Source organism: Malania oleifera, chromosome 1 (assembly GCF_029873635.1).
Source record: "Malania oleifera isolate guangnan ecotype guangnan chromosome 1, ASM2987363v1, whole genome shotgun sequence".
Taxonomy (NCBI): domain Eukaryota; kingdom Viridiplantae; phylum Streptophyta; class Magnoliopsida; order Santalales; family Ximeniaceae; genus Malania; species Malania oleifera.
Window position 1 is genome coordinate 795,807 of NC_080417.1, and position 72,089 is coordinate 867,895.

At 36.3% G+C, this 72,089-nt stretch overlaps 3 protein-coding genes across 12 annotated transcripts; 2 read left to right on the forward strand and 1 right to left on the reverse strand.

The window, feature by feature from the left end:
- Positions 1–15,876: 15,876 nt before the first annotated feature.
- Positions 15,877–23,341, forward strand: LOC131150319 (monosaccharide-sensing protein 2-like). Of its 9 annotated transcripts, XM_058101009.1 has the most exons (7): positions 16,218–16,302; positions 16,451–16,563; positions 16,663–16,850; positions 20,305–20,871; positions 20,999–21,900; positions 22,207–22,394; positions 22,507–23,341. In XM_058101009.1, exons 3-7 carry the CDS (start codon positions 16,772–16,774, stop codon positions 22,970–22,972), a joined length of 2,202 nt encoding a protein of 733 aa, XP_057956992.1. In that variant the 5' UTR covers positions 16,218–16,302; positions 16,451–16,563; positions 16,663–16,771; the 3' UTR covers positions 22,973–23,341. The 9 variants fall into 9 exon arrangements, with proteins under 9 accessions (XP_057956983.1, XP_057956973.1, XP_057957011.1 ...); XM_058101000.1 differs by lacking the exons at positions 16,218–16,302; positions 16,451–16,563 and adding an exon at positions 15,877–16,017; XM_058100990.1 differs by lacking the exons at positions 16,218–16,302; positions 16,451–16,563 and adding an exon at positions 15,881–16,010 and having other exon boundaries at positions 16,564–16,850.
- Positions 23,342–25,873: 2,532 nt separating this feature from the next.
- Positions 25,874–56,396, forward strand: LOC131150357 (uncharacterized). 2 transcript variants are annotated; one of them, XM_058101049.1, is made up of 7 exons: positions 25,897–26,026; positions 26,113–26,217; positions 27,287–27,347; positions 27,481–27,616; positions 27,778–28,105; positions 49,239–49,367; positions 55,468–56,396. In XM_058101049.1, the coding sequence occupies exons 2-7, from the start codon at positions 26,124–26,126 to the stop codon at positions 55,992–55,994; spliced, it is 1,275 nt and encodes a 424-aa protein (XP_057957032.1). In that variant the 5' UTR covers positions 25,897–26,026; positions 26,113–26,123; the 3' UTR covers positions 55,995–56,396. The 2 variants fall into 2 exon arrangements, with proteins under 2 accessions (XP_057957023.1, XP_057957032.1); XM_058101040.1 differs by having other exon boundaries at positions 25,874–26,217.
- Positions 56,397–67,436: 11,040 nt separating this feature from the next.
- LOC131150370 (F-box protein AUF2-like) lies at positions 67,437–69,222 on the reverse strand. The gene has a single exon (XM_058101060.1). It carries the CDS (start codon positions 68,711–68,713, stop codon positions 67,676–67,678), a length of 1,038 nt encoding a protein of 345 aa, XP_057957043.1. The 5' UTR covers positions 68,714–69,222; the 3' UTR covers positions 67,437–67,675.
- Positions 69,223–72,089: the final 2,867 nt, after the last annotated feature.

A 72,089-nucleotide genomic window follows, 5' to 3' on the forward strand; every position in this document is an offset into this window, starting at 1 on the left:
GTGATTTCAAAGTATTTACATCTTATCTTAGCTTGGGCTACGTTGATTTTCAAAAGAAGTTTTAACGAATATTGTGCAAACAACTTGGGTATTGAGGTTTGGTGATCAAACTAATTGTTTGCTTGTTTTCAAATATTTTTTTTCATCTCACAAACTTATTCTTGAACATTTATTTTGAAAGATTGATCTTGAGATATTATTTATATAAACTTTTGTGAAAGATCACTACTTGAGAAAAGTTTTTGTTTAAAACTAAAATTTTGAAGAAAGTTTCTTAAATATATCTTCATTCAAAGATTTGCTATTTGATTAGCGTAAGAATTATTTGATTGCAAATCCTAAGAGCTTATAAATACGTATTCTTGAGGGATATTATTTTTGAAATATAGTGTTTAAATCTTTACAATATTCAAAGTCGTATATTTATTCAAAGATTCAACTTCACAGATTATTGATAGCAAGAATATAGATCTGCGTATTATTCAAAATTATTTTTTAAAAGATCTTATTTTCTAATCTTGCATAAAGTATTCTGAAATCGAATCATACGTTTCTCCAAAACATTTATTTATAAAATCATTTTTGGGAGATATAAATTTAAAGGATTGATTTGTGAAGCATATCATTCATATAACGATATCATCATTACATACATACTGAACTTCAAATTTTATCATATGAATATGTGTTAGGAATTTCGATTGTACTCACTAACTTGTGTAGAAGCAATACTGAGTTTTTGCATAATTCTAATTCTATATTGTAATCACGGTTCGGGTGTTGAACCGAGTGAGGAACAGGAAGTTGTACCTCTTGTAAGCAACGGATTGTAAGGGAAGCTCCATCCCGGCTAAAGGAGCTGGGATTTAGTGAAATCCTTGAGTGAGTTGCTCAAGGAGAGGATGTAGGTTGGGTTGGCTGAACCTCGTAAAATCGTGTTTGCCTTTTCTCTTCCCTTAACTTTTTAATTTCCACTTGCATTTCATTATCAGTTTTTGTATGTTTGTATGTTGGTTAATTTTACATGCACTTGACAATTAATTGGGTATAATTGAATTTATTGAGATAATAATTTGAATTAATTTCAAACCCCTAAAATTATTTTGATAAATATTGAAATAGGGATTAAGTGGTAAATAAACTTAAATATTTTTTGAAATACCCAATTCACCCCCTTATTGGGATAACACCGTAATTTACATAAGGTAAATGTCATCCCTATCGGTAATGGAACGAAGACAACACAGAAACCAATTTCATGTGTCCAACCTTTCCTCTTGGACAATAGCAAATGCAATGAGAAATATTTGCCTATTTGCATCCGGGCACGTCGCAATTAGGAGTTTGCCCTTATACTTACCGTACAAGTGTGTCCCGTCCATATATATAACGGAAGGGCAGTGACTGAATCCCTGAATAGATGCTGCAAACGACCAAAATACGGATACAAATGTTGCAGTGTTCTCGCTACCTAGAACAAGAGTCCACTCCACTTGACTATAGTTTCAAGATTGTATGCACACATCGCTTCCATCCACTTCGACAACGTTTGATAGGACATCTCCTAATTGCCGAATACTTGAGCAATTGTCTTCTGTTTGCCCAACCAAACCTTCTTATACGAGATCGAATAGCCGATGCAACAATTTATGAACTCTTTTAATATGGCGATTGATGTCGACACATCTCCCCTTATCATATTCACTATCTCCCTAGCAATAAGGGACAATGTGATTTGGTTATGGTCCTGCGAGAGAAGTTTCTTCAAACACGTGTGCGAATCACCATATTGAGTGATTTCGAATATTCGGTATTTCATCTGATACATTGCACGCACTTTCCATCCGCAATCGAACTTTTTACACCTAGCAACCCATAACATTGGGGTAGATCGCACAATGTGAAAGTCATGGTGGGTTTGAGCATGATATATTTGCACTGCTGCTATCAACTGATCCTTCGACCTGAATGACATCCCCCTACTCAGCTCAGAGGATTCATCCCAATGAGTCGCCCACATAGGAAGCTCCTCTTCCGCAGATAATTCTACAGCATCTATATCAATTTGACCGTACATCGGAGGTTCGTCCATAAACTGGGCGTCGTACGTGGCATCATTCGTTTCATGGGGGGGTGGGTTCACATCATCGAGGAACTCATTTAACCCTCACCCGTTTCCTGCTTGTATGTGTCTTCATCTCGAAGATTAACATCATTTGTAATGTTCATCCTCTCGTCTAACGTATCGTTTGCAATGGCGAATAATGATCCTGGACCCTCTGTTAGAACTTTTTCGCAACCTCCCCGATTATTCACGTTAAGAATAGGTCTTTCGTATGTCGGCAGCTCGAACGAAGATCTCGGACATTCGTTGAAATCCACCATAAGCATACCACCAACCTCCGCACTCATATTATAATGACGTGTTTGTTGGGTGTCTTCCTCCACTTTAGCCAAATGCTCGCCAGGCGCCCCCGGGTGCTTATCCGCGGCGACACCCATTTGAGGAATGGTTTCAATATATAGCACAGTTAAATATGTTGGACCAATGCAGTTTGCATCCAACACAATTTGCATACCATAATCATCAGTTATGGGAACAGTTTCATAGAGGACTGTATCATTGTACCCTCGCATAGGGTATCTTGCGGTCACCCACAATGCATATTGATATAGATTAATATGAAAATATTTGTATATCTTCGTATACAATTTATTTAATTTACACCTATAGTCAATTCGAATTGGTCGAATCAGCTTAGTACTATAACTAACACTTTCTACTCCGGTGATAATTTCCCCTTCATATACAGCAACACTGTCACCAGAACACTGCTTGAGCTTCTTGCCATTTAGATCGACCCTCAGGATATATACTAAAGACCTACAAAAAATAGAATTGTATGTATAAGCACATTGCATAAGACATTTGTTCATTTATGCTAAGCTAATCAACTATAATCACGACTTAATTCATTATGCAGTAATCCTTTAAAATAAAGTTCAGCATGCAACATTTGTTAAAGATTCGGCACATGGTTTATATACTTTGATTATTTTGGAAAAATTCTTATCAACAATTCGACAGCATGCCGTCTACAAACAAAACATTTTCCCATCCTGCATATCACAAACCATGTATCTTATAAGTTTATACGGCATGCAATTCACAAGTCACTGCATCAACCATGCAGGTGACATTTAGGTCAATCAGCATGCAATCCTAAGGAACTAAATTGAGTTAGTTCATAATGCAGGTCGGATTTTGGGTTTCCAAGCTAGCAAACAACAAGAAAGAGCGATTAATGAGCCAATTTCAATCTTTATTGAGCTGCTTAATTTGTCTAGAAGAGGTGGGTCTAGACAATAGTGGATAGTTATAGTAGAAAGAGCAGCTTGGCAAGGAAGAAGCCATGTTTGGTCATGGCATTCAACACAGAATATAATTGTCGAATTGGAAGGGAAGGGAATAAGCTGAGCTTGCGTACAAGGAATCAATGAGCCATTGCCACATGAGCAAACTATGTGATTTGTTCTAATATTTGGTTTTATTTGTGTTTTTAAGTGATGTTAAATAATTTTGTATCCTTGAATTACAAGACTCGTATTTGAATCTATAAATCTCTAGATGAAACTGAATGCAAGTTTGAATACTATTTCTTCAAACTGACATAAATTCAAATTTAATGCTCGTATTGCAATACAACAAAACCAAGCCTTAGTCCCACTAAGTGGGGTCGGCTATATAAATCCTTTTCCGCCAATTTGTGCGATCATGGACCATTTATTTTGATCGTATTGCAATAATATTATTAAATCATATTTGTATGAAGTTTCGCATAATGACATTTAACAAATATAAGTACGATTCTTAAATCATGATGTAGCAAATTGTCATTTGACAAGTTTTAAATGCAAAATAATCTCAAAATTGCATGAAATTACTGAAAAATAGATAGTTGTTCTTGTTTAAACTTATTCATATCGTTTAAACACTACACCCAGTACCATGTGGAATTCAAAATCAAACTTCACTGACCATAAAATTGTAACCAACAATATTATTTAAAACTAAAACAAAACAAAAAGAACAAAAAACTACAACACTGAACCAATATTTGCCTAAGAAATTTGCAGTTGGTGGCATGAGATATTTTAAAAATTAAAAGTTAAAATAATTTGTCAGAATTACTTATTACTTATATATTTATACTATATAATATTATTAATAATGAAAACCTTTAAATGTCATTTTTTTTTAAATACATAAAAGTAATAATTAATAAAAGCCATTTGATCTTTGGATAGATATATAGATATTTTTTGAGAGCATATAAAAGCATGTAATTTTAGAAAAGTAGACCAATGAATAACAAATCAATACAATAAAAAATCTAAGCAGCATAACAAATATAGTATCCAAAAATTACAATTTTGTAGCAAACAGAATTACCAAAATTACAATATCAAAACTTATCTTAAAAAACATAAGAAAAATCCTAACTTTACAGCATACAACATATGAATGAAACTAAGAAAACTACATTACAGCATACAGATAAAAAAAACTTGTCTTAATAAAACTACATTACAACATACTACAAATTAAATTTCACATAACACATAACAAATGAAATGAACCAAGAAAAACCCTAACCTTAAATCTGGGTGTTTCCAAACGAAGCATTCAATCAGCAAATTGAAGGAGTTACATAGTAATTTATAAGATACACTAACAATTTGATCAATTAAACTAACAAACTCTTCAATCAAAAATATGAATTTCAATTTCAAAATAAATGAGCAAACGGTATATATTTTAACTTATCCCATCTCCTCCGTTTATATAGGTACTCCTTAACGTTCACGAGGACCGTTCGACGAGCAACGGTCACCTGTCACACGTCCGACCTCTGCAATCTGCCCTCTGTCGTCAACAACGATCACCTGCAATCCTCTCCGGTCTCTCTGCGTCTGTGTAGCTCTCTGCTCTCTGTTCGCGTACAAAAGTGAAGGAGAAAGGGTTGTTGAAGGGTCGAAGCGAATCTCGCTATTTGGTCCAACAAGATTTTCCACACGTCAGCTCATGAATTATTTTCGAAACAAAACTCGTTGTTTTGTCCTACGAGATTTGTAGGAAAACAATGTCACACGTTACCACCGGAAGCCCTATGACAAATCTTGTTGGACCAAGCAGCGAGACTACGTGAGTGTCATTCTGGAAAATATTTTCCTGAATAGGGTATTATTTAATATATTATTTTAAAATAATAATAAACTGGGAAAAAACTCCAGAACAGTAGCTTCTTGTACGAACAACAGTAGGAGGGCACCTGCACTACACGTGCCTATCTCATTGCTAAAAGTTTATATATATTATGTTATTCTTTTAAATTTTCTCAATAGTCATTGATTTTTTGCACATTAAAAAAAATGACATAAAACAATAGCAAGGGGCACAATAGGTATTTAAGAAATATTTATAAAATTTAATTGGTTAAAATTATATTTGAAATAGAATAAAAGAAAGAGATTCATTTCTTCTGTAAATAAATGCTCAAGTGAATTTAGCGAAAAATAAATTTATATAAAGTATAGTAAGTTAAAATGTTAATTTAAAGAAATTCTTATATTTGAAATCAATTTTAGTAAAGATTAAGTGTTGTATCTATTTTATGACATCCATTCGTAATCTTGTGAATTTTGGTTGCCCTTGATTTGCATATTTTCAAATAAATAAATAAATATGCATAAATGTGTGAATGGATTTTACAAATTTTATTGAAATAACTTATTTAAAATATATTAAAACTTATAAATTAATTTAATACTTTTTAAAAATTCATTTACAAATCTATATATTTTATAGAAATGTATAAATTTTATTTAACTACGTATTAATTTAATAAATTTGTAAACAAATTCCACAAAGAATCCATTAATTTGATAGATTAACTACTAAATTAATAGGTTTTTTAAATTATCCATAAAATAAAGTACTTTTATACACGGGCATGCACATGCACATGCACATGCACATACGACAAGTTAGCCAATGTGACAACATAAACTTATATTATGCTTACAACCAAGCAATAGCCCTTGTCCATATTATTCCCAAATAGTTCGCATCCACATTTCATGTTACGCCAACATAAAAACATATGACTCATTTCGCCATTCTTTCTTAATGCATGCATAATAGCTGTGCTTGAGCTGCGTAGATCAATTTGCATTAAAGTCACTCAAACTTGGAAAAAAAATATTAAATTAGTAAAATGAATATTTGAAGTTTTTGCCTTTTGATCAATTTGGATTGCAAAATAAAATAGTAGCACAATGTAATTACCCAAGAGTATAATAATTTTAAAAAATTAAAATAGAAGTTGGTATTATTTCGTTTAATATTAAAAAGAAAAAATCGATAATTTGACAAAATTTAAGAACAATTATTTCTTATGTACATTTTTATTTACAAAATTTATCACTTGTTCTTGTTTTATGATAATAACATTTTTTTTTTTGTGTAAATTATCAAATCCTCAACTATTAAAAATAGAAAAATTCACAAGGAAATATAACCTTAATTGTTATACAAGAAGATAGATTCACTTTTATTTTATTCTTTTGATCTTTATTTTTTTTTGTAGAGTAACACAGTTAAAAAATATAAAGGCGTAACTCTTGTGTAAATTCAATAGTGCTTCCGAATGGCTCGTTGTTTGAAAATATGCAGATGGTCCATGATGAGACTGTGAATTACTTTAAGCAATTCTTGAGGTAAAATAGTTCAGTGCAAAGGTCAAATTTGAACGGTATTATCCATTCGGTGGTTTCTGAAGAGTCTATAGGTCGGTTGAGGGAAGATCCGACTGAGGAGGAGGTTTTTGAAGCTATTTCTTCTATTTCTATGACTAGTAGCCCAGGACCGGATGAGTTTGGGTCTTCTTTCTATATTACCTGTTGGAAGATTATTAAAAATGATGTGATGGATGTGGTAAGAAAATTCTTTAGAGGTGATATGTTGCCTCGGTTTTTTTTGTTCCTCTTACATAGTGCTTATTCCTAAAGTAAAGGATTCTTAGTCTTTTGATAAATTTCGGCCGATAAGTTTTTGTAACGTAATATATAAAATTTTCTCCAAAATCCTTGTTGGTAAGCTTTCGTTGGTAATGGATGATTTAATATCTTTAGAACAAGGTGCTTTTGTGAAAGGGATGAGTATTTTCGAAAATATAACGTTTGCTCAAAATATGATAAAATTTTTACATAGGCGGGTGAAATGAGGTAATATAATGCTAAAGCTTGATATGAGCAAAGCGTATGATCGAGTGGAGTGGTAGGTGGTAGATCAAATTTTTCATGCTCTTGGTTTTCCAAATTAGTTTTGTAAGTTGATTCAGAATTGTATTTTTACTGCTTGGTTTTCTGTCATGATGCATGACACTTATAAAGGTTTCTTCAAGTCAAAAAGGGGCTTGAGGCAAGGGGATCCGTTGTTACCGTATATTTTCATCATTATGGAAGAAGTTCTTTCTAAATTAATTAAAAAAAAACTATCTAAAAAGCGAATTTTATCGTTTGCACATTTGTGTGGTGCACCTATTATATCGCATTTAATGTACGCGGATGATATTGTTATATTTGCTAATATTGGGAAAAAAATCTATTAGACAGACAATGGAGGTGATTAAGGAGCATGAAAATTGGACTGGCCAAAAGGTGAATAAAGATAAATCAGTAATTTTTTTCTCAGAGAAGTTGGGTGTTCAGAGAAAGGGAGAAATTCTTTAAGAAACTGGTTTTAGTGAAGGTAAATTTCCTTTTACGTATTTGGGTGTGCCGATAGTGGATGATAAATTGAAGGGCTATCATTTTGATCCTTTAATTCAAAAAATAAGTAAGAAAGTTGAGGGCTAGAAAAGTAGACTGTTGTCTCAAGGAGGTCGTCTAGTTTTGTTGAGACATGTGCTTTCGAGTATGTCTTTACATCTGTTAGCTGTTCTAAATGTCTCGAAACTGGTGATAAAAAAGATATAAGGTATGTTTGCCTCTTTTTTCTAGGGATTTAAGGATGGAAAAGAAAAAATGAAATGAAGGGCTTGGAAGAAATTATGTGCTCTTGTGGAGGAGGGGGGCATAGGAGTAAGAGACATTTCAGAAGCTCAACGATCTTTGTTCATGAAGTTTGGTTGACATTTATTAACTCAAAACTCTTTATGAGCTAGATTTTTTAAAGCTAAATATGTGAAAGGAGGCCATATTGCTCTTTGCAGACCTCATGAATCAGATTCTTCCTTTTGGAGGAAAGCTCTACAGGGTATGCCTAATCTGTTAAGTAAATCTAAGTGGAAGGTTAAAGAAGGAGATATAAAATTATGGTATGATAAATTTCTAGATTCGGGACCTTTGTTTGCAGAATGTCTAGATGGTGCGCATTCACATATCAGATTAAAAGATTTGGTTATCAATAATGAGTGGGATGTGAAAAATTTGCAGAGGATTTTGGGGTATAATAAAGCATAAGAAGTGATGGAAAATGTGAGAAATCTTAGAAACTCTTCGGACCTACTGCTATGGCTCCCGAAAAAGGATGGTTGCTTTAATACAAAGTCAGCATGAGATGTTATCAAAGTCAGAGCTCCAAAGTTTGATTGGGCAAAGTGAGTTTGGAATAAATGGTTATCAAAGAAAATTGCTATCTGCATGTGGAAGGCCGCTTTTGAGTGCTTAAGTGTTGATGAAAATGTGAGAAGGGTGGGGGTTTTGCTGGCTTCGGCGTGTAATTGTTGTGAGATGAGGCACTAGAAGATATGGAGCATGTGTTAAATAAGGGAGACCTTACTACTGAGGTTTGGAGGAAGGTTTCGGTGGAGGTAGATGCCCTTTTCCTTAGACAACAAAGTTGGAAAGAAAGAGTCCAAATGTGGTTTAATAGGGCTTCCAAATTTTCTCAAATGGGTGTTGGGTTATTTCCTTCCATGTGGAGGAAAGCCCAAGTGGGCCTTATAAAAGACCAAAGACCAGCCCTTTTAGTGTGGAAAACCTAAAGGAAGTTGTAAAAAAGAGAGGGGAGAAGAGAGGAGCCGTCACTTCTCAAAAGAAAGAGAGAAAAAGGTGGTTTTTTCTCATACTGCCCAGATTTCATCAAGACTCCGATCCCGTTTCGTATGTGGTCCGATCGAGCTGAAATTTGGAGGAGAGGTTCACGACTCAAGAAGCTACAATCTGAACGATAGAGATTGGATTTGGAGCTTGAGAGTTGGGGTTTTTTCCCATGAACAGTAACCGCGAATTTAGTATATTCTATCCAATTCTCTTTGTATTTGCCAAGATTGTAGATATCTTGATGAGAGATTTTTGAATCCTATAATTACGATTAGAGAAGATTTTGTGTACCCATTATTTGATTGATAGTGGAGATTTTAACTGGACTAAGTCCCGTGATTTTTCTTCCTCACACCGGGGAAGTTTTCCACGTAAAAAACTGCTTGTGTTCTTATGGCTTGGTGTGATTGATTATTTCTCTTATTATTTCTAGAACGTATAAAAGTAGAGATACACTATATTTGCTTGCATATAGGGAGAAGAATTATTCCATTGTGATTGTTTATTGATATCTCTCCCAACAAAGTGGTATCAGAGCCCGGTTTCCAAATTGTCAAGTTGGCAGTTTGAGTTATGGAAGCAAATACTAGTAGAATGATTAATCTCAATGGTTTAAATTATCACATATGTAAAGGAAAAATGGAGGATCTTCTTTATGTGAAATATTATTACCTACCGGTATTTAGTGCTGAAAAACCAGAAAAAAAGTCTGATGTGGAATGGACTTTGTTACATCGACAGGTGTGTGGGTATATCAGGCAATGGGTAGATGATAATGTTTTGAACCATATTAGTGGAGAAACAAATACACGTTCTCTATGGAATAAGCTTGAACAGTTATGTGCTAGAAAGACTGGAAATAATAAGTTGTTTCTGATTAAACAAATGATGGCTTTGAGGTACCAAGATGGGACTCCTTTATCTAATCACCTGAATACATTCCAAGGAATTATTAATCAGTTGGCTGGAATGGGTATTAAGTTTGATGATGAGATACAAGGGTTATGGTTGCTTGGTTCATTACCGGACTCGTGGGAGACGCTTAGAACTTCATTGTCTAACTCTGCTCCAGAAGGTGTAATCACAATGGATATGGCCAAGAGTTGTTTGCTAAATGAAGAGATGAGAAGAAAAACACAAGGGTCCTCTTCACAGTCAGAGATCTTGGTTACAGAAAATAGGGGAAGAAGTAAGAGCAGAGGTTTGAAGAACAGAGATAACAGCAGAAGCAAGTCCAACAAGTTTGCAAATGTTGAGTGTCATCATTGCGGGAAAAAGGGACACATCAAGAAATATTACAGGCAATTGAAGAGAGAAAACAAGAATGAGAAAAGGAAGGGAATGAAGAATGGAGATGACAAAGATGGTGATGATAGAGTTGCTACTACCACTCCTGTAGAATTCCTCATTGTTTATGATGATGAGATGATAAATGTTGCATATCATGAGACCAGTTTGGTGGATGACAATGGTGCCTCCATTCATGCTACATCTCGGAAGGATTTCTTTACATCCTATAGATCTGGTGACTTTGGAACAGTAAAGATGGGAAACGATGGCTTGGTTAAAGTCATTGGAATTGGGGATCTGTATCTGAAGACAAATAATGGCACGAGTTTAGTTCTTAGAGATGTGAAGCATATTCCTGACATTCGTTTGAATTTGATTTCTGCAGGTAAACTTGATGACGAATGGTACTGCAGCACTTTCAGTGATGGCCAGTGGAAGCTCACCAGGGGTGTTATGGTTGTGGCTCAAGGCATGAAGCACTCTGCATTGTACATTCTGCAAGCAAAGATCTCCAACGACATTATTAATGTGATGGAGGATAATGGTATAGCAGAGTTGTGGCACAAGAGACTGGCTCACATGAGTGAGAAAGGATTAGCTCTACTAGGGAAGAAAAGTCTACTATGTGGACTGAAAAGTACACTTCTGAAAAGGTGTACTCATTGTTTGTCAGGGAAGTAGAGCAGAGTTTCCTTCAAGAATTTCCTTCATTCGAGAAAGTCAGAGATATTGGATTTAGTACATTCGGATGTGTGTGGCCCTATGAAGACAAGAACACTTGGTGGCTCCAGATATTTTGTGACCTTCATAGATGATCATTCAAGGAAGTTGTGGGTATATATTTTGAAGTCAAAAGACCAAGTGTTGGCTGAGTTCAAGAGATTTCAAGCCCTAGTTGAGAGACAAACTGGGAAGAAACTGAGGTGCATCCGGACTGACAACGGTGGAGAGTATTCTGGTCAATTTGATGAGTATTGCAGACAGCAAGGTATTCGGCATCAAAAGACTCCTTCGAAAACTCTTTCAATTGAATGACACAGCAGAAAGGACGAATAGAACACTGCTTGAGAGAGTGAGATGTTTGCTTTCACAAGCCCGATTGCCAAAATCCTTTTGGGGGGAGGCATTGAGCACTGTAGTTCATGTGTTGAATCTTACACCCTGTGTTCCTCTACAATTTGATGTTCCAGACCGAGTTTGGACAGGTAAGGATGTTTCCTATAATCATTTACGTGTTTTTGGGTGCAAAGCATTTGTGCATATTCTAAAAGATGAAAGGTCCAAACTTGATGAGAAAACGCGACAGTGTATATTCCTTGGCTACAGTCAAGATGAATTTGGATACAAGCTTTATGATCCAGTTGAGAAGAAAATTGTGAGAAGCAGAGATGTCGTGTTTGTAGAAGATAAGACGATTCAGGATATTGAGAAGGCAGAGAAACCTATGTCTCAGCAGGGTGACAGTTTAACTGATGTGGATCCAGTTCCTTTGAAGAATTTTTCATCTCAAGTTGAGAATGATGTTCAGGATGACCACCAGGGTAGAGGTGATATGGATGTTCCCTTACAGGTTTAGGGAGATGTTAAGACTTATGAGCAATTGATAGTACTAGAGACTCCACCAGAGATTCCATCCAGGAGGTTAGCTAGAGACCGACATCCTTCCACTCGGTATTCAGCAGAACAATATGTGTTATTGACTGACGGGGGATAGACCTAGTGTTTTGTCGAAGCCATGGAAGATGAACACAAGACAGAGTGGGTTGAGGCCATGTAAGATGAGATGCAATCATTGTATGATAACCAAACCTTTGAGTTAGTGAAGCTGCCTAAAGGAAAAAGAGCTTTGGAGAACAAGTGGATTTACAAGAAGAAGCCAAATAAGTTCTCTTCACGACCACGGTACAAAGCTAGATTGGTTGTAAAAGGGTTCGGTCAGAGAAAAGGTATTGATTTTGATGAGATCTTCTCTCCAATTGTAAAGATGTCATCGATCCGTATAGTACTCGGCTTAGCAGCTAGTCTTAATTTGGAAGTTGAGCAGATGGATGTGAAAACTGCCTTCCTTCATGGTGATTTGGAGGAAGAGATTTATATGAAGCAGCCAGAGGGTTTCAGAGTGAAAGGGAAAGAGGATTATGTGTGCAAGCTGAAGAAAAGCCTATATGGTTTGAAACAAACATCAAGACAGTGGTATAAGAAGTTTGAGTCTATTATGGGAGAGCCAGGCTACAAGAAGACAACTTCAGATCACTGTGTATTTGTTCAAAAATTCTCTGATGACGATTTTATTTTCTTAATGCTTTATGTGGATGACATGCTAATTGTTGGCAGGTATGCTTCAAGGATTGACCAGTTGAAGAAGCAATTGAATAAGTCATTTGCTATGAAGGACTTGGGGCCAACAAAGAAAATTCTTGGCGTAAGAATCAGTCGTGACAGGAGTGCCAAGATATTGTATTTGTCACAGGAGGAGTACATTGAAAAAGTGCTTCAGAGGTTCAATATGGACAAAGCTAAAGTGGTTAGCTCTCCTTTTGCTACCCACTTCAAACTAAGTACAAAGGAATGTCCTTCTAAAGATAAGGAAAAGGAAGACATGAAAAGAGTTCCTTACTCCTCAGCAGTAAGAAGTTTGATGTATGCAATGGTTTGCACATGATCAGATAAAGCCTATGCAGTTGGTGTAGTTAGCCGATTCTTGTCAAATCCAGGAAGAGAGCACTGGAATGCAGTGAAGTGGATCATGAGGTATCTTCGAGGCACTTCTAGTTTAAGACTTGGTTTGGGAAATAGACAATCATTGTTAGTTGACTACACAGATGCAGATATGGCTGGGGATGTGGACACTCGTAAGTCTACTTCGGGCTATTTGATAACTTTTGCAAGTGGGGCTATAGCTTGGCAATCGAGACTTCAGAAGTGCATTGCTCTTTCTACGACAGAGGCAGAGTTCATTGCAGCAACGGAAGCGACTAAAGAGTTGTTATGGGTAAAGAAGTTCTTGAGAGAACTTGGTTTCGAGCAGCAGAGATATGTGCTGTTTTGTGATAGCCAGAGTGCTATTCATCTTGCTAAGAATTCCAGTTTCCATGTAAGATCGAAGCACATTGATATACGATACCATTGGATCAGAGATGCGTTCAACGATAAGTTATTGGAACTTGAGAAGGTTCACACTGATGATAATGGTTCTGATATGTTGACAAAGACACTACCAAGGGAGAAGCTTGAAGTTTGTTGTTCAATCGTCGGGATGGCGATTCCCTCCACATAGTCGGAAAAGGGGAGATTTGTTGGGTTACTTCTTTCCATGTGGAGGAAAGCCCAAGTGGGCCTTATTAAAAGACCAAAGACCAGCCCTTTTAGTGTGAAAAACTTAAAGGAAGTTGTAAAAAAGAGAGGGGAGAAGAGAGGAGCCGTCACTTCTCAAAAGAAAGAGAGAAAAACATGGTTTTTTCTTATGTTGCCCAGATTTTATCAAGACTCCGATCCCGTTTCGTTTGTGGTCCGATCGAGTTGAAATTTGGAGGAGAGATTCATGACTCAAGGAGCTACAATCTGAACGGTGGAGATCGGATTTGGAGCTTGAGAGTTGAGCTTTTTGCCCGTGAACAGTAACCTCGAATTTGGTATATTCTCTCAAATTCTCTTTGTATTTGCCAAGATTGTAGATATCTTGATGAGAGATTTTTGAATCCTCTAATTACGATTAGGGAAGAGTTTGTGTACCCATTATTTGATTGATAGTGGAGATTTTAACTGGACTAGGTCCCGTGGTTTTTCTTACTCACATCGGGGAAGTTTTCCACGTAAAAAACTGCTTGTGTTCTTGTGGTTTGGTGTGATTGATTATTTCTCTTATTATTTCCAGCATGTATAAAAGTAGAGATACACTATATTTGCTTGCATATTGGGAGAAGAATTATTCCGCTGTGATTGTTTATTGATATCTCTCCCAACAATGGGATCTTTGATGGGTTTGATTCATTGTTTAGTAGTTTGGAGGCTGTGGAGAAGGAGATGTGCGGCTCGAATAGAGGGGAAATTGGAGAGTACTACATATGTGTGGCTGTACATTAAGTATTGGGTGGGGGTTTTGAGTAAGAATATTACAGGAATGACTCAGTTAAAGGATACTGATTTTCGGATATTGCAGAATTTGGAAGTGCGAATTGTGAATAAAAGAGTTAAAACTATGCAATGTGTGAGATGACTAAAACCGGGCCAAGGTAGGTTGAAACTGAATTTGGATGGGAGCAGCTTGGGGAGCCTAGGGTCGGCGGGTGGTGGTGGCATCCTTAAAGATCATATAGGTTCTTTTGTTTTTGGTTTTTCAAATATTTTGGTTCTTATTCAAATAATGAAACTGAATTGAGAGCTGTGTTGAAGGGAATGAAGATTTGCAAACATTTGGGCCATACTAGTATTGATATTGAATGTGATTCGATTATTATTGTAAATTGGATAAGATTCAGTAGGTGATCCTTGTGGTATTTGTGGGATTTTTGGGAGCAGCTAATCGGTTTATTGGAGGGAGTAGACTTTTCGATAAAACATTGGTATAGAGAAGGGAACAAAGTGGTAGATGCCTTGACTCGTCAAGGTGCTATGAGGATGAATAATTTGTTTACAAATAATAGTCAACTCCCTAGAGTTATCAATGAGTTGTATAAACTAGAGAAGATGGGTACGACTTATATGAGGTATATTTAGTTGATTTCCTCTTGGTTTTGATTTATGCTTTATGTTCTTTACCTTTTGTTTGTTTTGTTGCTTAAGATTTGTTTTGTAGGTCATTGTTTTGTTTTGTTTTGCTTGGATTTGTAATCCTATTTTGCCTAGTTGTTGGTGTTGTTTTTTGGGAGACCTTTATTACTTTGTCTTTTGTTCCTCCCATTAATTGTCTTGTAACCATAGTATTTCTCTGTCAAAAGTGAGGGTTTATTAATAAATAAATGAAGGTGCCGCCCTTCTTTGAAAAAAAAAAAAAGTACAGTTAAAAAATATTTATACAAACTAAACGTAATCTTAATCCTCATTCAATTAAAAACATATAAAAAAGTTATTTAAATAATTAAAAAATCAGTTTTTTATTGTCAACAATTTCTATAGACGAAGTAGTTTTTTTAAAATTTTTTAAAAAGGAAGCTTATGCGTGCATTTATTATTATTATTATTATTATTATATTGAATAAAAAATGCAATTTTTATTTATTTATTTATTTGAAAATTTATTGTGAGTTGGCAAATCGATGCTTAAGACACGCCACCATGAGTCGGGACTGCCAAAAAGACAGATTTCTTATTAATTAATTAATGATTTATTAATGGTCATCTTCGATCTTATTTTTTTATAAAAAAATTATTTTATTTTGTTTTTCCTAAAATTTTGGACGCACGCACAGCACAGGAACAGGGACAGGATCCTCCTCTGCCTCTTCCTCTTTCTTCTCCCCCACCTCCCTCTCTCCCTCCAAATAAGGAGCTCTTCTTTTTCTTCTTAACGCCCCTCTCTCTCTCTCTCTCAAACAAAGAAAAGAGGTGCGTATAACCCCATGGTGTGGTTCAGGTGGTAGTGCGGGTTACGGGAGTGCCTTTCACAAAATCAGGTGTTCGGTTCGTTTCCGCCCCTATACTCCTAAATTTATCTTCCCTTTGTAATTGTGGGGTCAATTTCAAAGGACGCATGATTAGTTACGTGGGTCGTAAAACAGACAGTGGATATCCGGTAGGTAATTCAAAAAAAAAAAAAAAAAGAAAAGAAAAAGAAAAGAGGTGCGTATACCATTATATCCATCTTCTTCCTTCCCTTCGATGATGGTGATTTCTTTTTTTAAACTTTGCTAATTATGTGTTCCTCATACATGCTTACATACCCACACACGTAGCTGCTGCGACTAGGTGCAATTAGTTTTTATATATATATATATATATATATGAGTAAATGAATGATAGTTGCGCGTTCCGTTCTCCCTGTTCTATCTGTTTTGTTTTGTTTTTTTTTTGGTTTTTATGATGCTGATGATGAATCAAACCCTGTTGGTGGCAGCGCATGATGTTGATTTAGCTTCCCCTGTGATTGAGATCTCCCCCTTGGCCCTTGATGAGTTTCAATATTAATATTTATTGATTGATATTCTTCACATTGGGATCCATATGCAGGTCCTACCACTGAATATTTGATATATATATATATATGAAATGCAATGGAAGAGAAACACAGCTAATTGATCATATATATATTGATCCCTCTGAAGTCAGATCTTGCTAGGTGGGGCTAATTGGCCGGAATCATCATACATATCCGCATTCGACATTAATTCGACCTGCTGCAATACCATTAATTGGATCATTTGCGGAAATTACAAAGATGAGGGGAGCTGTGCTAGTTGCTGTTGCCGCTGCGATTGGGAACATGTTGCAAGGATGGGACAATGCCACCATTGCTGGTACTTCTTAATTTATTTCATCATCACCAATCACCCTCATTTAATCCATCTCTTATTTCCAGAATGACAAATCCCTCCCGACCCAAAAGATAATATCTTTAGTCAGTTTTAACAGGGATAACTATTTTGGCATCGATGGATTGCTTCATCATCACGTATGAATAAAAATTAAATCTCCTCAATTGTTTATCTAGTGTACACCCTCCATCGGGTATCGAATCTGCCCACTTACACACGAAACTAATCAATTAAACGAACACGGATCGTGGGTTGTAACCTTTTTAAAATAATAATTATGTTCTTCTGATCACGTTGACATTTTTTTTTTCTGATCTAATCATAACAATTATAATATGCAACGTGCAATGCATATATATATATATATATGTGTGTGTGTGTGTATAAGAAATGAATCTTGATGAAGAAAACTGATTTCATTCAATTGAATTAAAAATAACAATACAAAAGAATGTATATATATACATTCAGCTTAACGAATGAAGCTAAATCTGGTGAAGAAATAAAGAAAACTAATTAACTAACTAAAAAAAAACAGTTTGCTGTTGCTGCTATACGGATGAAGAATCAGTTTGGTTATTTTTGCTGTTAAACTGTTGCTGCACCAGATATAATTCTGTTGCTGCTGCTGTTGTTAAGCTGAGGCTCTGCTGTTGCTGTTAAGCTGAGGCTGATTTTTCATACTCTCCCTCAAGATAGATTGATGAAGAACAAATGTTAATCAGTCCCATCTTGGATAACAATTCTGAAAACTGTTTGTAACCCAATGCCTTGGTTAATAAATATGCCAATTGACAATGAGTTCTCACATGATTCAGTTTAATTACTTTAGCCAAGACCTTGTCCCTTACAATGTGACAATCAACCTCTATATGTTTGGTCCTTTCATGAAAAACTGGATTGGATCCCATATGCAAGGCTGATTGACTATCACAAAACAATATTGCTTCTCTATCATGTCTAATCTGCAAATCCTTTAGCAAATAAAGAATCCACACAATTTCACAAGGCATTATCTGATCTGATGGATTTGATCTTAGTGTCAAATTGAGTAAGAATCATGTTATAGAAAGATTCAATGAGTGATCTGACTTCAGATTTATTTTTGAGTAACAAAACCCAAGTTGCTCTAGAAGCATCATCAACAATAGTAAGAAAATATCTGTGACCATTAGAAGTTGAAACAGAAAAAGGACCCCAAACATTCATATGATCAAGATCAAAAGGATAAGCACATTTATTGTTATTGAAAGGAAAATGAATTCTCTTTTGTTTTGCCAAAGGACACACAGTACAAGTTTTATTACAACAGTTCTTAAGAAAAGGTAAAACACTGCTCAAAGAATGATTTTTTACGTCAGAAGGATGTCCAAGTCTTGAATGCCAAAGTGAAAATACATTCGAAGAAAGAGAAGAAGAACAAGCAGCAGAGAAAGCCTTAAGATTCTGCTTAGAAAAAAATGCAGTGGCTTGGGAAAGACTCGAAGCTTGTAATAAGTACAAACCATCATGCATTTTGCCCATTCCAATCGTGTTCCAACATGTAAGGTCTTGTAGAAAACAGAATTGTGACAGAAAAACAAAACATATGGGTTGAGATTTGGTTAATGCACTAACTGATAAAAGATTAAAATCAAAAGAAGGTACACAAAGAACATTGTGAAGAATTATGTGGGAAGAAAGTTGAATGTTGCCAATATGTGTAACAATAGCTGCTTCTCCAGTAGGCATCTTCACCGTAGTATGTGAGACCTCAGTATAAGAAGTTAATAACTGAATGGAACACACTATATGATCACTTGCACCAATATCAATAACCCATGTATGAAGATCATATGCTTTTCTGTTAACAGCTTTAGCAGAAAAAACAGAATGCTTGCAATTACCTGCAACAACATTTGATGGACCAGTCACAGCGTTAGCAGCATGGAGTTCTGGATTTTTAGACAATTGTGAAGTAGAACAAGAACCAATTAGTGTCAAAAGTTGTTGATATTGATCATGAGTGAAAGCTGGAGCTTGAGAAACAGATTGTGATAAAGCAGAATCAGTAAATCCAACAGAATTATTCCTTTGAATGAAGTCAATATTAGATGAAACTTGATGAGCAGTGGCATATTTATTGTTCTTGAACTTGAAACCTGGTGGAAAACCATGCAACTTATAGCACTTGTCGATGGTATGACCTAACTTTCCACAGTGAGTGCATAAGAGCCTTTCTTTGCCTTTAAAATTGGTTCCGGAATTCTTGGTTGCCAGAGAAGTGGATTCAACTCTAACAACATTATGCACAGACCTTTGCATTTCTTCTTGAATAAACAAAGAATGCACCTTATTGACAGAAGGCAAAGGATCCATTAATAAAATTTGAGTTCTTACTTGAGAGAAAATATCATTCACTCCCATGAGAAATTTCATAGTGGACTCCTTAGCTTGAAGATTCTGTAAGTTTTGATTAATCCCACACACACACTGACCACAAGTACATTGAGGAAATGGATTCAAATTCTGCAATTGATCCCACAAAATCTTGAGCTGAGTGAAATATTCAGTGAGTGACAGCTCTCCCTGATGAATCTTAGCAATTTGCTTCTGAATATTGAAGATCTTGGTCCCATTTCCTTGACTGAAAGTGTATCGAAGATCAGTCCAGATTTCTAAAGTAGTATCTCTATAGATAATACTACCTTGAAGCTTTGGTGGAACAGAATTAATGATCCATGTGCCTACAATATTATCAGCACGCATCCATGCTTGACTAGCATTTGGAGAATTCACCAATGGTGAAGAAATGGTTAAATATCCATCAATAAATCCTAACTTGTTTTTGGCAATTAGAGATTTCCTTACTGATCTTGCCCAGGCAGGATAGTTTTCTCCCCCAATCAATGGTTGAGAAGTAGGAATTGCTCCAGGATTTTCGCTAGGATGCAAGAACAGAGGATCACCAATATTATAAGAATCTTGCAAAGAAGATGAGGCCTCTGTGTTGGAAGTATTAGCTGCTGTTTCCACCATTGAAGAAGCTTGTAGAACACAGTAATTGAAGAAAAAGAACTCGAAGAAGAGAGTAATGGAGAACAAGATGCTCTGATATTATATAAGAAATGAATCTTGATGAAGAAAACTGATTTCATTCAATTGAATTAAAAATAACAATACAAAAGAATGTATATATATATATTCAGCTTAACGAATGAAGCTGAATCTGGTGAAGAAATAAAGAAAACTAATTAACTAACTAAAAAAAAACAGTTTGCTGTTGCTGCCATACGGATGAAGAATCAGTTTGGTTATTTTTGCTGTTAAACTGTTGCTGCACCAGATATAATTCTGTTGCTGCTGCTGTTGTTAAGCTGAGGCTCTGCTGTTGCTGTTAAGCTGAGGCTGATTTTTCATAGTGTGTGTGTGTGTGTGTGTGTATGAATGTATGCAGGGGCTGTTCTGTACATCAAGAAGGAATTCAATCTGCAGAGCGATCCAACCATAGAGGGGCTAATCGTAGCGATGTCCCTAATCGGCGCTACCGTGATCACAACATTCTCGGGATCCTTATCGGACGGGCTGGGGCGACGTCCCATGCTGATCATCTCTTCAGTGTTGTACTTCTTCAGTGGACTGGTCATGCTTTGGGCGCCCAATGTGTACGTCCTGCTGCTGGCCAGGCTGTTGGATGGATTTGGGATTGGGCTGTCCGTCACTCTCGTCCCTGTCTACATATCGGAGACTGCCCCTCCCGAGATTAGAGGTCAGCTCAACACCCTCCCCCAGTTCACTGGCTCCGGCGGAATGTTCCTCTCCTACTGCATGGTGTTTGGGATGTCCCTAATGGTTTCTCCCAGCTGGAGGTTGATGCTTGGGGTTCTCTCCATTCCTTCTCTCCTCTATTTTGCGCTCACCGTCTTCTTCTTGCCCGAATCCCCCCGCTGGCTCGTCAGCAAAGGCCGGATGCTAGAGGCCAAAAAAGTTTTACAGAGACTTTGCGGCAGGGAAGATGTCACAGGTAATTTGTTTTAGTTTTCCAAATACACATTTCTCCTGTTGCCTGTTGGAATGCATATATTACACATATCGACATGTAAACTTAATTGATTCCTTTTTCCATTGTCTTAATTTTGATAAATATGCAGGAGAGATGGCTTTGCTAGTTGAAGGTCTAGGAGTTGGGCGTGATACAGCTGTAGAAGAGTACATCATAGCGCCAGCCAATGAGCTCAGTGACAACCAGGAACTAGGCATGGAAAAGGACCAGATCAAGCTATATGGACCGCAAGAGCGCCTCTCTTGGATTGCCAGACCTGTTGCTGGGCAGGGTAGTACCCTTGGTCCGATGTCCCGCTATGGAAGCCTTGCGAATCAGACCAGCATGCCTCTCATGGATCCTCTTGTCACTCTCTTTGGGAGTCTCCACGAGAAGCTACCCGAGGGGGGGAGCAGCATGCGAAGCATGCTGTTTCCAAACTTTGGCAGCATGTTCAGTGTGGCTGACCAACATGTTAAAAATGAGCAATGGGATGAGGAGAGCCCCCGGAAAGATGGTGAAGACTATTCATCTGATGCCAATGGGGCTGATTCCGATGACAATTTGCGCAGCCCATTGCTCTCGCGACAGACTACAAGCTTGGAAAAAGACTTGGGTAATGGTGGTGAATCTGTTACTAGTATGGGCATTGGTGGGGGTTGGCAGCTGGCTTGGAAGCGGTCTGAGAAAACATCTGAAGATGGAAAGAAGGAAGGAGTCTTTAAAAGGATCTATCTTCACCAGGAATGTGGCCCAGGATCTAAGCGTGGATCGCTCGTTTCGCTTCCTAGTGGTGATGTCCCTGAGGGAGGGGAATTTATTCAGGCTGCTGCTCTGGTGAGCCAGTCTGCAATTTGTTCCAAGGATCTTATGAGGCATGAGCGCCCTACGGGGCAGCCGATGATTCACCCCTCTGAGAACATCACCAAAGGGCCAAGTTGGGTTGATCTTTTTGAGCCCGGAGTTAAGCGTGCATTGATCGTTGGGGTTGGAATTCAAATACTTCAGCAGGTGAAAACGCATGCAGTTCCCTTCTTGCAGTTATTCTCATCTTTGCTTACAAGGCTAGCTAGGCCTAATTTCTATTTATCTTCACTTTACTTCTGAGTTTGTTTTGAACTTAAGGAAATGCTAGATATGCATTAATGCCTCTTGGAATATTGAATTTTACAACATTGGGAGGGGATTACAAAGTAACTATGCATCGAAGTGGATAATTTAGTTGTTAATTAGGCTGATATCTGTATTTTGCTATCGAGATTTTGCACAATGGTGCGGTTTTTAACAGGTCAATATTCCATCCATCTGTGCATGCAGTTTTCTGGCATCAATGGAGTACTGTACTACACTCCTCAGATTCTTGAGCAAGCAGGTGTGGGAGTGCTGCTATCAAACTTGGGCCTTGGGTCAACCTCTGCATCTTTCCTCATAAGTGCTATCACCACATTGTTAATGCTTCCTTCCATAGGTTTTGCAATGAGGTTGATGGATGTAGCTGGCAGAAGGTGAATCAGCTAGAACTGTTGGGATTGAGATTTTTCTTCTTTACTAGCTAGCTAGTGAGTGTGCCTAGCTTATTGATTCTTAACTATATGTATGACTTATTTCTTGTTGCAGGTTTCTACTGCTGACCACACTGCCAATCCTAATTCTGTCACTCATCATATTAGTGCTAAGTAGCATCATTGACATGAGCTCCGTGGTCCACGCAGTAATTTCCACGACGAGCGTGGTGTTGTACTTCTGCTGTTTTGTGATGGGCTTTGGACCCATCCCTAACATCTTATGCGCAGAGATATTCCCCACCCGCGTCCGAGGCCTCTGCATTGCCATATGCGCTCTCACCTTCTGGACTGGGGACATAATTGTCACTTACACGCTGCCTGTCATGCTCAACTCCATTGGCCTGGCTGGTGTGTTTGGGATCTATGCTGTTGTGTGCACTATCTCGTGGGTTTTCGTTTTCTTGAAGGTACCGGAGACGAAGGGCATGCCACTCGAAGTCATTACCGAGTTCTTTGCTCTGGGTGCAAAGCAAGCAGATGATGATGGTGCTGCTGCTGCTGCTGCTGCCCAAGAGTGACTGGCTGGCCTAATATGGGCCTCTTTGGTTGGCTGCTACATTTTGATTGCCCCGAGGAATGTAATATTCACAAGGATAGGCTCCCAAAGATGGATTAAGTGATTGGAATATGGTGGAAGGGTGCATGGTAGGTACCATCCATCATCATCTGGTAAAATTCTTCAATCCAAAGAATTAGACTATACATGGAGAGGATTAGTTTACTCCATTGGGTCATTTAAGTCCTTTTTTGATTATTATTTTCATTAATTTGCTTATTGCTCTCTTTTAATTTATTCTTTTGATGTGCTAGCTGCTCAAAAGCTAGCGTACATGGAGCTGTTTTGTATTTAGATCAGTTTTGGTAATTAATTATGCACCTTTTTTCAATAGGAACTTCAGATGAATGGATTTGTTTTGCCTATGAATGGTGCATCTCCTTTTGTTTGTGGAGTTACATCTTGTTAGTAGCTAATCATGAGTAACTTTTTGTCTCGAACTTTTAAGTTCATACAAATTCAAATTGAAAGTTCAAACTAATAACTTGTAATCGTAATAATAAAGATATAAATATAGTTTTTACACTTAATAATAAGATACAATCAATAAGAAGCTCTTCGAGTGAGCATTTATATCAGATACCCTCAAAATTGCAAAACACCTTCTCCATTGTTTTCATGACCATTTATATATCTATGTAACTCACCCTCATCCTTAAAGTTTTTCTGCAATCCATACTCATCCTTTTGGCCCATAAATTTTTTTAAAACCCCCTAAGTGTTCACATAGTGCTTAACCACTTCCAAAACAATTTCCTTCATTTCTTCATGAAGAACTCATGAACAAGAATAAACTTCACTCCCATGGTGTAGTAGCTAGCATATATTGCATCCATCAAAATAGTGATAAACCTATTGCCTTCAAAAGATCATACAAACGAGCCTTCTCATGACTCGATACCCTTCCACGATGGCTTCCAAGGCGAACACAAAGCTCTAAGTTCCACAAATCACAACACAGTTCAAAAAAGCAATCAAAGATAGTGCAATATTGTTCTCACCTTCTGATTCTCACCATTTACATCATGTTCAATCATTTCCATCAGTAACCTTAGGTGTGGAAGAACTGGACAACTAATTTAAACGGCAATACTTTTTACACTAGGATGACATATACTTTCACAGTTTAAATATTTACTTCTATTACTTAAAAATTTTAAAAATAAATAACTGAATGACATGTACTTTCACACTAGGATGCCTCTTCAAATAAATCCCTTCAAAGAGCAAAAACGAAGAGTAGCAAACAATATTGGCAACGAAGATAAATGATAGTAACCCTATTAAGAAGTCGGGCAAGCAAACCTCTTTTAGGAAAGCTCTAATATTATGAAGGAATTTACAATGTTGAAGTCTACTTTGATCGCAATATTTTTTCTAACAACGTTAGAATTTAATTTAGTATTCTTTTAAATTCATACAAATTCATTATTCATTCGTAAGCTCCTTCATTTTAATTTATTTTTGCTTTTGTTTCAAGAGGAAGAGACTTGTAATGCGTCTAATTTACCAATTATCCTTAACTCCTCCAATCCAATGTGCCTGCAAACAAATATTAGGACTTCATCATGCAAATAATGTAAGATGAAAACTTATTAATTTATTCTATCCAAAAGATGGCGGTGTTTGGGAAAATTATATCAAAATTATTTCTATAATTTAAAACATTGCTCTCTAGATATGTTAAAATTATTTCGAAATTTTAACTAAAGAACTTAATTTTTTGGGTAACTTTTTAAGTAATTAAATGAGAATTTATTATGACTACAATTAACTTTTTCTGAAAAATAATTTACTTACTTTAAAATTTTAGATATATGATGCATTTATAGTGTAATTTACATTGATATTACATATCAAAAATTTTTTGCAAAAGAATACCCTTACCCTATGTTTTGTATAGGTCTTGAATTTAGAGTTGTATTGGGTTTGGATAAGACGTAATATAAAATTGTATTGAAATTTGTCAACATCTACCTAAATTTAAATCCAATATCCGAAATTCATACTCCCAAACATTGTGTTAATTTTATCTTAAAATGACATATTTTTTTCCTAAGCAAAATTAATGATCATTAGCTTCATCTAATCCACATTCAACTTAAGAGAAAACAAAAGAAAAATTGAAACTCATACTTTTAAATTAAATCTAATTTACATCCAAGTTAGGAGAAAATATAAGTAATTTAATTTCAAATAAATATAAAAGGTAATTAAGTTTTTAAATAAGATAAAAGTAATATAATTCCAATTAAATTCTTATCACACATGCCAAGAAAAAGAAAAATAATTCATTTCCCTATACATTTATATTATATATTAATATTAATTAATAAATTTTCATTGGGTACATGTACAAATTTAGAATAAAATTGGTGTGATCCTAAACAAACATTAATAAAACATATCTTTTTATCAATATAGTTAAGTATACATATAATTTAGTTAATTTATTTTTGTATTTAGATGCCAATTTTACTTTTTGTATTGGAAGAATTTTGTGTATTGATTTATTTATTTTATATTCATATCTTTTTAATAATTATGCAATATGCTAATTTTTCTATTTCATTTTTTTGTATGTTACATGACGTTCATGTGTGTGATGATGAACATGCATTTTTTCACTAGTTAAATGTGAAAATATAAATTTTTTGATCTATATATATATATATATATATATATATATATATATATAGTAATAATTTTTTTAAGTTTTAAATATATTTCATAATTATTAAAAATAATAAAAAATTAAATAATATAAAAATGTTTTGAGATAGTTGTGGATTGTTATAAGGTTTTTTAAAATAATTATAAAAATAAATTTAACATAACTATAAAGATATTTTAAGTGAATTGTGAGTAATGAAAAGAATATTTGGAGAAATATAGATAGTAAGCCTTACTGCTCAACTTTCTGGCGCATTGAGTCGAGGCAGTTGCAGAAAGCAGGTGAACGCAGGGCAAAGGAAGCGCGCGCTCTCTCTCGGGGAAAGCAGGCGACGGAGCGGAGGTTGTTGTTCCGACGAAGCAGCTGTATCATATCTCTCCACATCAAATTCGAATACCAATCTGACTAGAGTAGTACATCAATTCTAGGTTTCTGAAAAATGAGCGAGCCAGCGGGAGGCACTTCGCTTGAGAGCAGGCCTGGAATCTTCCTGATTGGATCTCCCAATGTCGGCAAACGCACCCTCCTCTCCCGTATAACTCTCTCTCTCTCTCTCTCTCTCTCTCTCTCTCTCTCTCTCTCTCTCTCAGTTATGATCCAATTCATCCATCTGTTGAATTGATAATTTTGAATTCGGTCAGTCTTTTATCTTTCTCAATTCCTTTTTCTTCTCCCGGTGTTGTTATAAATTTACTTCGTTGAAATTTATTCTGGACAATTTTGTTTGCGAGATTTATTCACGTCTATGTTCGGGGTTTTGGATTTATAATCTAGTCCCACACCAGTCGCTAAGTTTCATCACTGAGACACTCTTTGTGGAACTACATTTGGTGCAGAAGAATGAAATGAAATTGGGTTTCTAACTCGAATTGGTTTGTGCGTATTTTCTATTTAGATCTTTCATTTGACTCCATTCCTATCTTATTTCATTCCACAAGCCAACTGCGATGAAAGGATTTTCAATACCTTTGTTTAGAAGTTTTATTTTTATGAGGGGAAGGGAATTGGAGGGTTCTTCATTTCATATTCCCTTTAGAACTCTCAAACTATAAAACTCCCAAATTGGAGGGTTTCACACAGGATGTGAGAGTAAATGTTATTAGCATCCAAACAAGAAGTGGTAACCTCAACATTCCTGCCCTTCACTTTCCTTTCCGTCCCATTTCCATTCCTCTAAAAACCCCTTCATCCCCGCCCCTTTGAAATTCCAAACACAGTATAAATAAAGACTGAAGCTTATTAAAATAAACTTCCTCTTTAGTTAATTCTTCTATGTATATTGTTGTTATTACATTTCTTGCAATAAACATTCTATTGATCTGATTGCTTTGTTTCGATCTTACTGTCATCTAGTGTCATTGCATATAATGGTAAAAGTAGTTTGATAGGGTAAGAGTCAAGAGAACAAAATTGTAAATTGATGCTCCGAGCTTATCTGCTTATTCTTCTCTATTTCAAATTCGGGTAGAATCCAAATTTAATGGATGTTCTTTAGTCACCTTAATTTTGTATGATAAGGACATTGCTTATGCTTTAAAGCCTCAGGTTCAGGGTTCAATGTTCACAGTACATCTGATGAATAAACTCCTATGTTGATTGCAGGACTACTCTCCTTTGATTTTGTAGATGCTTCTGATTCATCAACTGAAGTGCTTGTCCATGGGTATGTTGTTTAAGGGTTGTACTGCATTTGCAACCAACTATTTTGTACTTTTCTTTTGGTCTGCTGTATATTGTTATCTATGAAAAGTATTTTGAACTTTCAAAGTATGTGCAATTATGGATTGTATCAACAGGTGGACTATCAACACAAAGTACTACACAGCTGATGTTTCTGTTTGGATGGCACATCTTCATGATGAATTTTCTATCACTTCTCTGCCAATATTCAATCGCTTGGCTGCCTTGGTGATGGTTTTCGATATGAGTGATGTTAGCCTCTCCCTATTGCTTTTATTTTTTGATTACCTCAGTTAACATCTGCCAAAGCTTTCAAGAACTGCAGCTTCATCATCTCAGCTGTCTGATGTGTTGATGTAATGTCTTCTTCTTTTTCTTATCCTTTATTATTAATTGAATGCCATTATCGGCAGCCACCATCTCTTGTAGCACTTCAGGACTGGGTTTCTCGCACTGATATTCAGAAGTTTGACATATTATTATGCATTGGGAACAAGGTGGATCTTGTTCCAGGCCATTCAGCTCATGTTGAATACAGAAGACGGCTACAGAGGCTTGCAGACTCCTCAGAGGATTCTCATTCAGAGTTTACAGCATATGGACTCTCTGAAACTGAAGGAAGTAGTCTATTGGGAGATGAGGAACCATCATGGGAGATTAGGAGGTCATGTTTTGAATGGTGCACAGAGCACAACATTGAGTACATTGAAGCCTGTGCATCGAATGCTGATTTTGACAATTGTAAGCCCATTCTTTTGATTTGAGTAGATTGTTTTCTGCCATGCTTTTATTATCTGTTTGCATGTACTGTGACTAGACATTAATTATAGATACCCTGTTTAATAACCAAGGTTGTTAATGCCAAATTCCTGTGTAGGATTGCTGTGGGGTTTGCAGGATTGTATCGTAGATGGTAAGAATACATCAACTGTATAAAATGAATATTGAAGATGCATATATATGCTATATTTTATTAAATTTTAAGTATATGAACCTAGAAACTCGGGTATTAAGCATTAGAACTAATAAAACCACAACTAAAGTAGCTCAAACTGTAGAACCCCTACTGAGAAAGAGATCAATGTTCAAATTGCTGCCTTCCTAACTTGGACTATCTTATGATGAAAAAGTGGTCCTTGTTGTTCCCAAACTCTTCTTTCTTTGGTACTGATGCTTGTCGATGATTGTCCATCCATAATCATTTAAGATTGCTAATGAACTTAACTGATGAACCCTTCCTCTTTAAACCCAGATCTTACCTTTTCGACCTCTTTTTCTTTGCGTGTAATAACCTGAACCCTTTCACCCTTAACCCAGTAGTCTGTCCCAATCGTTAGCCTGAGATCACCCTCCTTCCTTCTCTATTTTTTGCCTATTGTCCTTAACTTGTTTAGAGAGTTTCTGGATGGGGTTTCATCACTCATTTTGGGCTGAGAGGAAAATTCTCAACTTCGATAGGATGTATAATGGCTCTGTATGCATCTCTGAATTCTCTGGAAAGCGCCTTTCCTTCTTGGTGATGAAAGTGGAAGAACTGCAGTAGGTTTTGCATCAAAATCTTTCGTCTTAGTCTGGAACATGCGGATTGGATGGAGATTCTGGGGGTTTATTATTGAGTTTTTGTGGAGGCTTCATCCATTTGAAGTTGCTTGCTAACAAATGGGTTTGTTTCTTGTGCCTGGAAAATTCCTAGATGAGAGTCAGAGCCAATCCATATGCTTTCCAGAGAGTGTATAGGCCTCTGGGTAGTGGAAACTTCTGCAGGTGTCGAGGGAAATCTCTAGCCTCAAGGAATTAAATCAACAGAGGGCTGAAGAATATACAAGATTGGGTTTTGAGATGGAACTTGTGGTTGTATGTAGATGTCTTTTGAGCTGCTCAAGCGAAAGATCCTTCACTTGCTGGCAAAGCTAGAATCTGTAACTGCACATATCTGCTTTGGAATCAATAAGGAAAATTTCCGGATGCCTCACAATTTGACAGAAAGGAGAGGACATTGCCTACTGTTTCTGTAAAGTCTAAATCAAATTTGAATTTTAAACCACCAGGGGCTTATCAGTATGGGTCCTACTGTTCTGGGCCTAAGTTTAATAAGCCTTAGGAAAGGCATTTTAAGAACCATAATTGGGCTCTTAGAAATGTAAAATATGGTGATGTAGGACGGGTAAGGGTGGCCTAGTCCTACGGTTTCAACCCTCACACAAACACATACACTCAAGACACTTTGATTTAAGAACTCTATTAACTAAACATAAACACAATAAATCAAGCTTCATTTCACATGTTGTTGAATTTTTAAACGGTGTATGATGCTGTTCAGAAATAAGTCTCAAGAGTTCTTTCACAAAGGAATCAAGTTATGTGCAACAAATATGTTATTCAAAATTTCAAGAATTTAAGTTTTATTGTTAGCAAGCAATATTCCCACAATTGATTTTAAACTAGCAAGTATCAATATTGCAATCTATGGATTCAAAGGGCTTATCAAATATGGAATTTCAGATTTGCAGCAAAGGCTTCAATATAAGCAAGGGTTTACAATATATAGCAAGGATTCAAACAAAAGTACTAAAATTACCAAGAGAATTGTTTGGATGACTTGACGTTGTTCAACACAAGTCTTAGACCATGCCAAAAAATTCCTTGGAACAAGCTTTAAAACACCGAGACAAACGCAGCAATGTAATGGAGGGGAAGTGGAACTGCTGTAAGTATGTAATGATCCAAATGAATGCTGAATTTACCAATCAAAATGATGGTTGACTTGATGATATTCTACACAAGATAGAACTCTCCTGAAGTCCTTCGTGCATATGTATGCTGGAATGGAATGTTGGATTGTTGGCCTTGGGTGTAACTTGGTGGTGGCTGTGTGGGTGATGGAGGGAAGTCCTAAAGGTGGGATAGGGATGGAGTCACTGGATAGAATAGTGGTCTCTCACCACCTGATCTCCGGGGAGAACGACGTAGCCTCACACTACATAATCACAAGGATTGGACAAAGCTTAACAAGCTTCGACAAAGGAATTTCCTTTCAATATCAATACTTTTCTCTCTACATAGTTCTTACAATGAAGGGGTATATATAGCTAGCATGGGGGGACAAAGCATTAATAAGCTTAGGTAGCATGGGGGACAAAGACATTAAACAACTAACAATTCCCACTCAAGCTTGGGAGACACAAATAATAAAGACACCAACTTACTAGACACATTAATTACCCGTACAAGTTACTAACAAATTAAATGCTCCAACTTTCAAGACACAATAAATACTAAGCACAACTTACTAACACTCCAACTCACTAGACATACTCACACAGTTTCCTAACATACGCATTTAAGCAAGTTGTCTTGCATGTTTATAAATTAAATACAAACAAAAGTCAAAGGAAGGCCCAATTTGTGTGGGCCCAATGGAGCCGTGTGGGGCCCACATGGGTCTTGAACTCGGACTTGCTTCGGCATCTCTACTCGGGTCTTTCTCACACTGAAAAGTTTTCAAAACAAGTCTTCAAATAATCTATTCAAAATCTATAAACAATTAAGAACTGATGTCGACATCAGGAGGTCGTCCATGTGTCATCATGTTGGCAAAGGAAATGTGGATATCGGGAGGCCGTCCACGTGTCACAACATCTGAAAATGACATAGGTAGGGCATGCTGATCCCCATCATATGGACTTGAAAACTTACAGCAATGCAAGTGGTTATTAAAAAGACTTATCCAGCTGGGCTTGATTTGAAGGAAAAAGATCCAATAAGCTGTCTCAAATAGGACAAAGTCATATGGACTAGTCTGCTGCCCCTGATACTTCAATCATGAGTAAGAATTTATGTGAAGGTGCAGTTTCAGGGGATCTGCATCTGCAAAGGTGTCATCATGGAGGCACAAGGCTGTGTCCCTCAAACCAAATCTCTCACATCTTCCAGTTTGAAGATGCTACAGGGAGAGGGAAATAAGGGAGCCCCCCATGAGTTTAGTGAAGTTAGAGATTGTAGAGAGGGAGTAACAGTGAGGGGCAGCATTCTATCTTCTGTTCCTGAGGGTTTTTTAAAACAAGAAACCATGGAGATGGAGAAAAGTGATGGGAGGGATGCTGGTTTTTTCAGTGATAATGTGAATGTCGTGATTTCTCAGCAGGTTCTGGGATATGTAAGTCCACAGAGTGGCGTTCGGCTAAAGATTAGTTGGTTCTCGATATCCCTTTAGAAAATTTTGATCCTTTTCAGTCAACTCTAGCCGAACGCCACTCTGCGGACTTACATATCCTAGAACCTGCTGAGAAATCATTCTCGATATCCCTTCAGAAAATTCTGATCCTTTTCAGTCAACTCTATCCTTCTCAAGTGATGTCTATGCTCCTAAAAATCTGTGCATGATTTCTCAGGCGCCCAAACGAGATTATTAATTTTGAAAAAGTATTCTGCCTACTTTTATTGTTGTCTCAAATGGAAAGGTTTTTTTCTCTATGCTAAGGAGAGTTACTTTCTGAAGGGGGGATAATGACCTTAGATTTACTTGGGACAATTGGAACCTACAAGAGTTGTTGGGTAGATTGGGGTGTAGGTTAACCCTCTTGGTCAATCTTTGAAGATTGCTTTCTCCCCTAGTACTTTGAGTGGACAAAAAAAATTGTGGAGAAGGACTGAAAAAATTGGCCTCCATGATCAATTATGGAGGTTGAAAGGGTAAGAGAGCTTGCTGTAGCAAGGTGTTCGGATGAAGTTGAGTTGGAATTTTAGGGGCTCGGGGAGTTTGATTTGATTCCGTTAGATTTAAGGAGATTACCAACAAAGTTCTGCCTGATATTGTCTTAGATCCCTATTCATTCAGTTAGAGTCTCTTGCAAGAAACCAAGTTAGTGTGAGTGGATTGGTTCCTTGTTAGGAGTCATGGATTCTAGGCTCAAGGATCGGGTGCGGTTAGACTTATTGTTCCTTGGGGGATATTTTGGTTATTCAGAACACTAAGTATGGTAAGCTGGATGCTTTGTTAGGCCTGTTCTTTGTGTCTGCTTTTTAGTTGTTAAGGGTAAGGGGCAGTGGTGGGACTGGAGGTTCACCTCCATTTATGGCCCCAATTTTCTTCGCTTGAGGGATTTTTTGTGGAATGAGCTTGCTGCAGTTTATGGCTTGTGCTATCCAAATTTGTCTAGGAGGTGACTTTAATGTTATTAGAGCTACTAATGAAAAATTGCGAGGTTCGAGTATCACTCCTAGCATGAGGGGCTTTGATTATCATTAGGAACTGTGATTTAAGGGATATTCCTCTCTAATGCCTTGTTCACTTGCTTGTTGCAAGTACCAAGTTAGTAGCTACTAGGATCGGCAGATTCTTATTCACTACTGTTTGGGAGGGTGCCTTTCCCAATCTAACTCAAAAAGTGTTTCTTGGATTGATTTTTGATCATTGCCCCCTAGTGCTTGGAAATAAACCTATTAACTGAGCTCCATTTCGTTTTTGAAAGTATGTGGTTGACACATCACAACTTTTGGAGACTGGCTAGGGAGCAGTGGGGTAAGTGCCTTGTGGAAGGTTGGGGTTTTGTTTTAGGAGGATACAAAAGAAAAAAATTGGAATGGGGAGGTTTTTGATGATGTGCATTCTAGTGAGAAAGATATTTTACAAGAATGGGGTGTTGTAGATAGGTAGTTGAGGAGGGACTCTCTTGGAAAATTTAGCTGGTAGAAGGGTTAAGTAGTTTAGTGAGTTTGAACAGTTTCTTTTGAGAGAACTTAGAAGAGGTCAGTTGGCAAGAGAAATCTAGAATGGATTAGGTTAAGAAGGGTGATTGTATATCGGACTCTTTCATTGGGTGGCGAGTGGTAGGATGAGGAATGATTTCATATAAGTATTGGAAGGTGATTGGCGGGGGGGGGGGGGTGTTGTTTACTAGGGACTTTGAGTGTAGTCATGATCGATGATTTTTGTAGGACTCTGTTTTCTAGAGGATGAAGATAGGGCTGTGATGTAGGGTTGATTGGTTGAAGCAATGTCCTATTTCCATTGGGAAATTGGAGTCGCCATAGAGGCCTTTTGAGGAAGCAAAGATTAGAGGTGTTGTGTTTGAAATGGATAAAGAGAGGGTCCTAGGCTTGATACAATGCCATTTTTTCAACATGGGTGGGATTTTTTGAAAGAAGATCATCTTAGAGGCTTCTGTGAGTTTTTCTATAATGGGATTGTGTGTAGGAGTTTTTACTCCACTTTTATTACCTTGCTGCCCAATAAAGATTGTGGTACTAGAGTTGCGGACTTCTGGCCAATATGTCTGCCGCCTGGTGATAAGTGTGTATACAAGATCCTTACCGAAGTTCTATCTAAGAGCTGTCTAGTGTATTGTTGGATACCATTTCTCATAGTTAGAGTTTGTTCTTTGGCAACACGCACATTTTAGCTCTGGTAGCTGGTGAGGAGGTTGGAGATGTTCAGAGAAAAAGAGGGGCTTGGTTTTGGATTAGGATTTTGAAAAAGCTTATGATCAAGTGAGTTGGGTCTTCTTGGATGGAATGATGGACACAAAAGATATTTTGGAGTGAGATAAGAGGAAATGGATTACAGGCTGCGTTTCTCCTGTGGTCTTTTTTATCTTGGTCAACACTTAGGCTAAACATTGGTTTAGAGCTTCTAGGGGCTTTAGGCAAGGATATTCTTTTTTCTCCTTTATTTTCACTATGTTGTTGATGCTTTGAGTAGGATGATTGATAGAGGGGTTGATAGGGGTTTGGTGGAAGAGTTTTTGGTGGGCCATGAGAAACTTCCCATATCGCATGATTCACATGTGCAATTTATCTCTCAAAAGATATGGGTAGTTTCTCCAATGTAGTAACTTTTTTGCAAGTGTTTGAATAAGCGTTTGAGCTTAGGATTGACTTCTCTAAGAGTTGCATTGTGGGTATTGGGATTAACTCAAGCCCTTTTGCCAGTTTAGTAAGTTATGGTGTTCTTAGTTGGCCTATTTCTTATCTAATGTCCCTTTTGGCGGTAATTTGATTGATGATTCTTTCAGGGACATAGTTTTTGAGAGAGTTGCTAGGAGGTTGGATGGGTGGAAAGGAGCGTTTTTCACTGTTGGGGCTTGTATCACTCTTGTTCATTTGTGTCATTCTTCTATCCTCCCCATATTGCTTGTTCATCCTTAAAATTTCTGTGAAAGTGGCTTGGTGTGAGAGTGGCTCAGAGATTAGAGAACCTGATGAAGGATTTCTTGTGAAGGTGAGGAGGATAGAGGCCATTTGTAAGTTGGGTGACTGTGAGTAGGTCCAAAAGGGGAATGTGCCTTGTGCCTAGATAATTTGGTGTCCAAAAACATTTCCTTGGTGGGAAATCTTTGTGGCGATTCCTTTTGGAATCTAACTCTCTTTGGCACTGGGTAATCCATAGTACATTTGGTCTTCTACAAAATGAGTGGGATGCTAAAGTAAGGGTTATTATTACTTATTCAAGTCCTTGGAAATTTGTGTTTTGGATTTATCACTTTCTCTAACATCTGATATAAGGTTAGAAATATAGTTTCTTCCATGGTATTCGGTAGTTCCCTCATTAATTAGATAAAAAAATTTGGTAGTGCAGGGAGAATCTGTTTTAGGGAGGAACATTGGATTGGGGACACTCCTCTGGTGCTTACATATTTTTCTTTCACTTATCATCTTTCCTTTATACCCCTATCTTTGCTTGTGGGAGGAGGTATTCTTGGGATTTTCATTTTGTGAGGAACTTTAAATGAGAGAGAGATTGACGAGCTTGCCTGTCGGAGGACTGCCTACATCTTTCAGGCTGCCCATTTGCCACACCTTGTATATTTAGGAAATTGTGCTTGTATTGGGCTTTCCTTTGTATTGTATAATTTCATGTTTTGTTGGGTTTTTATGTAAAAATGTGTTACTGGTAGTAGTGGGTGTAAATGCTGGGCATGTAAGTTGTACAATTATTGTTTTGAATCAGAATCCAATGCAGCTTTCTCTCTCTCTCTCTCTCAGCTTCTTCTTTTTCTTCTTCCTCTTCCTCCCCTTTCTCTTTTTGTCGAATTTCTCTGTTTTGCTCCTCTCTCTTTTGCTCTGTCCATATTCTGTTCTGTCTTTATCATCTAGCATGCTCTTATCTCTTTTGTTCTAATCTATTCTACTTCTTTGTCTCTTGTTCTCATCTTCTTCTAATTCTCTCCTATAATTCTCTCAATTCTCTTCCTATTTCTGAATTTTGTTGCTTGTCGTACAACAAATTGTATCAGAGCAAACCATGATCACCATGTAACCACTATTCATCTGCCTACAATTTTTTTAAAAATTGCTGTTGTGCCCCAGTCTTGACACCATTTTTTTGGGCATCATTCAAACTACACCTTCCTCACCTTTAACAATAGAGACCACCCAAACCACCTCCCCTGCAATTTCTTCTTCACTTGACAAGAGGTGTGACCACATGTTCACCTTTGTTATATTTGGTTCCAGCAAAAATAGGGTGTCTACAAATAGACGAGATGGCACACACAAACACACACACACACACACACACACACACATATACATATATGTAGGAGGGATAGAGAAACAAGTGAGAAAAAAAAAATGTACTCTGGGATAACCAATGTGATCCTTCCATTAGGTTCTTTTATCCAATGAAAACCCTTCAAACAATGGATTCTACATGACTATTTGGAGTGCTTTTATTACATGGAAGGACCACGGTCCTCACCACAAGATTACCCAGCTGCCGGCCCCATCAAAATCCAACCTTGACGGAGTTGTTTTGACACACCGCTACCATCATTAAAACCACCAACCCTTGATTTGCCACCAGTCAGCACACTATTGCCAGAGGACCCTCACCAGTGGTGTGCACACCCCACGCGCTGGCGGCAGAAACCTCCAGAATGTTACCTGCTTCCAAAATTGTGAGAAATTGCTTCCAGCCACAATAAATTGGATTTTTATTTGGGATTTTGAAGCATAGTTGAGGAAAATTCAAGTGTTATTCCATGAAATTTGTTCCTGGAGGAAAATCTCAAAGCCAACATTGGATTCAGACTTACTTACTGCTGTTTCAAGGCTGTTTCTTGAGGATTAGAGTAATTGGGAGTTGAGAAGTTGCATGATTATGCTGAGAATTTGATCGTCATTGCTTTTTGTGTTCAAAATCCTGGGCGAGTTTACCCAAAAATTTGAGTGCCTTGTGGAACAGTTTGACCAAGTTATGAAGTTTTTAGGTAAACACCTTGATGTAGATGAAATGGAACAAATTAGTTAGGTACCCTAAGGAATCCCCATGTTTTCTAGGGTAAGCCTAGGGTATTCTTTCTTTTTTATTTGATAGCAAAAGAAATTTCATTATTAGGGAAATAATTTACAAGGAGGGAGAATAAAACATCTCCCAAAAAGGTCTGGAACATACCAGAAAAAAAACTAAAACAACAAAAATCAGAAAAATCACTCCAAGCAGTTCTTCCAACCACTATTTAAATCTTGAATGCTAGCTTCCCAAAAAATTTAAAATACGAGACACCATATAAGAGTCAAAAACTGAATTTTTTCCCACACCAAATATGAATTCATCTTCTTCCTAGGAAAATCCATGAGTTACATTCCAATCATAGACCCCATAAAACTGCATACTTGCTACACTCCCGTAGAGCTGGCCTATTTTCCTTCTTCCAAAGCCTGCAAAAGAAGTGATTAACAAATCTTCCACTGAATAGGATGCCCAACTCTCTTCCATAAAACAAACAATTTATTCCAAATCCTCTATGCAAAATATCTATGCAAAAAGAGATGAGAGGCTGTTTTAGAATTCCTATATCAGAGTGCACAAACATCTAGAGAAAGAGAGCCTTCAAAGGTCTTCTCTTAATCTGCAGCATTTTTTTCGTATTAATTTTGTTAAGCACAACCAACCGAGTGAACACTTTAATTTTGGTGGGAACTTTAACCTTCCAAATAACAAGGTAAATAGGAAAGGGAGAGTTTGAAACTTTAAAAAGGTCAAAAATTCAGAGACTGATTTACAAGAAATCGCCCCTGACTAACCAGGCACCAAGAACGAATTCTTCCTACTCCATTAGTTCTTGTATCACTTAACATAACGAGTCATGCTCCAAAATAGACCAATAGGTTAGTGTAGCTGCTCCAGCCTCAGGTCACTCTAGAGTCTAGATCTGTGTAAGGAATTTTGAGGAGTTTGACAATGTCGGGTACCAGCCTAACCCATGGCACGTTCCATATTCCCCAGGCATGATCTGGAGGACTGGAGATCCGGAGGACTATGGAGATGCTTCAAAAAGAGTCAAGGTAGATGTGTGTGCCTATAATGGAAATTAGACTTGAGCTCCTTTTTAGATTGGGTAAAGGAGATGGAGGATTTCTTTAATTGGTACCATATACTGGGGAGGACAGAATTTGGTTTGCCTAAGACGAGACTTGCAGGACTAGCAAAGAAATATTTGCAAACTGTGCAACAAAACTTGGAATGGCTGGATGAGCCTCCTATTGCAGAGTGGGGAGTGATGCAACAATGATTGAAAAGAAGTACCTTCCTCCTTTCTATAAGAATTAGTTGTGTAGTGACCTTTTGAACCATGGACAAACCACTACTATAGCAAGCTGTATTGATGATTGATTTGAGGAGTTGATGCTTTGAAGTGGTATTGTTGAGGTAATGCATAACACTATGACTAAGTTCTTGAATTGTCTTGAGGAAAATGCTAGGAGAGATGTCGAATTGTTTTTTTTCTTTGTTTTTATAGGCAGCTTGTTAGAAACTCTTGCCATTGAAAAGTACCTCAAGATCTCTCGTAGATCTTGATCTCAGGTGAGTTGTCTCTCATCATTTCAAATCCTTTCACTAGTCTAGGTCCATCATCCCTCAGTCTACCACTAGAGAGTTTTGTAAAGCAAATAGAGTCCCACCATGGTGTTCACTCTAGTGGGTCTAGTATTCCTTAAGCTATTAGCTCATTCGTCTAGTTTCTTTGTTGCCATGCTAGAGGTAACATTGCTACTTGTTGCCTCCGACAAACCTTAGATTTAGTGTGAAACTAATGACCTACTTGCTTGTCATGTTGTAGATGCCATTGAGTGCACGGGAGATGAGGGTGAGCTTGTTGATGATTTTGAAGAGGATGACCGCCATGTTAGTGTGGTTAGGTGTGTTTTATCCACTATCATGTGTAGTGAGAAGTGGAAAAGGACCGCTATTTTCCACTCTCTTGTTTGTTGTAGAGATAGGATATGTAGCTAGTTATTGATGGAGTTAATAGAATGATCGTGATCTCCAAAGCTACTATAGGAAGATTGGACCTTGAGGGAGAGCCACACCCTCATACTTTTTAGGTGAATTGGGCAAATGGGCCAAGGACCAAATTTAGTTGCTACTGAGAGGTGTCTTGTACCCAACCAAATTTGAGATTATGAGGATAAGGTCTATTTTGATGTACTCTCGATGGATGTGGCCCGTGTCTTGTTAGGGCGAACATGGTTATTTGATCATGATGCAACCAATCATCATAGGTGTGACAGGGTCTAAATTTTCTCACCTATCCTTGACATTGTGATGGCACCAAGCCCCTCTTGGTTAAGCCAATGACACAAAATCAAAGTTGTTGGTTTAATTTGCAAGAGTAAAAAGGGTATGACATACACACAAGGCAACAAATTTATAGGAACAACACCTCCGAACTTAATTCTTTGTTCAGGACAAGGCATACACGCTCAAGACATGTGTAGGAACACCATCGAAGAATGCCCCAATTTCTATGCCACACCACATATCAATTTATACACTTGACACCCCCAACTGTCTAGGGTTAGCAATTGAGAACCTTAACTGCATAGGATGTGTTGGACACAACCAGCGGTTGCCAACAAGGCATAACAAACTATGTCTACAATTTCATGGCTAGAGTGTTGTCATATGTCAAAACTCACTAGGTAACCTTCAGTCAGGCGTGCATGTCTGTAAGGAAAACTATCAAGTAGTCACCCCATTTGGTCAACATGCCAACATTTCGGCCTTGTCATTGAAACTTACATAGCTAGGGGTCAACCCCTTGTCTTGTGCATGATTTCCCTTCAACTTTGACTTATCCCACACATGAGCGTGTATCTTATGACCATCCAAAACCAACAATATTGCAAAGTTGCCAAAGACTGTCACCCCAATCCATGTCCATTTCTGACCATGTTGAGTATGTTCTCAAAGACATCCTTGTAGTATATATTATATTTAAATTGATTAAAATTATTAAAAAAATCATTTAAAGCATTAGCATATAGGAAAACATATGAATCTATATTTTTTTAAAGAAGTTTGCTAATGCAAAGAATGAATTCACCGATGCTGTGTTAATTACCTATTACGTAACGGCTGCAACAGCTGTGACCAATAGCATTACACAGACTGTAATGGTTATTTAAAACCATGGCTGGGACGCAGTGTAAATTCCTTTATTTTTTTAGTATTTATTAGTTGTTTTTTTTCTCTGGATTGTTTGAGGCATTTTTTTGGGAGATGTCTCATTCTCACTCATGTAAATTCTTTTCCTATTATTGAAATCTTCTTTTACTATCCAAAAAAAAGAAGCACGATTTGGACTTGGTGCTACCTACTGTTGAGTTCGCCAATAACAATTTTGTGATATTTGGTTACAAACCCCGTGCATTTATTGATCTTGATCCTTTGCTGCTAGATGCCTGTTTTTTAGAGCCTGCTAATTCTTTCATTCATCACATTCATGAGTTGCATGCTGAGGTTAGGCGAAAACTTGCCATGAGTAATATGGATTGCAAACTTGTTTTAGCTGTGCATCGTAGAGCTAGATAATTTTTGTAGGCAATAGTTTCATGGTTTACATTAGGCTTGAATGCTACCCTGGAAATTCATTTGAGAAGCTCCATGCCATTAGCCCTTTCCCCATCCTTAAGAAAGGACATTATGCATATTTACTTGATTTGCCTACTTATATGACCATTAGTTCAGTTTTTTAATGTGGAGGATTTGACACCTTACGGGGCACCTTTGAGCTGCTTGGTTTGCCATCTGGTGCTCATACAGGGTCAGCAGCTCCTTATTCACCTTCTATTTCTCAGCCACATGAGCCAGTGGAGTCTATTTTGGATTATGAGTTTGTGATGTCTGCTCAGGCTGGTTTTCATCAATATTTGGTTTAATGGAGAGGCCATTCTAGTCAAGATGCTACATGGCTTACTGAGAATGCTGTCCATGAGAGTGCTCCTGAGTTGCTGGAGTCATATTTACAATTCCACTCTTTGAAATAGAGTTCCTTTCTGCTGAGGGAGTATGATGGATGACCCCCTACATCTTTCAAGTTGTCCATTTGTCACACCTATTTTAGGCATAGGTTTAGGTAATTGAGCCTGTATTAGGCTTTCGTTTATATTGTTGAATTGACTTTCCTTAGTATTGTGTGATTTCATGTTTTGTTGGGGGGTTTATCCAAATATTTGCTAGTAGTATATTGGACAGTTAGAATCCAATTGCAGCTTCCCTCTCTCTCTCACACACAGGTTCTTCCTCTTCCTTTTTCTTCTTCTTCCTTCTCTTTCCATGTTCTGTCTAATTTCTCTATTGCGCTTCCCTTTCTTCTATTCCCCCTCCTAGTTAGTTCTGTTCCTACTGTCCAACACCCTTTTATCTCTTCCATTCTGAACTATTCTTCTTCTTCTTCTCTTTTTCTAATTCTCTCCCATAATTATCTCTCTATTTTTGAATTCTGTTGCTTGTCCTACATCATTGCCCCTTCGATTACTATGCTTCATTCTTTGTGGCTGGAGTCATCCTAATGCTACTCATTTTGCCGGGTAGTGGCAAAAGAGTTCAGGCTTTACAGCCTTTTGTAAGTTTTCTTGCAAGTCCTCTCATTTGATTCATGATCCTAATGCCTACTCATTTTGCCTTTCACTCATTCATTTTGAAAGCTAAAGTTCCTTTTGCCCTTCTTGCAAGTCTTTATTGCTTGATGTGTGTGTTCTCTATTTTATTTTATTTTATATTATTTTTTAATAGCAAAAGGAAATATGAATTTATTTAAGAGATAAGAATATACAAGGAGGAAAACAAGAATCCTCCTCAACAAAAGAAAGAAAAGAGGAAAAATAAATAAGACAACAAAAACATAAATCAAAATACCACCATCAAACTACCAAAGCCAACCAATCCTTTTTCTTTTTTTAGCAAAAGAAGAGATTTCATTAGAAAGAGAAGAATTTACGAAAATAAAATTCTGGAAAAACATAGAAAAGAAAGAAACTAAAAACACAAAAAAAGTACTTTGAAATATCAAAGCAAAAAAATTCTCCAATCTTGCTGAATTTCTGAAAAGCTTGCTCTCTTAAAGCAACCAAGAGCCAAGCCAAAAGTGAATATTCTCTCAAACCAGCCGTCTGCTCAATTTTATCCCTAAAAATATTCGTGCATTTACCCAAGCTTCTCCCAACACACCAAATAAATTATTCCAGTTGCTCAAGGCAAAATCAAAATGTAAGAACAAATGAGGAGCCGACTCGAAATTCAAATACAAAGCACACAAACATTTGGAGATAAGGCCTTCAAAGATCTCCTAATTTGCAGCATATTATTAGTATTGGTTCTATTAAGCACAATCAGCCAAATGAAAGCCTTAGGGGCCGTTTGGTATCACTGTAAAAATGAAAACTAGAAATGAAAATTATAAACTAGAAATAGAAAGTAAAAATTAGAAACCAACAACTTGTTTGGTTAATATTTATAAAACTAAAATAAATTAAAAATTTAATTAGAAAATGCCCATTTTCGTCTTTAAATCAAATAATATTCTAAAAATAATAAAATTGCAGAATAATGCACATTAAGAAAAATACTATAATAAAAAAAAAATTGATATAATTATTTTTCTTAGTTAATAAACATTTTATTGGACATGACAATTGAAAAATTGTAAAAATATTTTGTAACTGGCTTTATTATTATTTTTTGAAATTTATATTTATTTTTATTGTAAATATATTTGAATTTATATGATCATTTAATTTTTATTTTTATTTTAAAGTATATAAATTGAATGGTTTAACAAAAAAGAAATATTTTTTGAATGTTAAAATTTCTGGAAATAGGTTGTCAGAACAACTGAAAAATATAATATTTGGTTTTTTGTTTTTTCGCAAACAACTGAAAATTGACAACATAAACAAATGCATTATTATAATCTATTTCTTCACTGTGCAGAAAAAAAAAAGAAAAAAGAAAAGAAAGCAGCAATGATGCCAAATAAGCCCTTAATCTTTAGGGGAGCTTTAGCCTTCCAACTACATGGAAAGAAAGGAAAAACAAGAGTTGGAACAAGTCAAAAGCTCAAAAGAAGATTTGCAAGAATAAACCCCTGAAAGATCCAAAGCCCAAGACCAAGTATCCCTATCTGAAGAAAGATGACTACTATTAAAAAATGACAAGGAGGAAAGTCCCATCATCTCTCTATCATTAAAAGATATTTTGAAATGAAGGTTACAAAGCCAATCAATCCCTTTGGATATTAGAATTCACTCTTTCAAACAACCAGAAAAGCACTAAAGCGAGAGGCAAAATAATGGATCATCCCCCATAATAAAGATAAGTTTAGCTTTCCCTCCTTTAATGTATGAGCATCTCATTCGAGCCATAAACCCCACAAAACTGCAACAATTGCACAAATCCACAAAGCGTGAGCACCCTTCCTTTTACCAAAACTAGAAAAAGAAGTGGCTTGCAAATGCTCTAGACAAATCCAATTTTCTTCCAAAGGATCAAAAAGCTCATTCCCTTTATTCCAAGCAAATGAGCAATGCAGGAACAAATGATGATGTTTTGGAACTATTAAGACACAGCACAAATATTAGGAGAAATTGCCTTTGAAAGTCTCCTACACTATAGCAGATTTTTGGTGTTAACTCTGTTAAGAACAATCAAGCAAATAAAAAAAGCCTTGATTTTTGAGTTTCCTTCACAAATAATTTTATAAAGTGGAAAGGAAATATTAACATAATCAAGTTTCTAAAATCAAGAATGATTGCCCACCTTAAAGGAAGGTGAGCAATTTCCCATTAACTTGAACATGGAATACAAAGCCTCTACTTGCCTATCATTTAGAGTTCCTCGGAAATAAAAATCCCAAGAGAATGAAATCCTTTAAAATTCAAAAAGAAGAAAATAACCTCATTATGACCTGAACTCAAATGATAAAGACAAGGAAAAGAATTCGACAAAGCAAAATTACCCACCCAGATGTTTTTCCAAAAAGCAAATAAGTGAACCATTACCCAAGACAAAATTATTATAAGGAACAAAAAGGGTGGAGATGTGAAAAATGCACCTCCATGGGCTTCTTGTGAACACCTATTCCTAAATTAGCATCTTGTACATTCACATGCGATCCAAATTTAACCAATATCATTTAGCCAAAGGTGTAGCATTTTTAGACACCAACTTACCAAGACCCAAACCCCCCTCCAACCTAGACCACAATCTCCTAGATAATGAAATGATCTCTTTTATCCCCAACCCGGACTAAAGGAATCCTAGCATGGTCTTCTCAATCTTTTTGGCTTTCCTGTTCAAATCCTAAAAACAAACAAATAATAAAGAGGGATACCAACAAGACAAGCCTGAATAAGAGTAATTCGACCCCCTAGAGGAAATAATGCACCTTTGCACCCATCCAAACACTTAGAAACTCTCTCCACTATTGGACCACAAACTTAGTAATTAGTATTACCTCTTAATGGAACACCTAGATAAGATGAGTGCTAATCCAAAAGATCACCATCTACTAGTGAAGCCAATTACCTAGACCTACCAGATGCCAAATTTATGGCCGCTAAACCACTCTTCCCTTATTAATTTTAAGCCTAGAAACCTTCTCAAAAATTTGAAGAGTCAAAATGTTCAAAAAAGAATCTTTATGATCACGAATAAAAAATGAAGTCTCATCAGCAAAAGCAAAAGATGGAATGTGCAAATCCCCTCCATTCCCACTTTTGGCTTCCAGCCTTTTACTAAACCCTTATCAACTGCCTTGTCCACTAATCTACCCAAAACATCAACTACTGAAAATTTGAAATAAACAAGAGGGGGATAAAGGGCCCCCTTGCCTAACGTCTCTCGATAGGTTCCCCATTCAAAATAACCAAAAAGAAAGCATTAGACAAGTAACCCCTCATCCACAACCTCCATCTCTCCCCAAACCCTTTTCCAGCCAACTCCTTATCCAAAAAATTCCAGCTAACCCTATCATAATTTGTTTTCAAAATCCAATTTAAGAATAATGCCCATCCCACTCTTCCTATGAACCTTCTCCACTACCTTATTGGCAACCAAAATAGAATTCACAATATGCCTACCCCCACAAATGCACTATGAGCCTTAGAAATAGTATTGTCAAGTACCACACTCAACCTACTAGCTAGTAGTTTAGCAATGATCTTATACGCACTAGTCTAGACTAACAAGCCTAAAATCAGCAATCTTAATAGATCTATTCCTTTTAGGCACCAAAGAGATGGAATTAATGCTCTTGCTCAAGATCCCATTACAATAAAACTCATTAAAAACCTTTAAAAAATCTACCATAACAACATCACAACAATCTTGAAGAAAAGCCATATTATACTTGTTAATGGTTATTTTATTCATTTAGCATTATTAATGCGTTAGTGTTATGTTAATAAATGAGATTTAGTATGGGTATTATGGTCGTTGCCATGTACTTGACATATTGTAAATAGAGGGAGAGACCTATTACTGTGATTAGGTCTTCCATTTTACCCAATTATTCAACATGGTATCAGAGCATGATTCTGAGACCTAAGCCATAATTGTCACAGCCACCATCGAAACCAAAGTCTAAAATGCTAAATCCATTGCATGTCAACCATCATAGGAGAATTTCCAGCAACACCATAGCCCTGAAAAAACAGCTAGCAGTTGCTGGAAGCTAGAGCAGTTGCCGAAAATTTCCTGAGCGACACTGCCAGTTCAGGAACACAAAAACCACTATAAATTTTGCAAAAGCAATACCATAGTCACCAACAGACATTGCCTATCTGCCTTCATTGATATCCCATCTCTAGTGCTTCACCTACCTGCCTTCATGTGCTAGGATAAGGCAGCTAGCGCCAAACCCACATACTGGGCCTAAAGCTAATTTTTGGAATGTTTCTGACCTGATATTTTTTATTAGTGCTCAAATCCCTCTATAAACATATTATTGAAGTTTTTCATGATGTTTTTTGTCCAAAGATCTCAACTTTTTAGTTGCCATGTGTGACACTTGAGGAATGGTTGTTGGATGCGTCCTGAAGCTGTTTGTAGATGTTTGTTGAGTTTATTAGGGCCCATAACAGTGTTATTTGCTGTGTTTTATATTCATCTGTCTTGTGCTTGTGGTTTGCATTGGTTGTTGAAGAACTGTGTGTTGGGATGGAATTGGTGAATTCAAAAACATGTTTGCTGTGTATTTCAGAATTGCTGCTCTATCAAGGTGGTATGTGTGTTGGGATGGAATCCCCAAATCCATTAAGAATGTTTCCCTCATCAATCACTTGTTCGAGTTAACAATGCACTATTACTATCTCAGAGTAGTGATGGTTCCTACAATGTTAGACATCCCAACAAGCATCTCATCACATTGAATCTTTTGCTCGAAAAAGCAATCATACCATTTGTATGTCATCTAGTATCTCTCCCACTAGACCCCAAGTTATCGACTTTGTTGTTACTAACCATATGATAGGTGTCACCAACTTTTTTTTTGCTCTCTAGTATTCCAAAAATCTACCTCAAGTTAACCTTGTTGATGGGTCCATTATTGCAGTTAAGGGGATAGGAATAGTAAATCCTACTTCCTCCATCTCTATTTCTTTTGTTTTGCACATTCCTAAATCCCACTTCAATCTTAGGTATGTTTATAAAATTATAAAGTCACTTAATTGCTTTGTAAACTTCTTTCCTAGTTTTTTTTTTTATTCAAGATTTGAAGACAAGGTATACGAATGACACATGACGTCAGGTTAGTGAGCTTTACTACTTTGAGTAGCTGTTTGCTCCTATTGCTTGTAGTGTCGCTGCCACACCACATTAAATCCATTGTCGCCTTGGTCGTCTATCATTGTATGAGTTGAAACGGCTAGTTCTTACTTTAAGTTTCATGTCTAACCTTGAATATGAGTCTTGTCAATTAGGAAAGCATCACCATGTTCCCTTTGCTTCCGAATCAGTAATTGAGTTGTTAGCCCTTTCATGTTAGCCCATTTTGATGTTTGGGGTCCTATTTATGTCGCGTAAAAGTTGTGGTTTTAGTGCTTTGGTGACATTTGTTGATGAATGCTCTAGAATGACTTAGTTGCATTTAGTAAAGACCGTTTTAAGTTGTTTAATATCTTTTGTTCCTTCTATTCTCAAATAAGGACTCAATTTGGTATTCAAGATATTTCGTAGTGATAATGCTTAGGAGTACTTTAGTATTCAATTTGCTACCTATATGACTAACTCTAACATGATCCATCAGTTAGCATGTGCTCACACCATAACAAAATTCTTGCAGAGTGAAAAACAGACATATTCTTGAAGTCACTCGAGCCATATTGGTATCAAATGAATGTTCTCAAAGTTTTTTGGAGTGATGTTGTGCTCATCGCTTGCTCTCTCATCAATAAATCGCCATCTTCCGTCCTTGGTGGTGAAATCTCATATTTAATTTTCTTTCCTACGGCTCCTTTGTTCTCTCTTCCTCCTTATATATTCGGGTTAATGTCCTCCATCAATTGAATCCAGGAACGGATTCGTTGGATCCTCGTGTTATCAAATGTATTTTTTTTGGGTTATTCCTATACTCAAAAAGGATCTCGATGTCATAGGTCTGCTTTACATCAATTCTTTCTCTGTTGTTGTCACCTTTTTTGAGTCCACACCATACTATTATGATTCCTTGAGTTCTTCACGCAGTCCTCCTACATCTTCATCGAGTTCAAGTCCTCCTCGTTGCTTGGATCGTCACGATTTGCAAGTGTACGCATGGCGACTCAAGGGAGGAAAAGTCTCCAAAAGCTCCCACTTCTACTCCATAGTTCCCTCGTTTAGGTGATCCTATTTCCCTAGTGATAGCTCCTCTTCTCGCCATTGAAAAGGTAAACACACTTGTACCCAACATCCATCTCTAATTTTGTTTGTTTTGACTTTTCATTTCTTAACACCCTCATACTACTATTTTGTTAGTACTTTGTCTTCTGTTGCTATTCCAAAATCCACTTCTAAAGCCATGTCTCATTATGGGCGGAGGAATGCAATGATAGAAGAGATGCATGCGCTATTGGATAATGATTCCTGGGAGTTGGTACCTCTTGTTCTAATAAATATGTGGTTGGTTTTTGTTGGGTGTACACGTGAAGATTAATTCAGATGGTTTTGTGGCTTTATTGAAGGCCTGCATTCTTGTTAAGGGATATACTTTGGACTATTTAGTATTCAAACACATAGTTCCTTTTTGTCAAACTTGTTTTAGTCTGTTTGTTCATCTCCTCAGCCACCACTTGTCATTGACCTCTAAATTAGTTAGATGTGAGGAATGCTTCCTACATGTTGATCTTCAAAAGGAGGTCTATATGGAGTAACCACTTGAGTTTGTTCTTTAGGGGGAGTCAGACTTAGTGTATCGACTCAAGAAGTCATTATATGGTTTAAAATAGTTTCCCAAGACATGGTTTGGTTGGCTCACTAGTATAGTACTTGCTTTTAGCCTTCCGTGATGTGCAATAGATCATTTGGTATTTTATCACCATATTCCATTTGGTAGAATTTTGCTTATTATGTGCATGGATGATATTGTGATTACTGGTGATGATTATCAAGCTATCCATGGTGTAAAGCATTTCTTGCAGATTAAGTTTCAGATCAAAGATGTGGAACCATTGAAGTACTTCTTGGGTATAGAAGCATTGAGGTCTTATATGGCGACCGTTTTGTCATAAAGTATGTTTTTAATCTTTTAGATGAGTTTGGGATATTGGGATCCAAACCCATTGATACACCTATGGATCCTAATAGTAATAGAGTGCCAAATATATGTGATTTATTGCCCAACATAGGATGATATTGAAGACTTGTTGGAAGACTAGGTTATCTCATAGTTACTTGGCCAAATATATTTTTTTCGCAACAAGTGTTGTGAGTCAATTTCTTGATTCTTTAATAACAAGTCACTAGGATGCATTAATTCTCATCTTAAGATATCTTAAAAGTGCACTTGTGTGAGAGGTCTCTTATATTAGGATTAAAGTCACACTCATGTTTGGGGATAAAACCCAGAGTTCTTTGTTAGCCTTCCATTCAAGAATAATGAGGATATCAACCCTACTAAGGCAAGCCGCAAAGGTACTAATGTAGATTGGGCAAGTCACCTTCGAACAGAAGATTCACAACCGGGTACTATATCTTTGTTGGTGGTAATTTGGTTTCTTGGAGAAGTAAGAAACAAATTGTAGTGGCTGAGACAAGTGCTAAGTCTGAATATATGGCCATGGCTTACATTGTATGCGAACTTGGTTGACTAAAAAACAAGTTGGAAGAACTATGTTTTCCACATTCTTAGTCTATGGAGTTAATGTGTGATAATTAAGCTGCCATTCATATTGCCTTCAAGTCCTTCACCTTTTTCGTGAACTTTTCCATTTATCTTCTTAATAGATATATAGCTTTTGTGGTTAAATCTCCCAAGCATCCGCACTAGTGCAAAACGGATGTGTTTTACTATAGTGAAGCTAATTTCAATTTTTTTTTTTGCTAAAGAGTTGATTATTTCCCATAAGTTCTTGTGGTATCTAATTTGGCTTTATGCAATAATTTTTTTTTTGACAGGTTTATCAGTTGATGGTGATTCACAAGGAGTTGAACGACTCTATGGTGCTATTTCTGCTCATATGTGGCCTGGAATGATCCTTAAATCTGGCAATAAGATCATAGAGCCATCATTTCCTGGAAAACAAGGTACATGTTACTGTTGTAAGTTTTGTTGGAGATGTTTCAAATTCTAGCAGTTTTTGGTTCTTTATTTTGGGGATTAATGGCAGCAGTTTTTTTCTTGGTGTTAATTTTCAGCTGATTTTTTTTTTTTGTTTAATGTCTTCCAACAGCTAAATATTAATGGTAGTATGTGAATGGTGAAATACCATTAATATGTTGCAATAACCAGCTGGAAGTTACTCCTCTATGCAGCTGATAAAAAGGCTACATCCAGTCATTTCCAAAACACAACCAATGAAACATACCTCTTCTTTTTCTTACATACTTCTTCTCTCCACCATCCTGTAGTAGTCTCTGACTCTCTAGTAGATTTCTTGTTATTGTTTTCTTTTCTACCATCTTATTCTTGTTTCTTTTCCTTCCTCCACATTGGGTAACCGTATACATAGCTTCTAAAGCTCTGGAGTTTGTGAGTACACACAAAACCAAACCTAGCTGAGTAATCCTAGAGACCGTGTGCGCTGCGACTATTTGCACCAAAAGATTTTCTTTGCAGACGCAAAACCAATTTTAAGGACGGTGGTCCTACCATGTCTCAACTTCTCTATTTGTAATTGTTTCACTAATATAATTTAAGTTATTTATATTTCATCTTAATTCTTACAACCTAAAATTGAATGACAACCTTCAATCCTACTTCGGAGAAACTGCTGGCTAATCTCACCTGTGTAGAATCTTTTGATGGGACCAATTACAAGTGTTGGAAAGAAAAAATTTATTTTGCCTAGAAAATGCGGTCAGTGGTCTATGTTCTAGAAACTCCTCGGCCTCAACCAGAAGCAAATAATGATCAATTCATATTAAAATGGGAGGAAGATAATGAGAGGTGCGAGAACTACATTCTAAATACTTTGGCAAATGAATTTTATGATGTTTACTGTAAGTATGACATTGCCAAGGAAATATGGGAAATCTTTAACAAGAAGTACATCATGGAAGACGTTGGAACAAGAAATTTGTTTGTAGCAAATTTTTGTGCTACGAGATGACAGATGAAAAAGCAGTATATCCCCAAATTCAAGAATTTCAAAAATTGTTGCTCGATATGTTGGCAGAGGGAATAGAAGTAAATGATGTATTTCAGATAGCTTCCTTGATTGATAAATTGCCACCATCCTGGAATAAGGCTAAGGGAACTTTGATGCACAAGAAGAAGGATATGAACTTAGAATAACTTATCATCTACCTGAGGATAGAAGAAGCTAATAGAAAAATGGCGATTTAGAATAATGAAGTAATGGGAAAGGCAGACTTGGTGGCAGATTGGCAGATGAGATTTAGGGGAAACTTCTAAATTAGGAAACAAGCTAGGGGGAGCTACGACAACAGAAGGTTTAACACTAGAGGAAACAACCAAACCAACAATCGACTACACAACCGAATTAAAAACCGAAGGGGTGATCGAAATAGCAACCATTTTGACAATCAATTGAGATACAACTCCTCCAACATAAAGAAGACATGAGGTAACTGTTATGTTTGTGGTAAACTTGGACATCATGCACCTCATTGTAGGTTTCGCCAGAGGGGTGGTAATAATAGGAGTAGTAGTAATAATAATCATAATAATAATAAGCCCCAAGCTAATATAGTAGAAGATGAGGCGATCGCTGTTGTGGTATCTGAGGTGAATCTTGTGGAAAATCCACATGATTGGGTAGTGGATACCCGTGCCACCACCAAACATATATGTAGCGATCATAATATTTTCAATATATATGAAAAAGTTGATGGGAAATTAGTGTTTATGGGTAATGCTCAATCCTTATCTGTGCTAGGAAAGGGTATTGTGAGCCTTAAGTTTCACCTCTGAAAAAACCTTAAGATTGACTGATGTACATCATGTACCACATATTAGGAGAAACTTTATTTCTGAATCCATTCTTAATAAGTGTTTATGGGTAAAAACCTTAAGATCATAATATTTTCAATATATATGAAAAAGTTGATGGGAAATTAGTGTTTATGGGTAATGGCCAATCCTTATCTGTGCTAGGAAAGGGTATTGTGAGCCTTAAGTTCACCTCTGAAAAAACCTTAAGATTGACTGATGTACATCATGTACCAGATATTAGGAGAAACTTTATTTCTGAATCCATTCTTAATAAGGTTGGTATCAAACTGGTTTTTGAGGAAGATAAATTGATCTTGACGTGTAATGGTGTCTTCCTGCGTAAGGGTTACTGTAATAATGGACTGTTTGTGTTAACTATTATTAATAGTATGAATAAAAATGTTAGTTCTTCTGCTTATTTAGTTGATTCTTTAGATCTTTGGCATGATAGATTAGGACATATAAACTTTGCTTCTGTCAAAAGAATGAGGAACGTAGGTCTAATAGCAAGCTTAGCTAACTCTAACAAAAAAAAATGTGAAATTTGTATAGAAGCTAAATTTACTAGAAAACTCTTTAAATCTGTGACGACTAGAAGTACACAATTATTAGAACTCATCCATAGTGATTTGAGAGATTTTAAAAATCAGATGAGTAGAGATGGTAAAAGATATTACCTAACCTTTGTTGACTTATCAAGATATACAATAGTTTACTTATTAAAATCAAAAGATGAAGCTAAAGATGTTTTTTTTTTTTTTTTTAAAGTTTAAAATAGAAGTGGAAAATAAAAAGGATAGGAAAATTAAAAGATTAAGAATTGATCATGGAGGAGAATACAAATCAAGATTTTTAAGTGAATTTTATGAACAAAATGGAATAATACATGAATAATAGCTCCTTATACACTTGAACAGAATGGTACAGCTGGAAGGAAAAATAGAACATTGAAAGATATAATGTAATGTTAGTGAGTTTAGGTTTACCTTCTAATGTGTTGGGAGAAGCTATTCTATCTACTAATCATATACTCCATAGAATACCACCTAAGAAAAGTGATAAAACACCGTATGAATTATGGAATGACTACAAATCTAATCGAAAATATTTGAAAGTGTGGGGTGTTTAACTAAAGTAGGTTTGCAAGAAGTAAAGAAAAGGAAGATTGGTCGTAAAACTAGTGACAATGTATTTATAGGATATGCTCAAAATAGTATTGTATATAGATTCTTAATTATTAGATCTGATAATAATGCATTACAACCAAATACAATAATAGAAGCATGAGATGCATAATTTTTTGAAAACATATTTCCTTTAAAATGTAAAGAAGAAATAATAGTTAAAACATCTTGTAGAAAAGAAATTTTTGATGACAATGTAAAAAAAAATTGAACTTAGGAAAAGTAAAAGATGTAGAAAGGAAACAATTTTTGAATCTAACTTGGTGACAAATTTTTTAGTTGAAAATGATCCACTTACATATCAAGTTGTTATAAATTCACTTGATGCTATATTTTGGAAACAAGTAATTGAAGATGAATTAGAATCTCTAAAAATAACTAACACATGGGATCTTGTAGATTTACCACTTGGTCATAAAATAATAGGGTGTAAATGAGTATTCAAAAAGAAGTTGAGACCAGATGGTAATATTGATAAATTAAAGTTAGATTAGTAGCCAAAGGGTATAATCAAAAAGAAGGAGAAAATGTTTTTGATACTTATTCACCAGTTACAAAGGTCACAACTATTAGAGTTTTAATAGCCTTAGTTTCTATATATAACCTTTATATACACCATATGGATGTAAAAACTGCATTCTTGAATGGTGATCTAGAAGAAGAAATTTATATGGAACAACCTGAACGTTATAAAGTAGATGGTGCTAAGTATAAAGTTTGAAAAGTAGATGGTGATCTTTGTATGGAGTTAAACTAGCACTTTACAATGGCATGAAAATATCGATAACATTCTTATAATTGATGGATATAAAATTAATGAATCGGATAAATGTTTGTACAACAAATTCGATGGTAATAGTGGTGTAATAATATGTTTGTTGATGATATGTTAGTATTTGACACCAGTTTAGAAATTGTCAACTCAACCAAATTGTTTCTTGCCTCAAAATTAATATGAAAGACTTGGGACAAGCAGACGTAATTCTAGGTATGAGAGTTATACGTGAGCACAATGGTATTTGTGTATCCTAGTCACATCATGCGAAAAAAAAATTGAAAAATTTTGATCATATTGATTGCACACCTATTGAAACTCCTTATGATTTGCAATTAAAGGAAATTAAAGGCGACCCTGTTGCTAAGATGAGTATGCTTGAATAGTGGGTTCTTTAATGCATTTAATGAATTATACACGCCCAGATATTGCATTTGCAGTATGTAAACTTAGTAGATATAATCATAATTCTAGGCATAACCACTGGATAGCACTGAAAAGGGTGTTGAAATATCTTAAGAATACTATAAATTATGGACTATTTTATTGTGGATTCCTTACAGTTGTAGAAGCATTTTTTTTTTATTCTAATGGATATCAGGCACAAATGATATCAAGTCTCTAAGTGGCTATGTTTTAACTTTAGCCAGTGCTGCTGTTTGTTAGAAATCCTAGAAACAGACATGCATAGCGAAGTTCATTATGGAGGCAGAGTTTGTAGCTCTGGAGAAAACACCTAATGAGGCTGATTGGTTAAGGAATATGTTGGCATGTATTCCTTTGTGGGTTAAACGGGTACCACCTCTGTCCATACGTTGTGATTGCCTAGCAGCAATAGCTCGAGGAAATAAGACCCATAATGCTAAGAGCAGACATATATGCCTAAGGCATAAGATAGTAAGAGAATTAATCTCACTTGGAGTGATTACTCTGAGTTATGTGAGATCAGAGAGAAATTTAGCAGATCCTTTGACAAAGGGACTAGCTAGAAAGCTAGTTGATGAAACGTTGAGGGGGGTGGGTCTTAAGCCCTTAACGTAAACTACTAATAATGACAACGCAACTTATGTGATTGGAGATCCCATGAATTAGATCAATGAGTAATACCAAGTTATTGAGTAGTTTGCTAAACACTTTTTTTTTTTTTTGTTTTGCTAATCCTTATGGTGTTGGTATAGTGCAACTACAACGATTGTGAGGTTGAATTTATCTCTTTATGAATCCATTGCTTTTGTTAGGTGGTGTGTTTAGTTGTAGTTACACACTTGTTGGATACACCTATACGACTCTGGAAGTGAGGCTGCTTCTTATAAAAGTTTAGCGGGCTAAAACTTTCTAGAGTATTCTTGAAATCCAAGTATGGTGCATGGCCTATTCGTACCAACCTGTAGGAGCCTTGTGTTTAGATATGTCATGTGAGGTGTATTTATAGAGTTAAACTAAAAGGGGTTGGCTCAAGATTATAAAATTCACCAAGTTCGTCTAGCTCATAGCATACATTCTCTAAGTGCAATTCAAATCGAAAGGTGCATGCCTTTTCATGGTTATCCAACCTTTGTTTTACTTTTATTTTGTTTTGTTTCATAATTTGAAACATGTGGGGAATTGTTGGAGATGTTTCAAATTCTAGCAGTTTTTGGTTCTTTATTTTGTGGATTAGTGGAAGCAGTTTTTTTCCTTGGTTTTAATTTTTTGCTGTTGTTTTTGTTTAATGTCTTTCAACAGCTGGATATTAATGGTAGTATTTGAATGGTCAAATACCATTAATCTGCTGCAATAACTGGCTGGAAGTTGCTCCTCAATGCAGAGCCTATAAAAAGGCTACCTCCAGCCCTTTCCAAAACACAACCAAAGAAACATCTTACATACTCTTCTCTCTCCACCATTCATTAGTACTCTCTAGTAGATATCTTCTTATTATTTTCTTTTCTATCATTTTATTCTTGTTTCTTTTCCTTCCTCCACATTGGGTAACCGTTTTGCTATAGCTCCTAAAGCTTCGGAGTTGTGAGTGTACACAAACACGAGCCTAGTTGAGTAATCCTGGAGACTCTGCGTGCTTTGACTATTTGCTCCTAGAGTTTTTCTTTGTAGGTGCAAAATCGTTTTTAGGGACAGTGATCCTACCACGCCTCAGCTTCTCTATTTGTAATTGTTTCACTAATTTAATTTAAGTTTTTTATTTTTATTTTTTTTATTATATCTTAATTCTTACAAGTTTAACTCACACTAGTTAACTGGATTGCTAAATGTTTTTTCTCCCATGCTTAGACTTGTCAGAAGAAGAATCTGATTACGAAATTGAGTATGAAGTCCTATCAGATGGTTCAGCTGAACCATGGGATGGCACAGATGAAGAATGGGTGTCTGCAGATGGTCCTGTTGCAACTGCAGTTCTAGGGAGTGCAGATATTCAGACTACTGATATGAAGGGATGTGATCAAGGGAAAGGAATTAAATATGATGGAGAAAACCTGCAGCCTTCTACGTCAGGGGCTCCATTGCAGGAACGGATGGAAATAGAAATGGTACCCAAAGAAGATGGATTTTCTGAAGCCGCAGAGCGAAGCGAAGATGGACCCAAAGAATATGGATCCATTGACAGGGATTTGGAGCCAGATGAGGGTACGCTTTTTGAATTTGAGGATTTGGAACAGTTGATGTCTGAAATTGGGAATGTGCGGGACAGTTTGAGGTTGATGCCTGATTTTCAGAGGAGAGAAATGGCAGCAAAGCTGGCAATGAAAATGGCTTTAATGTTTGGAGACAGCAGTGGAGACGAGGAGGGATTTGATTGATAAATAAGAGGGGATAATTTTGTTGTGGGCAGAAAATTAGTGGTGTGAGGGGGTGGTCATCCCTGAATCTTAATCCTGAATTTATCCATGAAATAATTTATAAGCGTGGAAACTAGCGAGTATGGTGGATGGGCTCCTGGGAAAACTTATTGCACTGCTTTTGCTCTAATTGCCTTCAGCTGGAGATGTTCATGCATTGGTGTTAAAAATATCTTGGAAAGCAGAATTATATGAGGAACTTACAATTTTGCAAATGTAAGGTATGTATCTTGAATACCATTTTACTATTGAGAAAGAGTGACGTTTCCTTCTGTAACCGTGTGCATTTTAACAGTAGATGGCCTGTAATGCCTTCTGCATTTGCTACACCTTATTGCTGGAAATAATACCAAATTTCCTAAATGATCACTTGTTACATTTGATTCTAACTCAGTTTCCCAATTGAATGGGACATTTATTTTTGAACCCTAAAATCTTTTGACTTAATTATAAGCCATGGAGGATGCATGATACTTGATGCATTCACAAAATATAAGGTAAATGTTTGTGAAATTTATGGAAGCGAAAAGGAACAGAAGCATTCTGACTCACTGGCGTTTCAGTTTAACAAAGGAAAGACATGCTCCAGTTGTTTCAATCAAAATAGTTTTTACTCACTCAAAATTGGGCTTTCCTAAAAGATGACTTCTCATTCAAGTGGCTTTTCCCCCTTTCACTTTCTTAAAAGGTCAGGAAATTGTTCTTTTCCTGTAAAATGAAAAGTTAACCTTTTAAGATTTGTCAAAAACTAGTTTTTCTCAAATTTGGCTTAAAAATTTATTTTCCAAAGTAAAATAAAAATCTTTCAAAAAATTAGAAAAATGTTTTTCCTTTAAAATGATATTTAATCTTTTAAGATTTGCTTAAAAGGTTATTTTTCAAAGTAAAAGAAAAATATTGCTTAAAATTAGGGAAAATGTTGTTATTTAAAACTTTCCTTTCAATTTTAAGGGTATTCTACGATCACAGAGCACACTTGAAGCATTTCTCCATTTTACCTAACTTGCTTTAACTCTGTGTATTACATCATCCTCTATTTCTTCTTCAGCTTGCATAATAGATCTAAGGTATTGAAATTTATAAGTGCTATTTATTTCTTCATTATTGAGTTTAACTTTGTCTCCAATGTTCCTCCTATCAATACTAAAATTACATTTCATATATTTAGTCTTATTTTTACTTATCCTAAAGCTTATAGATTTCAAAGCTTCTTTCCATAATTCTAACTCAGCGTCAACTCGGTCCCTAGTTTCGTAAATTAATACAATATTATCTACAAACAACATACACCATGAAACTTCCTTTTGAATACTCGTAGTCAATTGGTCTATCACTAAGGTAAAAAGATAAGGACTCAAAGTAGATCCTTGATATACACCTATGGTGATTGAAAATTTTCTAGTTTCTCCATCTATAGTCCTTACATTAGTTATTACTCCATCGTATATATCCTTAATGACATCGATATACCTACTACATATACCATTTTTTTTTTTCTAAAACCCACCATAGAACTTCCTTAGGTATCCTATCATATGCTTTTTTAAGGTCAATAAATATCATATGTAAGTCCTTCTTTTCCTTAAAATTTTCTATTAATCTTTTTAAAAGATATATAACTTCAATGGTAGATCTCCTAGGCATAAAACCAAATTGATTTTCTGAGACCTTCGTTTCTAACCTTAATCTTTGTTCAACTATTCATACTCATAGTTTCATCGTATGACTCATAAGTTTAATTCCACAATAGTTATTACAATTTTGAATATCTTATTTATTTTTATATGTAGGTATTAAAGTATTTTTCCTCCATTTATCTAACATTTTTATAGTTTTTATTATTATATTAAATAAATTAGTTAATCATATAATTCTGTTATTATCTAAGCATTTCCAAACTTCAATTGGGATGTTAGCTGGTCCTATAGCTTGTTTATTTTTCATTTTTTTAGTGCACACTTAACTTCGTTAACTCTAATTTTGCGAATAAATCTAATATTTTTAGTCTTTTCCTTATTTAACAAATTTAAGTTTAAGCCTTTTATTTGATTTTCATTAAACAACTGACTAAAGTAATTTCGTCATCTTTCTTTAATGTCTTCGTCCTTGACCAAGATAACATCCTCCTCCTCACTTTTTATATATTTTACATTTCTTAGGTCCTTACTCTTCCTTTCTCTAGTTTTAGTAAGTTTAAATATATCTTTTTCCTATTCTTTTGTATCTAATCTACCATACAAACTATTAAATAATTTGTATTTAGCTTCACTAATGACATTTTTTGCATCTTTTCTTACCTCCTTATACTTTTCAAAGTTATCAATGTTTCCATATTTTTGCCACGTTTTATACCAAATTATTTTTATCTTTACGGCCTTTTGTACATCTTTAACCCACCACCAACTTTATTTACTATTCGAGAATTTTCCCTTTGATTCATCTAAATTCTCTTTTTCTATCTTTTTAATAGAGCTAGCTAATCTACTTAAAAGAGTATGTGTATCTATCTCATCCTCTATAGTCCAATCCCCATATTTGATTATTTTATCTTTAAATTTTATTATACATTTTCCTTTTGGGTTCCACCACCTAGTTTTTATACATTGGTTTATTTTATCATTTTTCTTCAATTTTTTAATACATATATAACACTAAGACTTTATGTTGTGTGGTTAGACTTTCACCTGGAATAACTTTACAATCCTTGCACTATAAACGATCTACCCTTCTAGTTCAAAAAAAAAAAAAAAAATCTATTTGACTTTTATTTTGTCCACTTTTAAAGGTGATTAAGTGTTCTTCTCTCTTCTTAAAGCAAATATTCATTATACTAAAATCATATGGCATAGCCAAGTCTAAGATCATCTCCCCAAACTCATTTTTGTCTTTATATCAATGATCTCTATGTATCCTCTCATAATTTTTATTATTTCTTTCAATGCGTCCATTCAGATCTCCTCCTATAAATATTTTCTCGGTCCCTGGTATGCCTTGTATAATACTATCCATATCTTCCCAAAATTGTCTCTTAAGATTTTTTGTTAAGTCGACTTTAGGAGCATAAACACTAATGATATTTATTATTTCTTATCCTCATACCATCTTGATTTTTATAATTCTATACCCTATTCTATTTACATCAACAACGCTACCTTTTAAGTTTTTGTATATAATAATTCCTACTCCATTCATATGTTTTTCTTTTCCAATATACCAAAGTTTAAATCTTGATTTATCAATTTCTCTAGTTTTCTCTCCCACCCACTTAGTTTTTTGAAGGCAAATTACATTAGTTCTTCTTTTGATCATTGTATCCAAAATTTCCATACTTTTACTCATAAGTGTCCTTATATTTTAAGTTGCTAATCTAATCCTAGTAACCTGAAATAACTTTACCTGCCCTTGTCCAGAATGATATAGGAACCCTCGCATATTTGACACCGTACCTAGGCACTGACACGGTGCATCGCTTCGGGGTGATGACCTAGCCCACCCTCGCCCACTTTTCACTACACCCGAGTGTTACAAGTGCAACGCATCGCTTGTAGGGGACACCTTAGCAAATATTCGGTAAGGATTCATATCATAGTGATCTGACAAATTTTACGCTGGCTATCAGCTACTTAACGCAACCCTCCTCCTTTACTCGGGCTTGGGACTGACTGTGTGTGACTACATAGCCTTTGATAAGGCATAAAATTCAATTCCAAATCAAATGGGCCATTACGTGAGATCAATGGACATTAAAGGATAATTAAAAGTGCAATAATGCATTTGTGATCCCCCTAATAAAAATTAGTGAATTAAGGGTTTATAAATCCAATGAAGGTTCATAACTCCTCCCTAAATCCATCTTGTTAGCCTTGTTGGCTACAATATCATATTTAATGTGTTTTGATGACATTAACCTATTTGTGTGTTCCTAGTGTTTTCCTATCTTTACAGTTATAGTTAATAGAGGTACAAGTGGCAAATGCTTGAAGTACCAAGTGAGAGGCAAATATTGGACCGAGCAGGTGTCAAGAAGGAAAGATCAAATGGACACATACTCGGAAGGACCCAAGCACAACCGGATGTTTTATAATTGTTGAATTATTTTTAATAAGGGTTGTGTGAGTGGTAGGTTCAGTTTGTAACTCTTTTGTTTTGTTTTTGCATGATTTTTGAGCAAGAATTGAGCAAAACACATGCATACTAGGATACATGAGTTCATAGGATTGCATTAAAGACATAAACACAAACTCACTTTTCATGGTTTTCAAAGTTAAACTTAAAGAGTTTGTTAAATGAATCCTAAACTCAAAATATGGTTTCAAAGGGACAATTTTTTAACATCTTGGTTTTACAAACATTTTCATACTTGGTCCCAAATGTGTCAAAACGAGTCTTATGTCCAAAAGCTTCAAAGAAGTCAAGTATTTTTCACAAAAGGACATACTAACATATAAGATATCAAACAAGCTTTCAAATGGATTTTTACTAACAATATCTTATAATCAAGGGGAAACTCACTTGAACAAGTTTTGAACTTCATTAGACTTAATATCTTTCTCATATTTTTTCCAAGAAATGTTTTAAGTGTTAAAAGGTTTTTTGAACAAAAAATAAACAGTATGTGAGTTTCAGCCCTAGGTGACTCGTCGACTAGTATATATGAGGAACTTGTTGACATACACAAGGTACTCGTCGACGAAAAGATCCCGAGAGCACTTGAAATTGCAAAGGTGACTCGTTGACGAATACAAGGGATTCGTCGACTGGTGTGTGAAGGTGACTTGTCGACGTATACAGGAGAATTGTTGACGAAGAGATACCGAGACCCACCTGAGACTTGTAGAGGAGTATCGTTGACAAGAACAAGCACTCGTCGACTAGTGTGTATGTGGGGCTCGTCTACGTGTATGTGGACTCATCGACGAGCGGTCTTGAGCCCATCGTCCTAACGGGCAGCAAACGACTAGTTTTGGTTGGGGATTGCTCCCAACGGCTAGTTAACAACTATTAGGGGCTTTGGGCTATAAATACAAGTTCCTAAACTTGTTTAGGAAGGTTTTTGATTATTGTTGATCATATTTGTGAGAAATATATTTAAATCCAAAAACCTAGCACATTGCACCTTGCATATAGTTCATATTCACAAAGTGCTTAAACTCTCACCCTTTAAATCTTGTTTGAATCATTTCTTGAGAGAGTTGTGTGAGGTTTGAGTTGTAAATCATACTTGTTCATTGTAAGGAGCATTCTTTGTGATCTTCCATCTTCTTATGAAAGGTTCTTTGTGAACCAAGTTGTAAGGTTCTTTGTGAACTGAATCGGTAAAGACTCTTTGTGAGCGATAGGGATTTGTTCCTGAGTTTGTAAGGCTTGGTCCGCTGGGGAAGGAGCGATTGTGATGGATTGTGGAATCCTTGGTTTGGTGTTAAGGCATGGACGTAGGCTGGGTGTTGAACCACGTTAAAAACTCGGTGTTAAGCTTTTATCTCCCTACTCTTTATTGTTTATCTTGTGCATGATTTAAATTCCATATATCGTGATATAATTGCTTGAATTTTTCCAAGTATTTTGTTTTGTAGAGAGAATTTTTGATACGCAAAAAGAGCCATTCACCCCCCTTGACTCTATTGTATATCCGCTGCAAGGCATATCGTATATACTCTCGGGTTATGACGTTTAACACATCTTAATGGGAAAATTAACAAAAGGGGGGCTTGGACAATTATAAAAGGGACACTATAGGAAAATGGGAGGCATCTCAGAAAAACTTAATCTTATAACTATTGTCATTCATCCATATATCCTCTCATTTTTCATTTTCTTGACTTCGACATTGAAGTGATCCCCCAAAGCATCCCAAAGGTCCTTTAAGCCTTTCTCGTTTTCTTTCTTTAGATGGCCTAAGTCGTGACTGATCATCCTCCTCCTTAGGGCTGGAATGGCTATACCTAGTAGAACCTTTAGAATGCTCCATAGAAATACTTGGTGCAAAGTTGTTCAAAATCTTTTTAGACTTCCACCCCTTATACTTCTTAAGGATGGAATGGATTATAGTAGGAATCTTTGTTTGTATAATATAAGAGTTTTCTTCCTCCAAGGCTTTTATACTAGTAGCATCTGAGATCATTTGCCTTTGTGAATTAGTAACATGCTCCCTAGATTCCAACACCACTTAATGGATCTCTTCAATTTTCACCTCTATAGTGAGGGTCATAGTAGCAAGCTATAAACCCAGAGAATAGAGTTAAATTTTGCAAATGAAGATTAAAATAAAAATGATAGGAGAATGGATTCTTTCGATATGCTTTATGACAAGATTCCAATATCTTAGGCATCATCATCCTTATCTCCATAGAATCCTTGGAGAGGACAACTCGAAGGAGAACTCTAGAGGAGATTAAAGGACTGTGCAGAGTAGATCCATGATAAACAGTCTCAAATTTGCAGGTGACACTTCCTATTGAGTATAAAGCTCGTAAAATACAAGGACCTAGGAAGATGTGATAAAAGAGCCTTTCTTTTTGCTTGAGAAGCCTCCTTTGTTTATTTTTTCTAGGCAACTTCCTCCAGCTTGTAGATTAGGATTTTATTGGTCTCCTCTGTATTTGGACGAAGTCGGTGAACGATAGATATTGGGTCCCGAACTTGTGTAGCAAACTTCTGAGAAGGTCAGATTGATTAGGGATAGGATTAAATTAGCTTAGAGTTGGCACAAGAGTTACACGGATGTGCGCCGTCGGGAATTGGAATTCGAGGTGAAGGGTAAGATATTCTTGAGGATCGCTACGATGAAGGGAGTGATGAGGTTTGGGAAGAAGGGCAAGTTGAGCCCAAGGTATATAAGATCATTCGAGGTACTTGAGCCTGTGGGTCTAGTGGCCTACAGGATTGCACTACCTACAGTGCTCTTTAGGATCTACAATGTGTTCCACGTATCTATGTTGAGGAAGTACATTTCGGACTCGTCACATGTGATTAGTTATGAATCTTTGGAGATTGGGGATGTTTTGGTGTATGAGGAGATACCCGTTCAGATTTTGGACCAGAAGGTACAAAAGCTGCATACCAAGGAGATATCGTTAGTGAAAGTGTTGTAGCGGAATCACGCGGTTGAGGAAGTTTCTTGGGAATTAGAGACGGAGATACGCTGGATATATCCACAATTGTTATGAGGAATAGAGTTACAGAGTTGATTAGATAGGTATATAATGTTTTTGTTATTTAGAGTGATAATATATGGTTAGTCTCTGGGAGGGTTTTGTGATAATGTGAACTCCCGAGACACTGTGTATGTAACCACGGTATTTCTCTGTCATAAGTGAGGGTATGTAATAAATTTGGGATGGGGTTGCTATGTGGGTGGCTGCTGGCTCTTCCTATAGTTGGGTATGCGTTTTGGTATATTGATGAGTTAGCGAGCAAGAGATTGCAAATTTCGAGGACAGAATTTTTGTAAGGAGGGGAGGTTGTAAGAACCCAACTCGAGAAATGTGAATTAAACAAATAAGAAAAGGGGAAGGAATTTAAAAAGGTGAAAACAGCAGGGCTCGTTGACGAGGCTCCTTCTCTCGTCGACGAAGTCCCTTTGATGGCTCCTTGGCGAGATTCAGAGGCTCATTTACTAGAGGATACCAAGAGATTTTTGGAATCTCATGTTCGTCGATGAGGCCAACTCCATCGTTGACGAATGCCTTTCTTCTGTTCGTAAACGAGCATTCCAATTCGTTGACGAGGCCGACCGGGTCAAAGGTCTATAAGTTAAATTTTTGGTTGCTTCATTACTAATAAAACTCAAATCCTCTCTCTCTCTCTCTAGAATTCGAAGGAGAATTTCTCTCTAGGATCTCGGGCCATCTGTTACTTGAATCAACGATCCAACGTTACCACGTGGATCAAGAGGAAAACCTCTATGATTGTAGCAGATCGGATTTTCGTTTTGAGGATTTTCGGGGTTTATCCCGAAATCGAGGTAAGAGTCTAAGTTAGTTTTGGTTCGGTAGATCTATAGTAGGTAGGATTGTATTGAAGTATTGTTCTCCGGTTTTTAGATTTTGGGAACTCGGTTCGTTGTTTTGGAGCCGTATAATTCGTGTTTCAATTTTCGGGGAAAGGTAAGGGGATTTTGTTTATATCAGTTATTTTTGAAATATGAATTAGTAAAACTGTGGTTTACGATGATACAAATGTTTTGGTTACTTATTTGGAAAAATCTATTGGGTGAAATTATGGGATTTTCGGGTTTATGATTTTTGGGAAAATTGGGGTTTCGGGTATCATCTCAGTTTCTGTTGGAACATCATATTTTGAATAAATTGTATTATAGGGATAACCGTACCTTTATTTATGTTAAACTGTATTCTTGAAGTAATTATGATGTAATTGTTTATTTACCCAAATAAGTGTGGCATGAGCTTGTGTATTTAAATGATTTAAGTTGTGAATCGTTGAAATGAGATATAAGAACAGAAGTTCTAAATTGTTCCAGGTTTTGTGAAAATGTCGAGTCGGAATAATATCGTGGAGGATATATCAAAGCGGACCAAATTAAAATGCCGCAGGCTAAGATATTGAACCGAGTCAGAATAATACCATAGCCGGCCGAGTCGGTTAACTACCGTAGGCTCAGATATCTGGCTTGAGGCCGAGGGTGTGAAATACCACCTATGATTCCGATTTATCACCGAAAGGTGTGAGACAACAGATTTGCGCCGGTTAAATGCCGTGGAGGCTTATGCTATGTCAGGTTACCGGGGGATCCATATAATGCGGCCAACTTAGGTCGAAGAGTGTGACAACACTGATAGATCGATGTGATTTGTGAACTATATTGGAACTGTATTGTAAAAAATACTGGAATTGTGAAATGTTATGTTTTATTGTTGAAATAAACACTCATGTGTCCACACACTAATATAACCTGATTCTCCCTTATTAAGAAGTGTCTCACCTCAATCCTTTAAGTAGCTGACACTAGCGTTCTAGTGTTTTGGGAGTGTGGTTATTGGTTAGAGCTGTATTAGCACTTGTGTAAGTACTAAACTATGGTCGTGATGTCTTTTTGAGTTATGTAGACACCCAGGGGTACATTTTGTATTATGGGACTTAGATTCTGGTTTTGTATAGATGTCTGGTATGGTGTTATGAATGTAATAGGTTGAATATTTTCGTTGCTTATATTGTGTATGTGATGGTGTATAGGGTATACGAGAACCCTACGAGGTCAGACCCTTATATTGCGTAGTATCATTGATGGTTGTATGATATAGAGATATGTTAAGTTACTAAATCACACCCTAAGACCCATTTCGGGGTTCGGGGCGTGACAGACGTACTACACAAGGTTGATCTACTCTCTTCAGATCCCACTGTTCAGAATTTAGCAAGAGCTAGATTGGACCTTGTCCACGAGTACAGTCGACGGATCCCTATACTTCGACAGGCCCCGCCTCCACGAGGAGGTCAACCAGCTCTAGTATGAGGAGGTCGAGCAGCTTCCTCTAGTTGTCCATCGAGTCCGGCCTTCTTGCCGCCCGTTATACATGCGGAGTATGTATTCGGCCTGTTCGCACCGTATGCGCCTTCGACAGGGGCTGATATTGTGGGTCCGTCTAATAAACAGGTAGACGCCTCGTATGACTCTGCTGCCACCCTATCAATGTCATGCCTATTAGACGTCCTTCTCGATGCGGAGGAGGTGGATGCACCAGCTATGCCACCTCGGTCTTCTCCAGAGCCTTCATATGCGTTAGCTCGATGCAATACCTATTGGCGGAGATGTTGGACATACAGCACATCGACGGGACAAGACACCAGACACAGATGAGCAGCCAGTGCAGACATAAACGGCAGCCACCCCGAAATCGGAGATGACCTCCATGTGGCACGGAGTAGTAGGATCGATTATTTTTATTTCATTTGTATGACATCTTTTTTTTTTTTCTTTTGTATAATATCGTTGCATTATTTATATATAATTAAGAATATTTATTCATTTTCTACAGCATGTATATGTGAATGAAAATTTCGATTGATAGGTATGAATGAAAGTTGTAAATGAGTGTTGTGACCATTCCCCCTTTCCCAATTAAAATTATTTTCTTTTAATAGTTGCATGGATTTGAACAAGTGCTCTTATGTATTGTTTCCCACAAACTTATACATGAAACATTTGAACATGTGCTCTTGTAAACATACTGGTATCGATTATTTAAGAAAAACATTTTCTTTGAACATGTGCATAGATGAGATATGATCATTTTTTAAAAGAAGACTCTACCAAAATTTTTTCATTAATTTGATACTATAAATGTGTATGAAAGTTGTGAATGAAATTTGCGAACATATTAGTATCGATTGTTTAAGAAAAATGTTTTCTTTAAACAAGTGTATGGATGAGATATGATCATTTTTTAAAAGGAGCCTCTGTCGAAATTTTTACAATAATTTGATAGTTTGAATGTGTATGAAAATTGTGAATGAAATTTATGAACATATTGGTATCAATTGTCTAGAAAAAATGTTTTATTTAAATAGGTACATGTGTGAGATATGATCATTTTTTAAAAGGAGATTCTGTCGAAATTTTTATAGTAATTTGATACGTTGAATGTGTATGAAAGTTGTGAATGAAATTTGTAAACAAACTAGTATCGATTGGTTAGGAAAAATATTTTTTTTGAATAGATGCATGAATGACTATAATCATTTTTAAAAGAAGATTTTGCCGAAATAAGTATTATTATAAGTGACATTTGATTGTATTTAAATAAGTGTTATTATTAATTTTAAATATAATTTAAATTAAAATTATTAAGATTTTTAATTAATAATTTTAATAATTATTTTTTATTTAATTTTTAAATATTTTCTACTAATTAAAATAATATAAAATTTTTCTTTTAATTAAAAATAATTTTATTATTAGTGTATATATGACTGTTATATTAATTTATGATAAAAATGAAATTTTTAATTAAATTAAAAATTTTAATTTATTCTATGTGAAAGTTTAAATTAATAAATAATTCTTTGCTCCGATAATTTAATTTATTATTATTATTATAATAAATAAATAAATAAGGAAAATACAAAAAATTGAAATAGTTCATATTGTAATAAATAAATTACAAATTATAGATTACAGTTAAAAAAATTTTTGAAAATAAAATACTTAGGATTATTAATAAAAAATATATAAGTAAATGTATAGTAAATCTCGCTAAATCAAGTAACGATATCTAAATGATAGGCCAATCCAATGTTGAGCAAGCAAATCACGTTATTTGGTTCAGCAAAATTTGCTTAAAATACGTTGTAAATTTGTTTAAATCTCATCATTCTGAAAAATATTTTTTTCGAACAAGATATTATTTAATATATTATTTTAAATAATAATAAATCGGAAAAAACTTAACAAAAATATACACAAAATGCATTAATAATAATCAACCAAAGGAAAACAAAAAACATATACACAATCTCACTCTAGTTATCGATTTAACTAAAAAAAACACAAGAAAAAAAAAAAAAAAAAAAAAAAGGAGAAACAGAAAAGCTTAAAACCTCCCCTAACCAGTTCAGTTGTGTGTAGGCTGTAGCTCCATTGCGAACTGCCAAATGCAGAGTGAAACCCAGAAATATGGAGCAAACTAGAAGGAGTTCATTTCCAAGAGGTAACTCCGGCTCTTGAGCAGAGCCTGCACCGCCTCCCCGAACACTCCTTCAAACGCCCCCAAAGCCACTTCGCCATCCTCCGCCTCCGCCTCTTTCCCTCCCGCTCCCCCATTTCTGATCGGTCTTACCACCACAAGCGTCGCCCCCTCCATCCTCACCCCGTCCGACAGCGCCAGCCACGGCTCATGCCTCATCCTCATCCGCACCGCCGGCACCGTCGTCCGATTGTTCCTCCACGCAGCCGTCTCCCCCGGCAGTCCCGCCTCTTCCTCTTCCTCCTCCACCTCTGCCTCCGCTTCCGCCTCCGCCTCCCTCCATTCCCTCAGCCCCGCCTTCTCCATCACCAGCGTCCCCTCCGTCTCCCTGTCCCTTAGTACCAACCTCTCCATCTCCCTGTGCTCCCTCACCACCTCCTTCAAGAGGTAATGTCTCGCCGACGCCGCAATTAACGCGCTTATCGTCCACACCACTCGGATCTTCAGTCCTCCGCCACCATCACCGGCGGCCAAGTCCCCCTCGCCGTCCTCGTCGTCCGCCGAGGTTCCCACGTCGTGGAACCCCAGAATCACGCAGCTCCTCAGGCTCCTCCCAAACTCTGCCTTCCACTTCACAACCGCGCCTTTCTCCAGCTTCAGGTCGCCGGCTGGTAACTCGATCTCCAGCTCCCGGATCTTATGGAAATTGCGGAGGATCTGCGCGGGCGAGTTCGGGGACCGAGGCCGGATCGGATCGGGCTTGTGGCAGATGAAATCGTGCAGGGACTTCATGATCGATCGGAGGAAGATGACGAGAAAGGAGTCGTCGTCCGACTCGGCAGAGATCACGCAGTCGACTCTCAGGGAAAGCGTCTCCGCCTGCGGGACCAGCGAGTTGAAGCGCTTGGACACGGCGCGGCAACGAATCAGGGTTTTGATGTCGGAGATAGAGTTGAAGATGAGGATGATCAGCGAATCAGGGATTCGATCGAAGTAATCCGTCGGCGGCGGAGGGCAGGCATGGGCGGCCGGTAGCATTTCGGCTTCCGTAGATCCGGCGGAAGGGAGGGCGGAGAAGCGATTACTGACGTCTGACCGTGGAAGGTAGAGATGAGATGAGAGGATTAGAGAGGAGAGGAGTGAAAACTGAAAGGTAGGCTTGAAATCTATGGGTGCGATCCGCGATAACAGCCCAGCGGTTGCTGTTGATGATGATGGGATGGGGTTTGCTTTCGGAGAAGGCTAAGAGATGAGAGGCCGGTTGGGTGCGCCCCACAGTAAGTAATGTTGGTGCCGTGGGAATAGGCTTTATATTTATCATTTTTCTTCTTTTAGAAATTCTTTATCTTATTCCTTATTCTAAAATTTAAAATACTACGCAGCATGCTGAGTAATTTCAGGGGTTGGCGGGCCCATAGACCATGGCCGTGATAAAGCCGACTGTGGTGACTCACTGTCTGCGTCTCCTCTTTAATTTATGGAAGGTATAGGCTTTGGAGTTTGGACCGACAATTGATTTTCTGTATGAAAGCAAAATAAATATGCCTTTATTATAGTCTCTAAAATTACATTTTTCATTTTTAGGGATTTTAAATTTACAATAAAATTAAATAAAAAACCTATTAGTAATAGTATTTATTACAACGTCCTACCCAATTCGAAACATTCATTTATTGTAATTATTTTTTTATAAATATTAAACTCATTTTTTTTATAGAGGTCAACTTAATTTAAGATAAATATTTATTGAGTTATATTTATTTTTCTATTAATATTATACTTATTTACCAAATATTACATTTTTTTCTTATTTATCGTTTTAAATAATTGTAACATACATACATCCACTATTTTGTAGATACTGTCGGCCATTAAAAGTCAAAATTTTGGCAAAAGTTAGGGCATCAAATTTTTTATGCAAGATATTTGGTTATTAATGTTGAAAATGAGTCATCGCGTGTATGTGGGTTTAAGTTAATAGTGACGCTAATATCTGTCACTTCTAGGTTTTTTGTATTAATGACAAACATGACATATGACTACTGTTCAATTATTAGTGGCAATTGTTCTTTCATCACTATTAATCAATTACTAGTGGTCGTTTATGTGCATCAATAAAAGTTGGGTTGAAACGATTTTTAGTGATAGATACATATTGGTCACTAATGATAAAATATTAGTAATCTCTATTTTGTTACTAAAGTTGACTTTTAATGATAGAATTTGTATCGGTAATTAAATGGAAATTTTAGTGACAATACACAACCATTCAACGTACTTAAAAGCTTGGAAGGAGTTTAATAAAATACATTCATGGTTTGTCAATGATCCGTCTAGGTTTTGCCTCAATGGTTTCAATCCATTTGACTTAAAAAATCTATATAGCATGTGGCGTTGCCTCAATGGTTTCAATCCATTTGACTTAAAAAATCTATATAGCATGTGGCGTGGGGTGATAATGTAGCATAATTTGTCACTTTGAAGATGTGTGAAAGAATCATTTTTTTAACATATCTTTACTCATTCTTGGACTGAGAGTACTTGATAATAATATCGATTTATATTTGCGACAGTTAATTAATGAAATGAAAGAATTATGAGCAAAAAGTATTCAAAACATTTGATATGATGATGGGAAATACATTTCATTTACATGTGGCAATTTTGTGGACTCTGAATGATTTTCTTGCTTATAGTAATTTATTTGGGTGTAGCACAAAAGAATATTTGTCATACCCAGTGTGAAATAAGAATGTTATCTCTTCGTCACTATAGCACATACGTAAGCCATGTTTTATGAGTAATCGATGTTTCTTTTTTCTTTTTTGATTATATAAGAACTCCAGCTACCAATAAGCCCTTTGGATTCCCTGGTGCGGCATCAAACTTACGGATCAACGTCCTCCCCCTAGGTCTCGCTGATCAGGTAAAGTCCGAAATGCGGACACAGCTTCCGTGCATCAGTTGGACGTTCAGCTAACTCGATCCTTGTGACACATCTCCATTACTATCCACGGTCCCCGCTGATTCATAAAATAAATTCTCATCATTTATAGGTGCCGCTGATTTCGTGAATGTATCTATCTGGAATTGAATTCTCGATACTCCTTCTTACGTGCTGATGTCTTTTCACTGCTCCATGCCTATGGGGGCGAGTATTCGATGTTTCTTGTCACATAACATTCTTGTAACACGATAGACTTTTTTTTTTTTTTTTTTTTATTTTAATTTCTACCTTGTTTCTTTTTTTCTTGAATCTAAAATGCTATCTACCATGTTGAGTAATTTCAAGGGTTGTTGGGCCCATGGACCATGACCACAATAAAGTTAGGGATGGTGACTTACTAACTCTGTCTACTTCTAACCTCTTTAATTTATTGAAGGTATAGACTTTGGACCTACTATTAATTATATGTATAAAAGCTAAATAAATGTATGTTTATTATAGTCTCTAAAATTATAGTTTTCATTTTTAGGGATTTTGAATTAAAAATAAAATAAAATAAAATACAAAAAACAATTAGTCATAACTTTTTTGAATTAATAAATAATAATAAAATATTTATTATAATGTCCTGCACAATTCAAAGCATTCATTTATTACAATTATTTTTCATAAATAATAAACTCATTTTTATTATAAGGGTCAACTTAATCTAAGATGCATATTTATTGAGCTACATTTATTTTCCTGATAAAATAATTAATTTGTCTTTTTTTTTTTTTTTAACTTTTTCATTAAAGGCATGGAACGTGTATAATCCGATATAAATTTGTATTTACTATAAAAGGTGTGTGTGTGTGTGTGTGTGGGTGTGTGTGTGTGTATGTATGGGTCACTAATTGTTGACTTATAGTAATATGTGTCGCTGGATATTACCATGCTTGTAGAGGACAGCAAACCACATTCAGCATAGCTGAGGACAACAATCAACAAACCTACAACACTTTTCCACCATCACCACAGCAAACAACAATCAAGGCACAACAAAGGACAATGAGGCATTGTAGAGAATTTGCAAGGATTCCTTTAGGAATAAAAGATCTTTTCTAGTAGGACAGGTGTCCATTGATTCGGATTATATGGGAAGTAATGGATTATAACAGCACAACATAATGTAAGAAGAAAACTAATCAAATATTGAATTCATTGAACTCTCTATTCGGCACTTGATGACCATGTTCAGCAATTACTTTAACATGGTATTAGAGCTTGTATGAGACTCGCGTCCTGCATATTTCCATGGCTTTCGATGACTCTTTACCCAGCTCCACAATACAGCATCCACCTTTCATGGTTTCCAACCCCACCCTTAGTTCTACTAGCCACTTCATCACCACAAAGCTAACAATTGATAAGTTCCTTCTCTTGAAGGCACAAATGGTCCCCTTAAGACTTAAGGTTCATCATGTA

Coding starts and splice junctions, on each gene's coding strand:
- LOC131150319 (XM_058101000.1), top strand. CDS start 16,772: ATGAGGGGAGCTGTGCTAGTTGCTGTTGCCGCTGCGATTGGGAACATG. Junction 16,851..20,304: donor GGACAATGCCACCATTGCTG/GTACTTCTTAAT, acceptor GAATGTATGCAG/GGGCTGTTCTGTACATCAAG. Junction 22,395..22,506: donor ATGGATGTAGCTGGCAGAAG/GTGAATCAGCTA, acceptor TTCTTGTTGCAG/GTTTCTACTGCTGACCACAC.
- LOC131150357 (XM_058101040.1), top strand. CDS start 26,124: ATGAGCGAGCCAGCGGGAGGCACTTCGCTTGAGAGCAGGCCTGGAATC. Junction 27,348..27,480: donor ACTGAAGTGCTTGTCCATGG/GTATGTTGTTTA, acceptor TTGTATCAACAG/GTGGACTATCAACACAAAGT. Junction 27,617..27,777: donor TGGTTTTCGATATGAGTGAT/GTTAGCCTCTCC, acceptor CATTATCGGCAG/CCACCATCTCTTGTAGCACT.
- LOC131150370 (XM_058101060.1), bottom strand. CDS start 68,713: ATGCTACCGGCCGCCCATGCCTGCCCTCCGCCGCCGACGGATTACTTC.